The sequence below is a fragment of the Nerophis ophidion genome, linkage group LG21 (genome assembly GCF_033978795.1).
Source record: "Nerophis ophidion isolate RoL-2023_Sa linkage group LG21, RoL_Noph_v1.0, whole genome shotgun sequence".
In the NCBI taxonomy this organism is placed as follows: domain Eukaryota; kingdom Metazoa; phylum Chordata; class Actinopteri; order Syngnathiformes; family Syngnathidae; genus Nerophis; species Nerophis ophidion.
Window position 1 is genome coordinate 22079535 of NC_084631.1, and position 71872 is coordinate 22151406.

Consider the following 71872-nt stretch of genomic DNA (forward strand, 5'->3'; position numbering starts at 1 on the left):
AATGGATGGATGGATGGATGGATAATTTATCTAACATTATTTTGTATTGATTTTTTTATTTTATTTATAAATTTATTTTTTTATTTTAGTAAACCATCAATTTACTTAATTTTGATCGTCACTTGCTGTTCTTCATGCCCATCGCCTGGTGACAGTAGCATCCCTACTTCCGCCCAGATGCGAATACAGCATTGCCAGACGCACAGTAATTAATCCAGGGGTCACCAACCTTTTTGAAACCAAGAGCTACTTCTTGGGTACTGATTAATGCAAAGGGCTACCAGTTTGATACACACATAAATACATTGCCAGAAATAGCCAATTTGCTTAATTTACCTTTAATAAATAAATCTATATATATATAAAAAAAAAATGGGTCATTCCGTCATACATTTTTTTTCCCTTTCACGGAAGTTTTTTTATAGAGAATAAATGATGAAAAAAATACTTAATTGAACGATTTAAAAGAGGAGAAAACAGTAAAAAAATTCAAAGAAAATTTTGAAACATAGTTTATCTTCAATTTCGACTCTTTAAAATTCCACTGAAAAAAAGAAGAGAAAAACTAGCTAATTTGAATCTTTTTGAAAAAATTAAAAAAAAAGAATTAATGGAACATCATTAGTAATTATTCATGATTAAGATTAATTTTAGAATTTTGATGACATGTTTTAAATATGTTAAAATCCAATTTGCATTTTGTCAGAATATATAACAAATTGGACCAAGCTATATTTCTAACAAAGACAAATCATTATTTCTTTTAGATTTTCCAGAACAAAATTTTTGGAAGAAATTCAAAAGACTTTTAAATAAGATTTAAATTTGATTCTACAGATTTAATAGATTTGCCAGAATATGTTTTTTAAGTATAATCATAATAAATTTGAAGAAATATTTCACAAATATTCTTCGACAAAAAAACAGAAGCTAAAATTAAGAATTAAATTAAAATGTATTTATTATTCTTTACAATTAAAAAAAAATACTTGAACATTGATTTAAATTGTCAGGAAAGAAGAGGAAGGAATTTAAAAGGTAAAAAAGTATATGTGTTTAAAAATCCTTCAATAATTTTTAAGGCTGTATTTTTTTCTCTAAAATTGCCTTTCTGAAAGTTATAAAAAGCAAAGTAAAAAATAAATGAATTTATTTAAACTAGTGAAGACCAAGTCTTTAAAATATTTTCTTGGATTTTCTAATTCTATTTGAGTTTTGTCCCTCTTAGAATTAAAAATGTCGAGCAAAGCGAGACCAGCTTGCTAGTAAACAAATACAGTTTAAAAAATAAAGGCAGCTCACTGGAAAGTAAAAAAAAATAATCAATTTATTCAAACAAGTGAAGACCCAGTCTTTAAAATATTTTCTTGGATTTTCTAATTCTATTTGAGTTTTGTCTCTCTTAGTTAAAAAAAAGAGGCAGCTCACTGGTAAGTGCTGCTATTTGAGCTATTTTTAGAACCTGGGCCCACGGGCACCGTGTTGGTGACCCCTGAATTAATCCATCAGTCAAATTCTCCCACAATCAATAATCAATTATTTATTGATTGGGAGTCACAATTGTTGCCTTCAAAGCCCACAATAAATAGACCACGTCAATACATCCCGTTAATTGTTACTGTGCAAAGTTTCAGCCGCATGAGGGCACTGTGAGACCAAAGCAGTTTTTTTTTACCCTACAGTTTATTTAAATGTCACTACTTTATAACGCATACTAATCCTGGTTTGTGGCAATGTCGTACTGTAACTGAACTTTCTAAGCCCTGTCACATCGTGAGTGTACAGTCATTTTAAAGAAAACACTCTCCATCAAGATCACGATAATGTGTCATTCCCCATCTGGCAACGTCACGCCCATATTATACACATTTCCGCATTTTTGGCAGAGAGGAGGGTTAAAGGGGTACTTTTAACTCGCGCTGGCGTGGCAACAACAGCCGATACCTTTAGGATTATGTCCAGGCTTCTTTTGAGAACACATCTGAGAGCATGTGTCGCCTCTCAGATTCGAATGGCATCCGAACAGGTAAACGCTGACGTAATGACACCCTTCGTGTTGACGTTATCGTGCTAATGTTTACGCCAACCTTAGGATTTTGTGTCAAAGTTAAGCGAGTGACCTCGTTTTCGTTCCACAAAGTTTGACTTGGCGCCCTTTCAGCTATTTTAGTCTTGCAGATTCTGTCAGTCTTGTTCTGGCAACGTGCCGACAAATACTACACGATTCAGAATGATTTACACCAGGGGTGTCAAACTCATTTTAGATCGGGGGCTAAATGGAGAAAAATCTTCTCCCAAGTGGGCCGGACTGGTAAAATCACGGCAAGATAACTTAAAAATAAAGACAAAATAACAGATTGTTTTCTTTGTTTAAAAATAGAACAAGCACATTCTGAATATGTACAAATTATAATGTTGCCGGGTTTATTTACACTTACATGTTGCGGCTAATAGTATTCTATCTTTATTTGTCGTGCGTGGAAAACTTGCACTTCCGGGTTTTTCAGGACACCGATTAAAATACTACACGATTCAGAATGATTTACACCAGGGGTGTCAAACTCATTTTAGATCGGGGGCCAAATGGAGAAAAATCTTCTCCCAAGTGGGCCGGACTGGTAAATTATGACAAGATAACTTGAAAATAAAGACAAATACAGATTGTTTTCTTTAAATGATAAATAAATAAATGGGTTGTACTTGTATAGCGCTTTTCTACCTTCAAGGTACTCAAAGCGCTTTGACACTACTTCCACATTTACCCATTCACACACACATTCACACACTGATGGAGGAAGCTGCCATGCAAGGCGCTAACCAGCACCCATCAGGAGCAAGGGTGAAGTGTCTTGCTCAGGACACAACGGACATGACGAGGTTGGAATTGAACCAGGGACCCTCGGGTTGCGCACGGCCACTCTTCCACTGCGCCACGCCGTCCCTCTTTGTTTAAAAATAGAACAAGCACATTCTGAATATGTACAAATCATAATGTTGCCGGGTTTATTTACACTTACATATTGCGGCTAATAGTATTCTATCTTTATTTGTCGTGTGTGGAAAACTTTTCAGGACACCGATCACCGACATGCCAGGCTCTTCCAGTTTTACGAGAATGTTCTATTTTGCAATAAATTGTCTTTGTGCGTTTTAGCAATTGTCTTTTCGTCAGTCTTGCTCGTGCTTGTACTCGTGCTCCACCATCAACCACCCCTCTCGACAGAGCGACAGGTGTTAGATAAGTACGCCCAGGTGGGCGATCTACACACCTGTCGCTGATCTCGAATTCGTTCCTGGCACACTCTGCTTTGTTGCAGGACTGCAGGCCACGCCCACCCTCCACATCGTTATTTATACTTTCTGAATGAATTATGTGATAATGTTCATCAGTCAACTAATTTTCGCTCTGAACTGAACTCTCGCGGCTGTGTTGGAGCCACTATGGATTGAACTTTCACAGTACCATGTAAGACCCGCTCGACATCCATTGCTTTCGGTCCCCTAGAGGGGGCGGGGGGTTGCCCACATTTGAGGTCCTCTCCAAGGTTTCTCATAGTCAGCATTGTCACTGGCGTCCCACTGGGTGTGAATTCTCCCTGCCCACTGGGTGTGAGTTTTCTTTGCCCTTATATGGGTTCTCCCGAGGATTTTGTAGTCGTAATGGTTTGTACAGTCCTTTGAGACATTTATGATTTAGGGCTGTATAAATAAACATTGATTGATTGATTGAATCCATCAGGATAAAAAATTAAATCAAATTACAGGATGATATTTATGTAGTTTGCTCATTTACCTCGACTGGTGCACTAACGTGTTTTTTTTCTTTTTTTCTTACATATGTAGCATAATCTAGATTAGAAAGATGCAAATAATTGCTATTGCGACATCTAGTGGACACATCTAGAACAGCAGTTTTTTCTAATTAATTTAAAACCTCTTCTCACTCCTGCGCTTACCAAAGGCCTGCGATAAAGGTAAGCATGCGCTAAATATTTTAAAACCTCTTCTCACTCCGGGATTTACCAAAGGCATGCAGTAAAAATGTGAGTGTGATGTAAGGATACCATCATGAAAAGCACATTTAATTAAAAAAAAAAAAGCGTTATTATGGTCTTACTTTTACTTATAAATGAAGTCCATGCCAGCTCCTTCTGAACAAAAGCATCGATAACTTGTTTATAGAAGTCTTCCTTATCTTTCTTCAGTTTTAAAAGTCTCTCTGTCTCGATGAAGATCTTCCTTTATTACCTCCTGCTTCGATTGAAAGTCCAGTTTAGAAAGCTGCTATTAGACCGCTGCTATCAGTTAGCTCGGCTCCTCAAGTGCGGGCGACGACAGAATTATCCTCGGACAAGTCCCCCTCCCGTTCTGCTCCGTGGGTGATCTCTTTATTCCACCGCTGCCACCATGAAGTATTATTGTATAAATAATACACTGGGTATTTAGGACTGGAACATGCACTATTTCAGCCCGGTTGTTTGTACAGCCAGCATAGGAGTGTTACATCCTAAAAGGTCTGTCGTACCCCCTGCGTCCCAGCACATATCACGTCACTCATTGTCACTTCTTCTGCAGCCGAGTAGTAGCAAGAAGGATCAGTAGCGCCCTCTACCACCAGGAGGCGGGAGTCATTTAATGACTCATATTTGACACACGCAGCTACGGTATATTAATACAACATAGCTGGTTACTGTTCTTTTTAGCATCCTGGTAATCAATAGCTTGGACCCTAAATCCTACTGAATTGCTCTTAATCTTATTTCTTTTATGCGATTTCAAATTACCGGTATTCACCAATCTCGCGCACTTTGCAAATTGTACGTCATTTCCATTGTGCGCAAGCAATTTGCATATCGCAAGACGAGATTTTGTTTTAAAATGGCGATACCGTGCAAATGGACGATTTGAGGACGGCTGAAGAAGAATTTGCGGAATTCTGCCCAAAAAGCTACATCGAACAGAAGAAGAACAGCAAAACAGTCTCCCAACACTGCAAAGATGGCATCAAGGGTTAGGGGTTAGGGTTAGGGTTAGTAGCCAGAACTTCCAACACAATCAATATATAGCTGGAAGCAATTTCCAAAATTGCCAAAAAGATTGTGCATTATACAAATTGCGCCCATTGATTTGCAAAATGTGCACCACACATTATTCAAATATATAGGTGGATACAATTTGCAAAAAGATTGCGCGTTATAAAAATTTGCAAAATGCGGTTGCGCGTTATAAAAATTTGATAAATGCGGTTGCGCATTATACAAATTTGCAAAATGCGGTTGCGCATTTTGCAAATTGCTCACATTGGTATTGTGCCTACAACAACGTCACGAGTTTGACCCGGCGGTAATACTAAGCATGCTCTAATTATTTTGACAAGCGAGTCTGACCCGGCAGTAATTCAAGGCAGGCGCATACTATATGCCCGGCGGCAATTCAAGGAAATACGGTAATTTAAGATGAGGTTGTGTTTAATTTTGTGGGAAAGACAAAAAGAGAGCAGATAATAACCGGAAAACTATTGTTTTTAGAAAGTAAGTATGAGATGGCTAACAATGAAGCTAATGGGAGTCATCTATTGTGCCCATAAACCCCTCTAAAAAAAACATCCAAAAACCACAGACAATTTACATGTCCTGACCTGAATATCAACCAATTATTAGCAACATTGTTATTATAAGTGGACAGGGATATTTTATGTACCCTTCCCCAGATTTGTGCCTTGGAGGTCTGCAGACAATTCCTTCGACTTTATGTTTGGTTTGTTCTCTGCCATGCACTGTCAAGTGTGGGACCTCATATACATACAGGTGCGTTTCTTTCCAAATCGTGTCCCATAATAAATAATACACTTGCAAAAATGTAACCCCCCGCCCCGATACCTTTAGGATTATGTCCAGGCTTCTTTTGAGAACACATCTGAGAGGATGTGTCGCCTCTCAGATTCGAATGGCATCTGAACAGGTAAACACTGACGTAATGACACCCCTCGTGTTGACGTTATCGTGCTAATGTTTACGCCAACCTTAGGACTTTGTGTCAAAGTTGAGCGAGTGACCTTGTTTTCGTTCCACAAGGTTTGACTTCGCGCTTCTTCAGCTATTTTAGTCTTGCGGATTCTGTCAGTCTTGTTCTGGCAACGTGCCGACAAATACTACACGATTCAGAATGATTTACACGTTTTCTAAACATCTTTGAGTGACGTGGGCACGGGAACACCAGCAGCTCTCAATGGGGATTTTCTGCAGGGATAGTGCAAGGAATTGACAAGAATGCCTCACTAAAGGTATCTTCTAAAGGTGTGGCAGTTTGTTTACTTCAAGCAGGTGTGTCCAAATGGTTTTCCCCGAGGCTGCAGATTGTATAATTGAATAATGCGGAGGCTATTGTGAGATATTTGGTGCGATATACATCTGAATAGTGTTTACAATAGGACTGCAGTCTATCTGTGGCGTGGTGTGGGACGACGCTGTCACGCCAAATTTCTTCCCCCCTACAAAAACCTTCACCACGGCGTGGGGTGGGACGGCGTCTTCATCTAATTTGCATAATTTAACATGAGGTTGTGTTTAATTTTGTGGGAAAGACAAAAAGTGAGCAGAAAATAACAAGAAAAGTAAGTATGAGATGGCTAACAATGAAGCTAATGGGAGTCATCTATTGCGCCCATAAGGCCCTCTATAAAAACCCATCCAAAAACCACAGAGAATTTATTTCTTTCCTTATTTCTTTCTTATTTTATTTCGAAGATGAACATATTTACAACATAATACATCAGACAATTTCATATCATTTCACATCACATCATATCCGATATGGAGTAGGACGAAGCAAAGCTTATTTAATCCTACCTCTTTCCCACGCCAGAGCGTTTGCAAATATATACATTCATTTACTGACCTTTTTTATAATAAAATAATAAAATTACATCCGTGAATGAGTAATACAACAGTTTTGTAATATTTAATTAATTATTTAATTCAGTCATTAACATACTAAGATAAAGAATATCTTATTTTCAATTAGGTTGAAAGTTTTTCTCATAATTCTTCTTCTTTGTGCTTTGTAAGCACTATTAATTTGAACAGCCTTTTAAACTGGATTATATCAGTACAATGTCTAAGTTTTTTACTTAATCCATTCCATAATTTAATTCCACATACTAATATGCTAAAGGTTGTAAGTTTTGTACGTGCATACAAATGTTTTAAATTAGATTTTCCTCTAAGGTTGTATTTCTCCTCTTTAGTTGAGAAAAATTGTTGTACATTCTTTGGTAGCAGGTTATAATTTGCTTTGTAAATCATTTTACCTGTTTGCAATTTTACCAAATCATCGAGCTTTAATATTTTTGACTCAATAAATAAAGGGTTTGTATGTTCTCTATATCCAACATTATGTATTATTCTAATTGATGTTTTTTTTAACACAGTTAACGAATGTAGCGCACATTTGTAGTTATTTCCCCATATTTCTGCACAATAACTCAAATATGGTAACACTAGCGAACAATAGAGAATATAAAGTTATTTTTGGCCCAGGACGTATTTTGCTTTATTCATTATTGAAATGTTTTCTGCCACCTTATTTTGTATGTTTTGTATATGAGATTTCCAATTCATTTTATCATCTCTTAATACTCACAAAAATCTGGTTTCTTCTACCCTTTCAATATCTACTCCGTCTATTTGTATTCGTGTCTGATGCTCTTTTCTACTTTTACCAAATAGCATTATTTTAGTTTTACTGAGATTCAAAGATATTCTGTTTTTATCAAACCATTTTTTTAATTTGTTCATTTCTTCCGTTATTATTTGTATTATCTTCTGTGTGTTCTCTCCTGAACAGAAAGCACTCGTCGTCTGCAAGAAAAACTAACTTCAAGTCCTTTGTAACTTTAAAAATGTTGTTTTTATAAAGATTAAACAATCTTGGTCCCAGTATTGATCCCTGGGGTACACCACAAGATATATCCAACCGTGTTGACTCAATTTCACCCATCTTCACATATTGCTTCCTGTTGGTTAAATAGCTTCTTACCCAGTTCAATACCACACCATTATGTGGAAATGTGTTGTAAGTCAAGCGCTGTAAATACTTTCAAAGTGCACTGTATGTAATGGAGTAACATGCACATTCATAATAATGCAGTGTTTTTGTATTTTGGTCATTTTAGCATATGACGGCACATTAATGTGACAGACACATCACAATGTTCACTATTTCCTTCAACAACGACGACTAGTCACGGCAGACTTTATGAGAGCCAACAAAGACTACTTTAGGACAAATAATGACCCGGAACCTTATATTTGTGAGCCTGGATATACGGAAGATGGGATAAAAGGAGTGGTAAGCAGATCCAACAAGTAGCATAAGTGCTACACAAAAAATACAAACTACTTACATAACAAAACAATCACTTACTGTACAAGGTCTGCTGTCACTTAGATGTCAACGGGTAGGATGTTTAAATTTTCCCGTTTTGATGAAGAATTTATGATAATACCCACACAAGTAAAAAAAAAAAAAAAACATAAAAGAACCAAACTTCATGAATGTTTTTTTTGTGACCGACAAGTATGTGCTCCAATCACTCTATCACAAAAAAATACGAGTTGTAGAAAGTATTGGAAACTCAAGACAGCCATAACATTATGTTCTTTACAAGTGTATGTAAACTTTTGATCGCGACTATCTATCTGTGTTGGCTCTGCGATGAGGTGGCGACTTGTCCAGGGTGTACCCCGCCTTCCGCCCGATTGTAGCTGAGATAGGCGCCAGCGCCCCCCGCAACCCCGAAAGGGAATAAGCTGTAGAAAATGGATGGATGGATGTACATAGCATACTTAAGTGTAGTCACTAGTACAGCGTTACTATTAAGTTGCAATAAAAAGATGAGCTGCTGGCTAAACATTACCCCCAGGCAGTATTTTGGACTCCCCTGATTTATGCATTAAAAAATGTAAATTTTACATCTAGTGTTGTAAAATATATTATATTTTTAGGTCAATGTTGAAATTATTACATATTAAACTCAAACATGTGTGAAGAGTATGTGTTGAATACCGGTGAATTGTTCCAAAGACATGCACCACTGCAATATGACTGGTGTTTTTTAACATGATCTGTTATTCCAGCTCGGTGAACTAGGCAGGGGAGCAGGAAAAGGTGGCGGGGCAGGAGGCGCCGTGAGGGAAGCAGGGGGAGCCTTTGGAAAACGAGAAGTTGCAGAGGAGGAGCGGTACTTCAGGTGACACCCATCACATGGAATAACTTTATCATGTCTTTTTAGTTTTTTTTTTCATTATCACAAAATTACCCCCACCAAAACCTGCTTTCCACTTGCAGGCAAAAGGAGAAGGAGCAGATGGAAGCACTGAGGAAGCACCATACAGAGGAGATTGAGCACCACAAAAAGGAGATTGAGCGCCTACAAAAGGAGATTGACCGTCATAAGGGCAAAATTAGGAAGCTTAAACATGATGACTGAACCATCATATTATTGTACCATAAATGATAATCAAATGCTGACTGGTTAGATAGACCAAGTCTGTTATCGCAGACAATTTTGAATGCAACAACCAATAAAGTGCTTAATATTTCACTTGCAATATTGATTTATTGATTGAGACTTTTATTAGTAGATTGCACAGTACAGTACATATTACGTACAATTCGGGTAACATCCGAATAAGTTTTTCAACTTGTTTAAGTCGATGTCTACGTTAATCATCCATCCATTCATTTCCTACCGCTTATTCCTTTTGGAGTCGCGGGGGGCGCTGGCGCCTATCTCAGCTACAATTGGGCGGAAGGCGGGGTACACCCTGGACAAGTCACCACCTCATCACAGGGCCAACACAGATAGACAGACAACATTCACACTCACATTCACACACTAGGGCCAATTTAGTGTTGACAATCAACCAATCCCCAAGTGCATGTTTTTGGAAGTGGGAGGAAGCCGGAGTACCCGGAGGGAACCCACGCATTCACGGGGAGAACATGCAAACTCCACACAGAAAGATCCCGAGCCTGGATTTGAACCCAGGACTGCAGGAACTTCGTATTGTGAGGCAGACGCACTAACCCCTCTGCCACCGTGAAGCCCTCGCCCCGTAAAATATGGGAAAAAAGGTAAACGCTGGGGAAAGATGAGTAAAAAAATACAATCTAGACTGGGCTCCTAAAGGGGCCCAGTCTGGAGTGGGAAAACATCCTCCATAGCAAAGCACATATACATGTTACAACATACATCTCGAGATATCTAGCAACAGGGAAGGTAGTTCAAGGTCATGGTGGTAGGCCGCAGCTCTCAGGCACAGACCATCCATTCATCACCCCTAAGGGATTTGCGTCGAGGGCGTTGGGTTGGGTGGGGCGGTGTATGTGTGGCGTATATTTTTTTGTTGATGTGTGTGTGTGTGTGTGTGTGTGTGTGTCTCTGTTCCGCAGCCTTGATGTATTGTGCAGTTGTTAGTCCAAAGTCAACAACAACAGGTGTGTGTTCATGAGAGACAAGAAGGGAGTTTGTTGTGTCTTCGCTGCAGTGTCCTTCGGGAGAGTCTCAAAGCCAGGGAAACAATCCAAGTGAGAATGATTTGTATGCGAGTGAAAATAAAATTTGCTTTTCACTCTAAATTGTCTATGACTGGTCCTCAAACCTGCGTGGTAGACAGTCCGATGTAATCCACAGTTCTTCCCGCATCCTCCAATCATTTGTGGCAGCTTTGGGGTACTTTGAAGACTGCCGGCAACTTCCAATTTGTCGACAAACCAGAGCAACGCGTACTTCAATCAGCAGATGTCCTGTTGTCATAATTCCGAATAGGTGGATATCTTCCTCCTTCTTTGCCCAAGAGTCCGTCGTGTGTACAGCATTAACCGCTTCGTCACGACAGCAAGTTCCCCCAAACTCAAGATCTTGTCAATTTTGTTGAGGCCTGTTAAATAGTTCCAATGTTTAGATTTGGAGAGCAGTGCAAAAAGAGGCAGCAAGAAAGTTAAGACAAGACAAAACAAAGAAGCAAGCAGGAGAGGAAAGGGGAGCGTCCACCCTCGATGAGTGCCAGAGAGAAAGAAGTGACCTGTTTGAGTATTTTTTCCTAAAAATGCATTTTAATTCCAATATAGGCTCCAGCGACCCCGGAAAGGGCAAGCGGTACAAAATGGATGGATGGATATATAATCATGCATTTAAACTGTGCAACGTCAGATTTCTTGAATGAGAAGTCAATGGGGAAAAAAAGAGACGCCCGCCCCCTTTTTCGTCCAGTTCTCGCGATGTTTGCCCCTTGTTCGCGTTCACCGTCGACGAGACGAGCCGTCTGGAAATTTGTCTCGTGGTTTCGACACAAAACATTTTTGTAAACGTTTTTCTCCCTTTTCCGGGCACGGTTGTGGTCTTATAAATCCAAACACGCTGCCCTCGGTTGTCGGAACCAAACCAGTAAGTGTTGCTAACTACCCGTTTTGCAGTTTGTACGGCTCTTGTTTTTTTTTTTCTTTGGCTATCTTTCTGCACAGCGCGGCCTTCACACACCACTGCTGCAAGCTACCTAGCAAGCACACCGCCGGCTCTTTCTGCTCACAAGTGGATGTTTTTTCAGTGCCCAAAACACTAAAACAAAATGTTTCACATATTTCACGCATGTTGTGTTAAAGAAAAGTACCCAGATATAATTAAAATGAAATATTGTTCACCGCCGTAGTTTTGCGAGGGGGCGGGGCGGCGAGGCTGCTAAATGGTAAGCGAATGATGTTACTTTACGATACCAAAAATCTTGCATGTCAGAAAAAGAAACGCATTTTAGATTTTGGGACGAAAACTTTGCATATTATGAAAAACACATTTGTTAACAGTCGTTTATTAGCTTAGGGATCACTCTACGCAACATTACGCTCGACGAGGACGACCCCTTTTGTCCGCATAAAAGGGTTCTAATAAACCTCTTCACCATTTTGTAAAGGAACTTTTATTTTTTAGTAATTGTATTCCCTGAAAATAAAAGATCCACTATAGGTAAATCAAACTAGCGCTGCAGAAAAATAGTTTTGTTTGTAGCATTATTATGGTATTACCTTTACTTATAAATGAAGTCCATGCCAGCTCCTTCCGATCAAAAGCATCGATAACTTGTTTATAAAAGTCTTCCTTATCTTTCTTCAGTTTTAAAAGTCTCTGTCTCGAGGAAGATCTTCCTTTAATATAGGGCTCGGCGATCGGATATGGCCTTTTTTTAATAGACCGTATCACGATATACGATATATATTACAATATTTTGCCTTGTACTTGAATGAACACTTGATGCATAAAATCACAGCAATATGATGATTATATGTGTATACATTAAATATTCTTCTTCATACTGCATTCATATATGCTACTTTTAAACTTTCATGCAGAGAGGGCAATCACAACTAAGTCAATTGACCAAAATTGTATTTATTAAAGGCCTACTGAGATGAGATTTTCTTATTTAAACAGGGATAGCAGGTCCATTCTATGTGTCATCCTTGATCATTTCGCGATATTGCCATATTTTTGCTGAAAAGATTTAGTAGAGAACATCGACGGTAAAGTTCGCAACTTTTGGTCGCTAATAAAAAAGCCTGGCAGACGATGTGCGCGTGACGTCACGGGTTGTGGAGCTCCTCACATCGTCACATTGTTTACAATCGTAGCCACCAGCAGCGAGAGCGATTCGGACCGAGAAAGAGACGATTTCACCATTAATTTGAGCGAGGATGAAAGATTTGTGGATGAGGATAGTGAGAGTGAGGGACTAGAGAAAAAAAAAGGTGAGGGCAATGGGAACGATTCAGATGTTATTAGACACATTTACTAGGATAATTCTGGAAAATCCCTTATCTTCTTATTGTGTTACAAGTGTTTTAGTGAGATTATATGGTACCTGAAAGTCGGAGGGGTGTGGCCACGGGTGTGGTGACCGCCAGTGTCTCCGGTGGGAGGAGGTAAAGTCCGCAGCTGCAGGAGGAAGCAAGCTCCGCTCATGTCTACGGGAAGAGCCGACTTACTGCCACAACTTTCTCACCAAAACCTGCCGGTTGACATGTGGTAGAGAACCATGTTTGCTTGACCGCTCTGTTCCATAGTAAAGCTTCACCTTCGGGAATGTAAACAAGGTTTGTGTTGCTAAAGGCAGCTGCTTTACACCGCTTCCCACCGACATCTTTCTTCTTTGACTTCTCCATTATTAATTGAACAAATTGCAACAGATTCAGCATCACAGATGTCCAGAATACTTTGTAATTATGCGATTAAAGCAGTCGACTTTTAGCCGTGAGCGGTGCTGGAAGAACATGTCCGCTACAACCGGTGACGTCATGCGCACGCGCCATCATTCCGCAACGTTTTCAACAGGATAATTAGCGGGAAATTTAAAATTACAATTTAGTAAACTAAACCGGCCGTATTGGCATGTGTTGCAATGTTAATATTTCATCATTGATATATAAACTAGCAGACTGCGTGGTCGGTAATAGTGGATTTCAGTAGGCCTTTAAGAAACTTTTATTTTTTAGTAATTGTATTCCCTGAAAATAAAAGGTCCACTGTAGGTAAATCAAACTATCGCTGCAGAAAAAGTTTTGTTTGTACCTACTTTTATTTTATATTTTACAATGCTTGGAGATAGGGCTTGGGCGCTATGGACGAAAAAGTATATTGATATATTTTTTTTACTTAAACTCGATATTCGATATATTTTTCGGTGAAAGTATACATATAAAGATATTCATTTTTGAACAATATTCAGTAAATTTAAGTAAATGACAACTGTTCTGTAAACAGTCAGTTACATTTTAATTAACCCAGTTTGTCAAGATGTGTGTTAACATCACAGAAAATAAACTGTTTAAGTAGTACAGAATTACATAACATAAATAAAATAGAAATATATTTTTTCTACGTAAACTAAATAACGTAATTGTGCAAATATTACCAAACGTCTCAAACGCAGATTAAATAAAATACATTTGCAGGCAGGCACTTTGTGATTTCCCTTCCTGGTTTGATGACCCCCCCCTATTTTTCCTCTGATTGGCCTGTCCCTAACCAATCGTGACTCATCATAGTAAACAACCAACCAATTATGGATGCTCTTAAACTGCAAGCAAATCTTGGAAGGAAGAAGGGGAGGGGTTTATTAGCCCATGAGGGCGGGGACAAGGAACACAACAAATAAGTAGCTTTATTATATCGATATTACGATATTTTCTCAATTGATATCTTGTTTAAAAAAGATAACGATATATCTTACAAACTCGATATATTGCCCAGCCCTACTTGGAGCAGTGGTTCTCAAACTTGTTTTACAAAGGCCATCATAATAACCAACGTTAAGAAACAATAGTGTAGTAGGCATAGGAGTTCATTAAATGCAAGGGAGAGGTTTTATTTGTATTTTTAATATTTTTGGCCGCTGCAACATTACACAAAATCACAATCATCACCAATAATGATAGTCCATATGCAAAACAAACCAAACAGCCCAGTTGCAATCGGTTGAATGCCCTGAGAATACAATGACCTGGATGAATGAGAACATCTGTAGATCATTTATCAACTAAACACGTATTGATGTTTTTTTTTAATGGATCCATCCATATGTGGTGGGGAGGAGTTCCACAAATGGCACACTCGTATGTATGAAGATTGATGTAGATTTATCCAGTATGGATGTTTTGTAGTGAACAATGTCGTTGTCCGGGTACTTGAGAGTAATGTCGTTAGCACCAAGCTCCAAGGATGGCTTGAAAAACAAATACTTTTATAAGATGCAGAGTTGCTACATCCCATCTCAGCATGCAAGGTTTGATTGAGTCTTCAATCTACAAGAGACAAGGTTCTTTTTTTCTTAAGTCTGCTGAAAAGGCAGAGTTTAACAATACCTGTTCCACTACAGATTGGTGAGGAATACTTCACTGGAGGTTTTATGTTGGAATTTTGGATTTAAACTCTGTCCTTGGAAGGGAGAAGATCTCTAGACCAGCTTATTATATACAGTCGCCTGGCAGTCTTCTTGTCAAGACTTGTGATTTAGGGAGTCCAGGTAAGAGTGTTAGTGATGGTTACACCAATTAGAGTGACACCCTAGCCATACTTACCATACCTATTGCCTGCAATACACTAGGGGCGCCCAAAATTGTTGCCTCCAGGGTCTAAATTGAAAATGTGCCAATGAGCGGCTTGCCAAACATAGACATTTTAAGCATACAGCCGCTTCATTAAATGGATAGCAACCAGTTAGCCTTGCAGACATGGCACCATGATTGTGTGAGCTTGAACGAGGTCGATATGAATATGTATAAAATTAGGGGCACCCTTTGGCAGCCCAAAAGAAACGACTTGGCGGGCCAAATTTACATCTTTAACCCTAGTTTGGGTATTTCTTAATATACTATATATTAGAAATTAGAGTTGTATGTTGTAAAAAAAATACAACATTTAAAAATCCCTAGAAAGAGATTGGGGTTGCCAAGCTTACAAGTTGCCTCTTTCAGTTTCGCATGTCCTGAAACCACTACAGCGCTTGAACCTTTGATATTCTGTCCACATTGTTAGGAGTTTTTTTCCCGTGAGTCTTCCATGTCTTAGCACAACCAGCTGTAGGCTATTCAAACATCACCGATAGAATAAAATGCACAAAGTAGTCCGACGCATTTAGCACTGCCAAAGTTGGTATTTGAAATAGTTGACTCCTCCAATTACCACCCCCAGCTCATTTAGTCTAAAAATGCTTTGAGAAAGTTCCTGTGGAACAAAAGGTGTTTTTGTTTACAATTTTAAATACAGTGGTGCAGTACTTTGATTTTTTTTCCAAAAGGTCAGACTTAGGAGTTGGTGATATGGCCTAAAATCTATATTATGGTAATATACTGTAGCCCCTTATGATAAAAATAAATCTCAATATCATATTTGGCATATAAATAATCGAAATATTTCAAAACGAGACACACCTAGAATGTGTCATCACCAACTCTTATCGTCAACCAAATTTATATCGTATATCATCAATATCAGGCAACCCTAGTCAGACAAATCGTACAAAAACTGTATTTCTTCCCCCCTGCAGACTTAATGCTAATCAAAATATTTTGTGCAAGACACCCAGAAATATTAAAACAAAACCCTTTTTGGAGTGAATAAATATAAAATGTTACAAGTATAAAGAGTTACATGCCAAAAAGTACAAATGTTCCGATCGGGGTTTTAAATTGCCGTTCCTGATTATCCATGAGTGAGATCAGCCAATATTAATACTGATTACATTTATTAACTGTAATTTGTTCAATTTATTGATTGTGTGTGCTGTTGACGGTGTAACAATTTTAACAGAACATTTTTAACTGGTTCCTTATTCTCTTATATTACTTAATGTAGAAGCAAAGTCAATAGTACAAAGAAACTAAACAAAAGCAAAACTTAATCTATTTTTTATATCCTGTAGTTTTTGCCCTCAAAGGCCTTCTGTGTCTAAGGAATTATTCCTTGAGTTTGTAAACATTAAAGTACCAGTAGAAAGGGAAAAAAGTTGACTGCTAAATTGTGTTTTATTGTATCCATTAAACTATATCCAATTGTGTTTCCGATCCGCAAAGTATGTGGAAATACTATCCAAAACATGACAAAATGCTACAATTTCTGATGGCCATTTTGAATATTCTGCTCCTAATGTCTTCGGTAATTTCCGTAGTTTCGGGGTCGGATGACCTCACGATGGGAATGCTTCTGCGCTCTCACCATATGCACACATCATTTATACTGGAAATACGCAAAAAATTGAGATGTGAAGTATCATTCACTATCCTCATGTAACACACGTACACATGTTTTTTTTTTAAGGCAGTCTATTACATAATTAAAAAGTCTCTTAATAATTGAGTCAATGGAGACTCTATTCCGCCCTCAAAGCCCTCTAAATAACCATCCAAAACCCACCAACAATTCTTAATTTACATATAGTAATCTGATTATTAACCTAATATTTGCCATATAGCGCAAACGCAGACCAGCTATTTTTTTTAGAGGTGCATTGATAACAGAGAGCTTATCATACTGTACTGTGAGCCAGCCAGTGTCCTGCTGCTGCATCGCGTCTTGGCTCGTCAACGGTATTCTAGATTATAAATCATGCCTCTCATCTGGATAAGAGGAGGATTTGGCCATGTATCTAAACCTTTTTCATCTGTGACATTCAATTTATATCCGAAGATGGAGACAAAGACACCACAACCATAGACGGTGTCTGCAGGCAGAAACTTTTCCTTTAAACTCTGTGTGGACAATGCATAATTATTCATCTGAATGGGAAGATATGAACATCCAATCAGTCATCTCAGTGAGAGCAGACCTTGTACAGTAGGCAATCACGCTATCATGTTCTTAGTTTCTATATCTTGTTTAGCACTTAGCATTGCTATAGTGTTTCACAAAAAATTTCAGTTATAAGTATAAGATAAAAAGTATAAGGTTCTGGGTCGTAATCTGTGTTGGCCCTCACAAAGCATGCATGATTAGTAGGGGTGGCGAAAAAAAAAATTTGGAATGAATCACGATTCTTATTTGTAACAATTATCAATCTACTCAAAAAACCAAAATATACTTTTCTTACTTTTTTAAAATCTTTTCTGTACAGCCACTTAGGCAAATTATATTGTTTTTGTAGATGCCCATGTGTGATACTTATCTTGTTACCTAATTTGTGTTTGACTTTATTAAATGTTCGGGTATAATTTTATTGAACAAAACCAGTTTTCTTTTAAGTAAAATATAAATTTATCGGAGCTGTTTGTCTATTTTATGGAGAAATGTAGTTAATCATAGAATGGCACACAACGTTGTTAAAAAGTATTGATTTTGGATCAAAAATCGTATTGAATCATTAATCGATTCTGAATCGAATGGTTACCCCCAGGAATTGAATTGAATTGTGTGGTGCCCAATGATTCACGGCCCTAAAGATTAACATTGTTATAGGTGGGGAAGGGATCTGTGGTTCCCACCCCTACATCCCCGGATCACGCGATGAGCTTGCTCATGTTCGTTTAAAATGGCTCCTGAATCTCTTTGAGATTTATAGTATTTTGATCATATCTATTTACTCGCAAACTTTTGGTGTAATAAATTAGAATTGATAATAGCTTCAAAATAGAGGAAACTTGTTTTTAACAAAAGGTGTAGCAAAATTATTTGGAAAATAGAAGTATATATCTAATTACACCTGTATCAATTATATACTGATACTATCCCCTGTTTCAAAACCACCTATTTATGTATCAGTCCGCCCTCTTCTTACATATTGTGTACTGCAAATTGTGTCAGTCAGATGGGATCAGTGTTGTGAAATAAATCTGCCATGGCCAGTCCCAAGCGTTTTATAAAAATTGTCCGATGCCGATCGGCACATCTCTACCGAAAACACACAGTCAAACGGACACGGTTATTTTTTGGCTGCACAGTAACTGAAATGGTAAACAAAGAGGAAACGTCTTCCCTAGAAAGTGGGGCGTGGAGAAATTGAGCTACGGTTATGAAGAAATGTACTATATGAATTATGATTAGGTGCTTTGTTAGGGAAAAAAAGGTTAGTTGATTATAAAATCTGTTTCTTATTTAATCATTACCCTCTACCAAAGAGGCGCAAAATAGTAGCAACATATCAGTGTGAGATTCCATTTTTTTCATAAAATGACTAAAACATCTGAACGTGTCCATTTTGGTCCTTTGCATCATTTTTTTAACTGAAGCTTTTGTTTTGAATCTTATTTTTTGTTAAATTGTGTATGTGTTTATAATTTCCTTCATCACAGCAGAATTGTGAGTGGAGAAACAAATTTGGAGAAGAAAGCTCCATCGTATAAGTGTATTACAATTATTTTGAATCAGGAGAATGGCTGCCGCCGAGGTGAACGGTAGTTCTGCCCTAATAAGGGAGGAAGAAGAACCCATGGATGTTACAGGGACACTCTCGGAAAGCTACCAGATACTCATTGATGCTGGGCTCCCACAGAAAGTTGCGGAAAGTCTAGACAACATCTTTCAAACAGGTGAACAGCCCACGTGGAAAATACAACATTTTCCTGAAATGTTTGAAACTAACCTTATCTGTGGTCATGTAGGCCTGGTGGTATATGCTGAATTGGATGAGAGGGCTATTGATGCTTTGCGTGAGTTCAGTGAAGAGGGGGCACTTGCTGTGCTGCAGCAGTTCAGAGAGAGTGACCTGTCGCATGTACAGGTAACGACACAAATAGAGCCACTGTGGGTTTTCAGTTATTCGTTTCAATTTGAATCTCCCTTTTCATTCAGAACAAGAGTGCTTTCCTCTGTGGAGTAATGAAAACTTACCGACAAAGAGAGAAGCAAGGTAGCAAAGTACAAGAGTCCACCAAAGGGCCAGATGAAGCAAAGATAAAGGTATGGAAGAGTTCAGAATTGTGTTGTAAAATTTTGCTTCTAAGTCATGACATTCATTCTGTTTGTGTGTTCATTATTAGGCTCTTTTGGACCTGACGGGATACACTTTAGACGTCACTACAGGGCAGAGGAAATATGGAGGCCCCCCGCCTGAGGAGGTTTTCAAAGGAATTCAACCAGGGATTGGGACAGAGGTAAATATATACAAATTTACCGATATCTACACACTAAACTTAAGGAACCTGTAAGGGTCCCCTCAGAAAAAGTACTGTAAAAACTAATTTTGTAATCCATCCATCCATTTTCTTCCGCTTATTCCCTTTTGGGGTCGCGAGGGGGCGCTGGCACCTATCTCAGCTACAATCGGGCGGAAGGCGGGGTACACCCTGGACAAGTCGCCACCTCATCGCAGGGCCAACACAGATAGACAGACTACATTCACACTCACATTCAAACACTGGGGCCAATTTAGTGTTGCCAATCAACCTATCCCCAGGTGCATGTCTTTGGAAGTGGGAGGAAACCGGAGTACCCGGAGGGAACCCACGCATTCACGGGGAGAACATGCAAACTCCACACAGAAAGATCCCGAGCCTGGATTTGAACCCAGGACTGCAGGAACTTCGTATTGTGAGGCAGACGCACTAACCCCTCTTCCACCGTGTAATTCCACTCTAAAACCTTTTCCTCTTAGTAGGGCTGGGCCTTTTATTAATATCTCGACATTTTTAGGCCATGTCACGATATATATCTCAATATTTTGCCTTAGCCTTGAATGAACACTTGATGCACATAATCACACCAATATGATGATTCTGTGTGTCTACATTAAAACATTCTTGTTAATACGTAATTAATATATGCTTATTTTAAACTTTCATGCAGAGAGGGAAATCACAACTAAGTCAATTTACCAAAACTGTATTTATTAAACATTTATTAAGCAGTGGCACAAACATTCATGTCATTTTCAAAACAGAAAGTGCAAGATTGTCAGGGACATTTTAAAACAAGCTATGAGTGCTCTTTTGTGCATGATGTCACTAAGATGACATATCAAAACAACACTAAATTAAAGTGCATTTTTTGTACAGAAGGCCACTACAATAGTTTAAAAAAAAAGAAAGTGCACTTTAGTGTGTGATGCCACACAATATATTTCAATAACTGTCAAATAAAAATTATCTCTTCCTGTTGACTATTTTTTTCATATGGTGTTGATCTGGAAATAGTTTCTTCAGTATTTTGTTGGTGTGGCACCGAACGGAGATGTTGACATGCAGCAGAGTTTCAAGCAGTCTTCATTCTCTAGCGGGTGACTTTTCAAATGATGCCACATTAGCAGTGGTGCTACTTTTTGTAGCAATGCTTTTGCCGCATAGTAGTTCAACATCTTCCCGCTTGAAGCCAAACCACCGGCAGACGATGGACCCTGTGCTGTTTTTCTTGGGAATTAATTATTCCTTCATTTGTTACCTGATTCGCACATTCTCTCTCGTATTACCACCCGCATCACTCTGCTAGCATCACAGCAAACGTTACCATGTCTTTACCTGTCGGCTCCACGGGAGCATGTGACGTTGCACACATGACGTATGTAAGAAGGTGCGCTTGTTTTAAGTCTCTGTGAGAAGGAGAGACAAGAAAGAGTGGGAAACGCATGCAGTGTAATGCCCGCAGCTAAAAGCAACTGAATGAGAACGTATAATCGAATATCACGATACAGTCATTTTCTATATCGCACAGAGACAAACCCATGATATATTGAGTATATCGCCCAGCTCTACTTCTTAGCATTACAAGATTTGTTTGGGGACACAAATGCCTACATTCAAAGCCCCCATTGAATCATTTGGACGCTTTTAAAAGGCACAAAGCTAATTTCTTTTCTCCTCAGCAGTCAGAATGTGCCTGGGAGAGAAAATGCCAATCCAGAGGTTAGCAACAGTTGGCAGGCTTATTAAAAGTTCCAGAGGGATTTTGCAAGTTTTAACAGGCATTTTTTTTTTAAGTCAACATTTTTCAATGGTTTTCATTTGTTTTCTAAAACTGATTATCCTTATTGACTTAAACATTTATAATTACACCTTTGGACAATTTTCTACAATTAACCTGACATGAATGTTTTTTTGGATATGGGGTGAGGCTGGACTACAAAAAGATGTGAACTGGGAGAACATTCAATCATCACAGATATGCTTAGAAACCTCAATTTTCTAAATGTGAGGCAAATATTACTAACCACTCGGCCAGCATGCGAACGTTCTTGATTATCAGTCTATTGTAAATCAAAGTTTACTACTGTAAAACATTAAAATAACAAAACACTATTGCATTCATTGTATATATTTTTTAATCAAGCACAGTTAGTGTTATACTTATACTGACACCATTGTGTCATGCCTTTTTCAGGTGTTTGTTGGAAAAATCCCAAGAGACTTGTATGAAGATGAGTTGGTGCCACTCTTTGAGTCTGCCGGCCCTATCTGGGACCTCAGGTTAATGATGGATCCGCTTTCTGGTCAAAATAGAGGTTACGCCTTCATTACATTCTGCAATAAGGATGATGCGCAAAAGGCTGTGAAGCTTGTAAGTACTCATGTTGCATATTTGGCGAAATACACTTTACATCAACATTATTACTGCATTGTAAAAAAAAAAAAATCAACCTGCTGAAGTATTGGGACACTTCCATAATCTTTTAGCATAGCGCTAGTGCCATTGTGGCTGGCCTAGATAAATACGGAGATTTACACATTGTCCATATTGCAGGTATAGTTTTAAGAAGATAATATTTGATCACAATTCCTGCTTTTGAAGGTTGCTCATTTGTTGACTGTCTGTTTGTTTATCTTCTAGTGTGATAACTGTGAAATTCGCCCTGGGAAATACTTGGGAGTGTGTATATCTGTTGCAAACAATCGCCTGTTTGTTGGATCTATCCCAAAGAATAAAACTCGAGAAAGTATATTGGAAGACTTTGGCAAAGTTACAGGTCAGTTTCAATATCCAAGAGTAGGATTTGTGTGCAACAAATAATCTAACAAATAATTAGAAAATATTATATATTTTGTACTGGACTACTGGGACCGAACATTTTCTGATTTACCTTCCAGAGGGTCTTCAAGAAGTGATTCTGTACCACCAGCCAGATGATAAGAAAAAAAACAGGGGATTCTGCTTCCTGGAGTATGAGGACCATAAGTCTGCTGCACAAGCACGTCGTCGGCTCATGAGTGGAAAGGTCAAAGTGTGGGGCAATCCAGTAACTGTGGAGTGGGCCGACCCTGTTGCTGAGCCAGACCCGGAGGTTATGGCAAAGGTAAGTGTGACATAGTTTTATATACATATCAGGCATGTGAAATCTCCGCGAAAAAGACGAAATCAGCGTTTTTAAACAGTCATTTCCGCATCAAAATTTCACAGGGTTTTTAATTGAAATATTGCAACGTGCAACAACACAGGAAATGAGTCCCATGAAAACCCGTCTGACTGGAACTCTTTAACAAGAACAAAGGATCCATAGATGAATTATGTAAACCCACTACAATATATATAAAAAAAAGAAAGATCAAGCAACATTTTAATGCATGCCTCGTTGTTCCTCTTGCCTAAACGCCGGGGTGAATTGCAGAACAGGGAGACGATCACGGGTGCAGAAACAAGCTCGCTAGTTAGCATCAGCTCGCTGGCTTGCTTGTTGTCGCTTGTGTTAGCTCTCTCTCCGAGCCACAACGTCGCCGGTTTTCTACTTTGCTGTTAATTATATTTGGATGATTACAATATGAACTCTGTTAGTTCAGAATCAGTTTTAGTTCTAGAGCATTTATTAGTAGCAAGAAAAAAGGTATATTCTTGACGTGACTGGTATAAATAAACAGAGGTCATAACACCGCAATTATATTACCAGAGGGGGCTATTGGATGGAAGTTGTCAAATGGGAAACGTTTTCTGGGTTCTTTGCATGCATGTTATAGAATTTTACAATCCATTTTCAATGATAATAATTTTAGTTTGTTATCTACTAAAAACAATTACGTGGTACATTACATGGGACATGTAATTGTGAAAGACAGCCAGAAGAGGTTGGTAGATGATAATAAATCTAAATGTAAATTATAGTGTAGAAATGCACCCAATTGCACGAAATGTAGTCTTGATTTTTAAAATTTAATTTCAGGGCTTGCGTTAAAGCACATGGTACCGATAGAAATCTTCCATTCTTTTTTGTCAGTTTTCCTCTTTTTTTCCTCAAAGAGTGCTCACATTCCTTAAAATGTAGAAGAGCCATCTGCAAATAATAATTTTAAGTTTTCTGTGCCCTTGCGGACAGGGTCGGGTCCCTTTCACATTTGAACTGATACAGTGAATTTAATTATATTTATATATTGCTTTTTCTCTGTTGACTTTACATTGAGAAACCCATTATCTACATTTAAGCTACATTCAAACCAGTGTGGGTGGCACTGGGAGCAAGGCGGGTGATGTATTTTGCCCAATGAAACAAAGGTAGTGACTAGGATGGCGGAAGCTTGATTCAAACCAGGAACCCTCATGTTTTTGGCCGTCCGCCCTACCATTTGAGCCATGCCACCCTGTTACCAATTTACAGTATTTGGAAATCGATACCGGCACCCTAGTGTCCCAACTTTGGGTATTTTTGTGTTTGTTCATGTGGAAATAAATGTTCATTTGTTTGATTGTAAAATCTTTTTTTTTTACATTGAAAACTATGCTTATAATAACTCTGTTGTCCAGTTGTTATATTTTGTTTTCTTACACTTCTGAGTCTTATTTGCAAATACGCATTAATTTTAGTTGGTCCTATGTGTTGCCATAGTCAGGAGGTAGTCTATTAGCATTAAGTTGAATGTGCCAGTTTTGTCTTTTGTTGAGCCTTACAACATTTGCATGAAGCTTTTCCCCAAATTGGCAATATAGATATGGTGGTGGGGGAGTGGCTAGGAGCGTGGCCAATATGAAGTCATCATGTATATGATCTCATGATTAAGTCGATTGCCAATGATGCGTGTATTTTCTTTAACAAAGCTAAACAAATGTTACACATGTAGCACCTGTACCGCCCCTCTGTATTAGCTAGATGGGAGTAGTGGGTGCTTTGGTATCTATACATCTGTGGTTTCTTATCGCAACAACCCGTCCGACCAGTCCGACTGTAACTCTCTAACAATAACAAAAGTTCAGTGAGTAAATTATGTGAACCCACAAAAAAAAAAACAATAGCATGCAAACACAATTTGCCTCTGTCGCAGGTACTGGCTGTTCCTCTTGCCTAAAGGCCGCACCGAATTGCAGGACATGGCTTTATGTCCTTGTCAACAAACGTAGTATTATTTAAATGGCAAGTTTGTTACTTCTATCATTGATTTGTTGTGCAATATTTCCTCCGACACCTGTAGTTGCTAACACACAGTGCGGTTTGTGTCAAGTGGTCATGAAAAAAAATTTCCTTTACTGACCAGTTCCTTCAACTAAGATGAAGTATCATCCGTGTTAGAACACTGATTGTGTGAACTAGGAGGCACAGCCCCGCTCCCCTCTGTGCATGGCGCAGGAAGGGTGGGGGTGGGAAGGATACACACAGCTCTCGGCGTGGGTGATAAATCACTTGTTTATTTGGTTATGGGTTAAATTTATTTTAAACATGCTATACAGATGGCCGAAAATTTTACTTTAGTTTTATCATATTTGGATGGATTTGTTTTAGGAGCAAAGTGCGATGAAAGGGGACTCCCTTTTTGCACAGGTGCGACAGTTTGTTGTTTTTTAAGTCACACTATTTTAAGCGCATTCGCGAGTAAGTTTGTCACACCATACACCATCTTATTTGGATGATTACAATCCAAACATGGTCTGTTCCGAACCAGTTGTAGTTCTGGATTATGTATTACCGTATTTTTCGGACTATAAGTCGCAGTTTTTTTCATAGTTTGGCCAGGGGTGCGACTTATACTCAGGAGCAACTTATGTGTGAAGTTATTAACACATTACCGTAAAATATCAAATAATATTATTTAGCTCATTCACGTAAGAGACTAGACGTATAAGATTTCATGGGATTTAGCGATTAGGAGTGACAGATTGTTTGGTAAACGTATAGCATGTTCTATATTTTATAGTTATTTGAATGACTCTTACCATAATATGTTACGTTAACATACCAGGCACGTTCTCAGTTGGTTATTTATGCATCATATAACGTAGACTTATTCAGCCTGTTGTTCACTATTCTTTATTTATTTTAAATTGCCTTTCAAATGTCTATTCTTGGTGTTGGGTTTTATCAAATAAATTTCCCCCAAAAATGCGACTTATATATGTTTTTTCCTTCTTCATAATGCATTTTCGGCAGGTGCAACTTGTACTTTGAAGCGACTTATACTCCAAAAAATACGGTAGTAGCCAGCAAGAAGGTATATTTTTGACGTGACCGAGGTCACAACAATATTACCCAAGGGGATGTGGCTACAGGATAGAGTTGCCAAATGGGAAACATTGTCTAAATTATTTGCATGCATGTTATAGAATTTTAAATTACATTTAGAATTATAATAATTGTCGTAAATTGTCTACTTACAAAAACAATAAACAATACCTGGTACATATAAGTGTCAGAAAGACAGCCAAAAGAGGTTAGTAGATGAGAATAAGTGTAAAGGTAAAATATAGTGTTGAAATGCAACCAATTGCAGGAAAGTTAGTCTTGATTTTCAAAATTTTGGGGGGGAGGCAATCTTCACGCAGATTGTCAATTTTCCTCTTTTTTTTTTTTTTTTTTTTTCAAAGGGTGCTTACATGCCTGATAATGATCAGCTAGCTGTTCATGTATTACTTATCCTACTCATCACGTCTCTTGACTTTCAAGTAGATTGTGCTGTGGATGTATTTTAGCAGTGGTATCGATCACAAATTTTTAAAGTGTGATGACAGGATTGTGTATGATTCCCTGTGCAGGTAAAAGTGCTCTTTGTAAGGAAACTGGCCACAGCAGTAACAGAAGAGCTCCTTGAAAAGACATTCTCCCAGTTTGGAAAGCTGGAGCGAGTGAAAAAACTAAAAGATTACGCCTTTGTCCATTTCGAAGACAGGGATGCTGCTGTAAAGGTGAGTCAAGCATACTTTTGAATGTTATATCCTGCGTGTTTTGAAATGGGCTTACCAGATTCTTAATGGAGCCAGGCTATGGATGAGATGAATGGAAAGCAGCTTGGAGGTGAAGAAATTGAGATTGTTCTGGCAAAGCCTCCAGATAAGAAGAGGAAAGAGCGCCAAGCGGCTAGACAGACCAGGAATGCTGGGTGAGCATGAGAAGCAAACAGACTTTCGCCTTCTGCAATAACTAGCTAACATCGGTTTTCATTGCAGGTATGACGACTACTATTACTACCCACCTCCACGCATGCCACCACCAGGGCGTGGTAGAGGGCGGGGTGGTCGGGGTGGGTTTTCCTATCCAGCAGATTACTATGGCTATGAAGACTATTATGATGACTACTATGGCTATGACTATCATGACTACCGTGGTGGCTATGAAGACCCTTACTACAGCTACGATGACGTATACAGTAGCAGAGGGCGTGGCAGCCGTCCTAGCAGGGGTGGGCCGCCTCAATCTAGGGCCCGCGGGGCGCCACCGACCCGAGGCAGGGGAGGTTATTCCCAAAGAGGGCCGCCCCTGGGAGCACCAAGGGGTAGCCGCGGAGGTCGTGGAACCCCTTTCCAGCCACAAAGGGGCCGCGGGCCTCGTGGGGCCCGGGGAAATCGTGGGGGGAATGTCGGAGGCAAGAGGAAGGCAGATGTGTTCAACCAGCCAGACTCCAAGCGCCGCCAGACCAACAACCAGCAGAACTGGGGGTCCCAGCCCATCGCCCAGCAGCCGCTGCAGCAAGGGGCCGACTATTCCGGTAACTATGGTTACAGTAATGACACCATGGAGTTTTCACAGGATACTTATGGGCAACAGTGGAAGTAAAGGCATCACAAAATTTTGGCTATATGACGACACAACATCAAAAAATACATTGGCCATATTTGTTGAATTGCTTTTTATTCATCCCTCATTAAAATTCTGTATGTCCTTAGCTTTTAAAAAAAAAAAGACCCCTGAATTGGCTTAAGATGATTACTCGTGCAAATGTGAAAGTTAACTTGTGGTGAGTCATTTACAGTGACATTGGAACACCTCTTAACAAAAAAACGGAAACCCATTTATTGATACTCTCTCTCCCCCTGATTACCTTAAAAACCAACAGTGAACTTTACCCAAGTGGACATTCATGGTCAATAGTCTTGAGAGGACATTTTAAAAAATGACATTGCCTTGCAGGACATTTTGTGTCCGTGTCCTTTCCCTCCCTTTCTTGTAATCCCTTTATTTGTGGTTCTCGTGGCTAAAGTACATCAGGCATGTACGCGGCACGACACAGCAGACTTTTTACCCTCCACTACACGAAACAATTCTGTAGGAACATCAAGTTTGAGTTAGTTAGAATATCCCAGCCAATGCAATGTTGCGGGTTGTTTGCTGTGATTATCAGAGCTGCGTACATTACGGATGTATTTGAGGCACCATAGTTACTTGGGGACTTGCTTGTATATAAATGCTTACCGTTAGATCTTCAGATTCCTTTTCTTTGTTTTTATTTTTTTTGCAACGGTGGAGAAAAGAATCCACACAGGAGGAGGAAACAAACATTTTGTAAGTGTATGCTTAGCTTTTTTAGAGGTCATCAAATTGTGCATTTTTTTTTAATTGATACCATAATTTCCTGTTTGCTCTGAAATTGCCCAACTAGAATTTGGTTTGGCTTACCTTAAGAGCCATAGCAGTTTGTTCTCTGGTGTTACATGTATTTATAACTTCTGCGTTTGTCCCGTTTCAATAAAACTCAGCTGAGAATCAATCAATCAATTGTCAAAATCTTAAATTCAGTGGTTTTTCATCCAGCAGCACAATTGAAGCTCAACCTCAATTCTCACATTGGGATGAAGATCTTCTGTTCCAAGTCAAATTCTTTGCCTCAAGGATAATCAGTCATAAGGCTGCAATTGGTACATGCAACAGGATGCAATAACTTTTAAAAAATGTTTGAAAAGACTTCATAAAGAGGATTTTAACCCTTTATTATTACGGAATGAAATTGTGCTATGAATTTCAACAACTTTCGAAGCACCAAACTTATCAAAGTCTTTTGTGTGCATGGATGTACAGTGTTTGATTTCATTACCTTGGTGGACTCCAAAATACTGACTGTTAGTGCATAACCCTTTAGTTTGAAACATTTTACTTTTTTTTTTGTCTTATTTTAAGACAATTTCTATCCAAATGCGGCATATAATTACATTGCATCCGGAATGTATTCACAGCGCTTCACTTTTTCCACATTTGGTTATGTTACAGCCTTATACCAAAATAGAATTATATCATTTTTGTCCTCCAAATTTTACAGACAATACTCCAAAATGACGATGTGAAGGTTTTTCTAATTTGCAAATGCATTAAAACTAAAAAATGTATCACATGTACGTAGGTATTCACAGCGTTTGCGCAATTTCGCACATTCCTTTTTGCTGCACCTCTCTAGCTCCCATCAGGTTGGATGGGAAGTGTTGGTTTTCATTCAGGATGTCTCTTTACATTGCTGTATTCATCTTAGTCTGGTCAGAACTACAGCATTCCTCTGTGGGGAGAGGAGAACCTTCCAGGACAACCATCTCTGCACCAATCAGGCCTTTATGGTATAGTGGCCGGACGAAAGCATTTTCTTCAGATAAAGTTTACCAACATGCACCTGAAATACTTCGACCATGTGGAACAAAATTCTCTGGTGTGAATGTAGGCATCATGTTTGAAGGAAACCAAACACCAATACCTTCTTTTCAGTGAAGCATGGTCATGGCAGCAGCTTGCTGTGGGGATTTTTTTTTAGCGACGGGAACTAGGAGGCTAGTCAGGATAGAGGGAAAGATGAACACAGCAATCTACAGAGACATACTAAATGAAAACCAATGTTTCCCATCCAACCTGACTGAGCTTGAGAGGCACGCCAAAGAGTAAACCTGCCCAAAAATAGGTGTGCCAAGCTTGAGGCTGTAATTGCTGCCAAAAGTGCATCAACAAAGTATTGAGCAAAGGCTGTGAATGCTTATTTAAATGTGTTGTTATTTTGTATTTTTTTTATTCATAATACATTTGCACATAAATTACTAACTTTAACAAAATGGAATACATTCATTGTTCTCAAAATTCTACAAACAATATGAAACGTTTTTTTAAATTTAATTTTTGTGCAAATTTATTACAAAATAAAAAAAATACAAAATAATAAATCACATGTAATGAAGTATTCAGAGCCTTTGCTCAATACAATTTTGTAATAAGGCATATGACTAAATGTTGAAAAACTGAACTGGTGAATACTTTCCGGATGCTCTCTTCACTCACTTTCCTCAATTAGGTACAAGCGCAGAAAAGAGCTGCTTAAAGATCTACATTTACAACTTGTTTATTGATGCGCTTGTAGGTTGCAGTGGAATATGTTGAATCATAATGACAGTTGTTGCTAATATTCAGAGGGGGGAAATATCACGCTCTCACTATGATGCAGTGCAGCAAACTATTAGGACCTAAATAAACATTACTCAAAAAGGATGTTTGCATTTTCACAACCAGGGTGACATATTTAACTGTTATGTAAACATCATTCTTTCAACACTGTACATCTCTCCACATAATCGTACCAGACAACTTGTTGTATAATCTGGATGATTTAATATTTTTGTAAACAGTGTATAATGTCTATTTAGTTGTATTGAACCCATTTTGCAGAAATCTGCACATCAGCTCGATCCCTTGCCTCTCCTTTTTGAAGACACCAAAGGATGTGACCACCCAAAAGGGTTAAAATTCTTCACGTTTTGCAGGTTCTTCTGAAGCAACGTCTGAATAATTAACACTTTTTTTTTTAATGCTGTGGTACCATTGTCTTTTGTTTCACGTCTGTCCTCTTATTCCAACCTGCTTAGGTGGAGAAGCAATGAGAGAGCAGCGCTGCTAGAGTGAAGAACTCACCTGAGCGGTACTCCAGGGTGAGCTAGCCTTGCACAAAGTGCTGTCTCCCCTCCTGTGCCTTATTGTAATCACTAGTCTTGCTTATGCTTTATTTGTCTATCTCCTTACTCCTCTCCTTCGCTCAAGTTCTGCGAGGGCCTAAAAATTGGGGGAATTGGCCCGAGCCACCTGGGTGCTGAAAATCACTGCAAAATGTTAAGACCCGCACCTGGAAAAAGTAGCCTCCTTTAACAGTCATCACACACATTCATAGGGTGTGGGTGCATGTCTTTTGCTGCTCTGGTAACACAGGGGTTTTTTTGCCTTCCTTTACAACAGGGGTGTCCAAACATTTTCCGAGTGCCGCATCCAGAAAAATGTATGCAATCTTTTACATTGGCTAAAAACAATTTAGGTCATGCTACCTCAGTTTTCATAAGTAATCCCTTCTGAAAGCCATTTATTTTCCCCACAAGAAATCCAATTACCGTATTTTTCGGATTATAAATCGCTCCGGAGTATAAATCCCACCTGCCGAAAATGCATAATAAAGAAGGAAAAAAACATATAAGTCGCATTTTTGGGGAAATTTATTTGATAAAACCCAACACCAAGAATAGACATTTGAAAGGCAATTTAAAATAAATAAAGAATAGTGAACAACAGGCTGAATAAGTCTACGTTATATGACACATAAATAACCAACTGAGAAGGTGCCTGGTATGTTAACGTAACATATTATGGTAAGAGTCTATCAAATAACTATAACATATAGAACATGCGTTTACATATACGTTTACCAAACAACCTGTCACTCCTAATCGGTAAGTCCGATGAAATCAATGTTTATTTATATAGCCCCAAATCACAAATGTCTCAAAGGACTGCACAAATCATTACGACTACAACATCCTCGGAAGAACCCACAAAAGGGCAAGGAAAACTCACACCCTTATAATCTTATACGTCTAGTCTCTTACGTGAACGAGGTAAATAATATTATTTGATATTTTATGGTAATATGTTAATAATTTCACACATAAGTCGCTCCTGAGTATAAAAAAAACTTTGACTTATAGTCCGAAAAATACTGTATTTTTTTCCAGACACTCCATTAAATTACCAAAAAGCACATTTAATACCACAGAATACCATGAATTGATTTACATGGACCCCGACTTAAACAAGTTGAAAAACTTACTCGGGGTGTTACCATTTAGTGGTCCATTGTACGGATTATGTACTGTGCAATCCACTAATAAAAGTTTCAATCAATCAAAAAAGAAAAACAATTGTAGTTTTACACGTAGAAAACAATGCAGGGTACATATAATTCTAGGGTTTTCCAGGCTTTTACAAAATAAAAATGATTTCATTTTGCCACATTCATTTTACAGCTTGTTTCAACCCAAACTGAGAACACTGATTTTGTCTGAAAATTAAAGTATGTCCGTGCCATTCCACGGGCGGCCAAATCCGACCCGAGAATGACACCAGACCAACTCACGTGTTCAGTTAAAAATAACTTTTTGTGCTGCTGATTCTTAAAAACGCTAGAGCCTCATCCTACAAAGCAGGAGTGACAAACTCATTTTACTGAGGGCCACATCGCAATTATGTCCGCTTGTATTAATACATGCCAATAGATACATATATATAATAGCCTCGTTGCCATTGTTTTTGAACTTATATTGTTTTCTTAACAGATGATGGATTACTTGTTTTGAAATCGTAAGTCAGGGTTACAAGCAGCGATTTATGTATACATTTTTGATAAGCAAGATTCTTGTTGCAGATAATATTTAAGTGTACAACTTTCGAAGTTGCGTGCAGTCTACGTTTTGTCCGTCGAAATTGAAGAAACACATTTTTTTCTACCTTTTGCAGGCCATCTAAATTTTGTGGCAGGCCATATTGTAATGACATGGCTCCTATATATTTTTGTTCGGAATATCTCACAATATAAACAGACAAAAATCAAATGTCACCTGCAGATTACCATGATTTAATTAACATGGATCTCTACTTAAACAAGTTGAAAAACTTATTCGGGTGTTACCATTTAGTGGTCAATTCTACGGAATATGTACCGAACTGTGCAATCTACTAATAAAAGTTTCAATCAATCAATTAAATCAGATGCTGGTTCTTAGGAACATAAAAAATATGAGTACCGTAATAGTTAACAAAGATGTACGGCCCCCACGTTTTTCGCTTTTCTGGAACTGTCCCCCAAAAGTAGTTGAATAGCCTTGCAGTTATTTACTGGAAATGTAGCGCCCATATTCAATTTCACACCTCCACAATTGTAAATAACAATCTGTTGAAATATCAGAATCATTTTTATTTGAGGTTCGAGGTTCATAAGGAACCAATACATTTGGTTAAATATACTCCAGGACAGTGGTTCTTAACCTTGTTGGAGGTACCGAACCCCACCAATTTCATATGCACATTCACCAAACAATACTTAAGTGAAAAAAAAAATTAATTCTAATTTTCAAATTCAAGAAAAAAATAATGTTTTTTTTTTTACCTGTGCACAAAATGAACCATGCGTGAACATCACCTTATTCAAAGAACAAAACCAACACTGTGCATGAACTCACAACAAATTACACACATTACCATGTATTGATTCACTTGGACCCCGACTTAAACAAGTTGAAAAACTTATTCGGGTGTTACCATTTAGTGGTCAATTGTACGAATATGTACTGTACTGTGTAAACTGTACAGTTTCATATAAAGTATTCTCTTCTTTTGCAATCTGCTAGTAGAAGTTTCAAACAATCAATCAAAAAACCTGCAAATCAGATGTAAAATTAGAGGGAACATTGTTTGGGGGTAGGCATAATCCGCTGACAGGGAGAAGTTTTTATTTACACGATAAATCGGATGTGTCTTTACCTCCGTGGCGTAGACTCCGCCGATCCCCTGGGGTTCGATCGAACCCAGGTTAAGAACCACTGCTCCAGGAGTTGCCACTAAAAATAACACATTGGTTAGCAGATAGTAGTTTGTTTATTATGTGTTTTTTATTTGTTTGTGCAATGAGAAAGGTAGATGATTGATGGCCACCTATCTAGTTGAGTTGAGTTGGAAAAGCACAAATAGGAGAGGACAATAGGTAAACAAGCTACTGTGCCACAGCTTCCTGTGCGATTCTGCGTTGCCGAACCTGCATGTTTATTAGCAAGCAAACTCGGAAAGTGTTAGTGAGCTCTTGGTAGCTTGTGAACGACTTGTGATAGACCCTTGATGTAAATGAGGAAAGAAACAGCCCACACATGGGATTCTTAATGGACTTGAGACGGTATACTTTTAGTAAAAATCCAATTATATGAAAACTGGGGTACCACTATATATGCCAAGCTGTCTAAACAAAACATCCACATGTGTGTTATAGTTGACAATGCATCTAATTAATAATGATTCTATTTTAGTTTTATAATATGTGGCGATCCAGTGATAAATAAGATGCGTGTTGAAAAAGGCCCCCCTTGGACACCTCTGCCTTACAAGATGCTGCATTCACTGTCACGCCCCAAAATAAGAGATATACATGTTAACTAAATTGACTCATTTTGGAAACTGGCTGTAGCACACATGGTGATTGTACGCTTTGCTGCTACAAGATGAGAGTAAGTGGCTCTGCTCAAGGTAAACCACGCAGGTAAGCTTCTTATGTGTGGAGCCAGCGGTTTTTCACATGGATTTGTTCGGTCGTCTTGTTTAATTTACATATATGCATCAACCATATGGTGACCAATGCCTCTAACATCAGACATTGTGTCTTTATCTTGTCTATATGTTGCTTCTTGTCACCTGTAGAAGCAGTACTTCCCTAAGACACATGGACTGATGGGTAAGATGTCATTTTGAAAGTGCTTTTTTTTTTTTTTTTTTTAACCTTTTAATGTCAAGTGAAAATCGTAAACATGCCTATTTCCCCCATTGTAGATGAAGCCTCCACAAGCTGCAAGGAATCCTTCACAGTCCACAACATGCAACTAAAGGGTACAAGTAAGGAAGATTTGTGGTGTAATGCAAGGTTTTGTCTTGTCAAATTCACGTTTTAAAGGGGAACATTATCACCAGACCTATGTAGCGTCAATATATACCTTGATGTTGCAGAAAAAATACCATATATTTTTTTAACCGATTTCCAAACTCTAAATGGGTGAATTTTGGCGAATTAAACGCCTTTCTATTAATCGCTCTCGGACCGATGACGTCAGAACGTGACGTCACATAGGTAATAAAGCCGCCATTTTCTCAAACACATTACAAACACCGGGTCTCAGCTCTGTTATTTTCGTTTTTTTCGACTGTTTCCCGTACCTTGGAGACATCATGCCTCGTCGGTGTGTTGTCGGAGGGTGTAACAACATTAACAGGGAGAGATTCAAGTTGCACCACTGGCCCAAAGATGCGAAAGTGGCAAGAAATTGGACGAAATTTGTTCAAAATACGAGGGTGTGGGGAAAGCCGACGAAATGGTCAGTCGTTTGTTCCGCACACTTTACCGACGAAAGCTATGCTACTACAGAGATGGCAAGATTGTGTGGATATCCTGCCACACTCAAAGCAGGTGCATTTCCAACGATAAAGTCAAAAGAAATCTGCCGCCAGACCCCCATTGAATGTGCCGGAGTGTCTGCACATTTTACCGTCTATGCTATTGCAGACATGGCACAGAGATGTATGGATAACCTGCAGATGCATTTCCAACGATAAAGTCAACGAAATCACAAAGGTGAGTTTTGTTGATGTTATTGACTTACGTGCTAATCAGACATATTTGGTCAGGGCATGACTGCCAGCTAATCGATGTTAACATGCTATTTAGGCTAGCTGTATGTACATTTGTAACTATATTTGCATCCAGCGTTTCCCTCCACCCACATTTAATGCCAAACAAACACTTACCAATCGACGGATTTAAGTTGATCCTGTGTCACAAGATGCGAAAGTCCTGATCGTTTGGTGTGCACATTTTACCGGCGATGCTAAGGCAGACATGGCCGAATAGCGTCAATAGCTATTCGCTCAATAGCTTCAGTTTCTTCTTCAATTTCGTTTTCGCTATCTGCCTCCATACTCCAACCATCCGTTTCAATACATGCGTAATCTGTTGAATCGTTTTAGCCGCTGAAATCCGAGTCCGAATCGGAGCTAATGTCGCTATATCTTGCTGTGCTATCCGCCATTTGTTTGTATTGGCATCACTGGATGACGTAACAGGAAAATGGTCGGTGGCTTCACAGATAGCGAAAATCAGGCACTATAAAGCCTTTTTTCGGGATATTCCGAGATGGGTAAAATTTTGAAATAAACTTTGAAAAATAAAATAAGCCACTGGGAACTTTTTTTATTGGTTTTAACCCTTCTGAAATTGTGATAATGTTCCCCTTTAACCAAAGTAAGGTTGTTGTTGTTTTTGTTCCTTTGACATCATTGTAATATTTCCTGATGTATGTTTACCATATGCAGAGCCATAGGAGGCAGATGGCGGGAGATGACCACACGTCACATTCCTGCAGAGTGCAATCATCTGATAAGTTTTGTTTTTTTACATATTGGTCTGCTTTTTAATTATTGTCATCTATAATTCTACTGGTACAAGAGTAAAGGGATCGGTTTATGTAATCGTTATCACAGATGTCAATTTGTTCCATGGTCCTAATTAAAATGTAGATTATTCGATGGCTCCCTCATGAATAAATAAATGAGGGTTGTCATACATTCTGTGAATTGAAAAATATATAAATATGAAAAGCATTGTCATTTTTAAGCAGATTACATCATGAATTAGCACATTCACTAACATTGCTGTGGTTTAGTTTTTTGTATGTGTACATTTTATTTCGCTTTTATAATATGTTGTGTTTTTTAGTTTTGTATAAGGCAATTTTTGTTTTATTTTTACTAAAAATGAAAAATGTGCACTTAGTACGCCTGTGGATGATTCAAAACTCGCCATCTTGTCGAAGTAGTGAGGAAGGACTAACTTGAAATAATGGCGGCTGAATAGCAAACCTTTGTCGTGGAAAGAAATAAGCACGCGGGAAGTGGTTAAAATGGCGATCGTCATTTCCGGTGAGTGAGTAAGACTCATCCATTTGGGACAGAAAGACACTAACCTTTGAGTGTGTGTATATATATATATATGTATTTATTAAAATTGTTTTACCGAAGTGTACTTTTGTTCAAGTCGTTTTGTCAGAATCCAATATGAAAGACCACTTCCATTCCGACCATAATGACACAATTTGAATGAAAAGTTCGCATGTTACGCAATGAATGTCTATAAAAAGCAACTGATTGTTTTAGAATGTATTAACGTCAATAAAATATATGGTTGATTACACTAAGGTGATTGTTTTATTTCTCAAAATGACACATTTTTTAAACATTCATTTGCACTAAGATCCGTGTTGTATGGTGGCCTGGAAATGCCAAACATGATGAGACAGATGAACACAAACTAAAAGGCAATCACTTTCCAATTTCAGAAAAACAATTAACAAACCCCGAAACCTTTTATAATTTTATACCTGTCATTCATTTATAATCAATGAGTGACAGGCAACCAGTCATTAATTTCGTTCAAGTGCGTGGAGTTGCGCATGAGCAAGTTAAGACCGGGCGGATGTGTACGAAGTAATTACTTCATTTAGCCCTTTTCCGGGTTATGAAGTTGTTTTGGCTTTTGTTAGTTTTTCCCAAATTGTGAAGTACTTTGCCTTTTGTGGGATTTTTTTTAAATTGTAAACCTTTTTTTCCAGAAACTATAAAATGTTTCGTCATTTATTTTGTTTTCTATATTTGTGAAATGAGTGTTTTTGCACTTCCGGGTCACCGTACTGTTGCAAAGAAAGCTGACACTGGCAAAACAGCGCTCTCACCTGGCAACAAATGGGTAGCGTGAGACTGATTGATTGATTTAAACTTGTATTAGTAGATTGCACAGTACAGTACATATTCCGTACAATTGACCACTAAATGGTAACACCTGAATAGGTTCCTCAACTTGTTTAAGTTGGGGTCCACGTTAATCAATTCATGGTAAATTCAAGACAATTCAAAATAGTAGCATAGAATCTTGTTTCTGTTTGCTGAAAGCCAAATTTGCCTTCCATTATAGTAGTTTTGCAATTATATGTACCGTATTTCCTTGAATTGCCGCCGGGGCGCTAATTAATAAAAAAAAAAACCTCTTCTCACTCCTTCGCTTACCTAAGGCATGCGGCAAAAGTAAGCATGCGCTAATTATTTTAAAACCTCTTCTCACTCCGGCACTTACCAAAGGCATGCAGTAAAAATGTGAATGTGATGTAAGCTTGGACTTTAAATCCTACTGAATAGCTCTTAATCTTCTTCCCTTTATGCCATTTCAAATTACCGGTATTGAAATCAGCCTCCTCCATTTTGAAAATGATGACAGGGGAAGTGTCACTCGTGACGTCACGAGTTTGACCAGGCGGTAATACTAAGCATGCGCTAATTATTTTGCGAAGCGATTTTGACCCGGCAGTAATTCAAGGCAGGCGCATACTATATGCCCGGCAGCAATTCAAGGAAATACGGTATATATTTTATTGAAAAACAAACATATATCCACAATGTATATACAAGTCAAGGCGCTTTCAACAAATTCAACAATTTCACACATCGATCAGGTTGGGAAACTAATGACATTAACAAAACGTGTCAGTGAAATAAAATAAAAGCAAATACAAAAAGAGTGTTAAAATAAGTAATATGATAAAAATTAAAAAAGACAAAAAAGGGCTAATTTAAATCACTTTAAGTGTTTTCAATGAACAAGAAAGTTTGATCACATTACGCCTGTACTGGCTCACCTGCACTGGCTTCCTGTGCACTTAAGATGTGACTTTAAGGTTTTACTACTTACGTATAAAATACTACACGGTCTAGCTCCAGCCTATCTTGCCGATTGTATTGTACCATATGTCCCGGCAAGAAATCTGCGATCAAAGGACTCCGGCTTATTAGTGATTCCCAGAGCCCAAAAAAAGTCTGCGGGCTATAGAGCGTTTTCCGTTCGGGCTCCAGTACTCTGGAATGCCCTCCCGGTAACAGTTCGAGATGCTACCTCAGTAGAAGCATTTAAGTCTCACCTTAAAACTCATTTGTATACTCTAGCCTTTAAATACATTCCCTTTTTAGACCAGTTGATCTGCCGTTTCTTTTCTTTTTCTCCTATGTCCCTCTCTCCCTTGTGGAGGGGGTTTGGTCCAGTGGGCATGGATGAAGTACTGGCTTTCCAGAGTCGGGACCCAGGATGGACCGCTCGTCCAGAGTCGGGACCCAGGATGGACCGCTTGCCTGTGTATCAACTGGGGACATCTTTGCGCTGCTGATCCACCTCCGCTTGGGATGGTTTCCTGCTGGCTCCACTTTGGACGGGACTTTCACAGTTGTGTTGGATCCACTTTGGACTGGACTTTCACAGTATCATGTTAGACCCCCTCGACATCCATTGCTTTCGGTCCCCTAGAGGGGGGGTTGCCCACATATGCGGTCCTCCCCAAGGTTTCTCATAGTCATCATTGTCACTGTTACCGACGTCCCACTGGGGTGAGTTTTCCTTGCCCTTATGTGGGCTCTACCGAGGATGTCGTAGTGGTTTGTGCAGCCCTTTGAGACACTAGTGATTTAGGGCTATATAAATAAACATTGATTGATATCAATTTAAAGGCTATTTTTACCATTTTCCAAGATGTAATTGACCATTTGAAACCATTAAGCCAATTTGAAAATTAACGTTTTACTTTCAGACATCAACATTTATTTATAAAAAAAATTTGCTTGCAGCATAATATTGACAAATCGTTTCTATATTACCATCCATCCATCCATTTCCCTCCGCTTGTCCAAGGTCAAGTCGTGGGGGCAGCAGCCCAAGCAGAGAAGTTCATTATAGATATGCCAAAATCATTTATAAAACATGCCAAATTTGATCTCTTCAATTGTGAATGGCAACATCTCCACACGCTTGTTTCAGCCAATTTCCGGTCTCCCAAAACATATGTCCAATGTCACATTCCACAAACAGATGATTAACATCTTTTACATCTCCACAGATGTAACAGCCGTCAACCTCCATGTTAAATTTTTGTTTTGAAAAATCCTTCAAAAGGTATTAATTGATTGATTGATTGAAACTTTTATTAGTAGACTGCACAGTACAGTACATATTCTGTACATTCATTCATTCATTCATTTTCTACCGCTTATTCCCTTTTGGGGTCGCGGGGGGTGCTGGCGCCTATCTCAGCTACAATCGGGCGGAAGGCGGGGTACACCCTGGACAAGTCGCCACCTTTTTACATATTGATTGATTGATTGATTGAAACTTCTATTAGTAGACTGCACAGTAAAGTACATATTCTGTACAATTGACCACTAAATGGTGTATACCATCAATCATTTTAAATTGTATTTCTTTAACTTTGGGAATAATTGGGTATGTAATATATATTGTCCTTAATTTCCTTAGCTCAACTTTTGTGAACTCCTTTATGATATATCCATCCATTACTTTTCCTACCGCTTGTCTCTTTTGATTTTTGATTTCTATTTTACTGTTTTAATTGATTTTACCCTTTAAAATAGTTTTTAATCATATTTGTTTTTATATTGTTTTTAGTGGTTTTATATTTATTTATTTTTTGTTTTTATTCAGTCATTGGTGGAGCATAATATATATATATATATATATACGTTTTTAATTTAATTTTATTTATTTTTTATTTTTTTTTTACAATTGTTTTTAACATGGCTGTGCAGCACTTTGGAAATGTTATTGTTGTTTAAATGTGCTATATAAATAAAGTGGATTGGATTGGATTGGGGTGGCAGTGGGTGCTGGAGCCTATCTCAGCTGCATTCGGGCGGAAGGCGGGGTACACCCTAGACAAGTCGCCACCTTTTTACATATTGATTGATTGATTGATTGAAACTTCTATTAGTAGACTGCACAGTACAGTACATATTCCGTACAATTGACCACTAAATGGTAACACCCGAATAAGTTTTTCAACTTGTTTAAGTCGGGGTCCACGCAAATCAATTCAGGGTACAATTAATAGATAATAGACCATGAATGATGGCGCCGCTGTTGGCAGGAGCTCTGTGCTCTTGTGTCGTCCTTTTGTGTTTCCCTCTTGTTTTTATGTGTTTATATATATATATATATATATATATATATATGTATATATATATTTTGCCTTTTAGTCCGGGACAAGGTGTGGCACTTTAGTGACTTCTACGGTGCTTTTTTTGTGGACTTCTGGATCTGCCTCCCGGGAGCCTTTTGGCCATGGAGACCAGCTGCTGGGTCTCTGCCACATCCGAGTCCGTTTGGAGAGACTTGAGGAGATGCAGATGAAGAGACAGGGCTGCGGAACTAGCACGGAGCACCGGGACGGACAAGCTTCACAGTGTCTTGGCTGAATGAGCAGGTATCGGACACCTCAGTCTCCTTGGACGTATCCTCGCTCATCCATGCGGACTGAACACTGGCCGAGAGTTGGTTGGCGGCCGAGAGTGGACTTGGCTCTCTTGGTTGCTTTGTTGGGACTGCTCCAGTCTTTGGCCATGCTCCCTCCACCCCAGCAGACGACGGTGTGGAACACCACAGAGGCCCCCACAGTGTATATGTTTCTTTTACTTTTTATTCATAGCTGTATGTAGAATAGGCTGGTTGCATCAGCGCTGCTCTTCTAATGTCTTTCATGTCCTTTGTTTTCTTTGATGTTTGATGTTTCCATCCTTGCCAACCCTTACCGGATTTTCCGTGAGACTCCCGAAATTCAGCGCCTCTCCCGAAAACCACCCGGAAGAAATTTTCTCCCGGAAATCTACCGAAATTCACGCCCCCTCCAGCTCCATGCGGAGATGAGTGGGGACAGCCTGTTTTCACGTCCGCTTTCCCGTTATATAAACAGCTTGCCTGCCCAATCACGTTACAACATCTACAGATTTTTAATAAAAAACTGCACACACAAGGAGACAAAGCAGAAGAATGAGGAAGTTACAGCCATGGCAACGGCGTCTGTAATAGTGATTCTATATTGTCTGTTGCCATCTCCTGGTGAATGTTGGCTATAGCGTTATGGGGTTGCTTTTTAATTGGCCAACGATTTACGTGGTGTTGTGCTCCTGACGGCAAGTGACTCTCGCCAGTACGCATATGGCAGAAGAAAGGTTACTCAAATAGTGAAAGGTAAGTGTTGTTGGTTTTTTTTTTTAATAACCAGCAAGCACAGTACAGTTAGTAGAAAAACTGTGTTTTTTTTTACTGTGTATTTGATAGTTGCTGTCTGAAATTCAACTATTTATTTTCTTTATATATATAATCAAATAAAAATATATAGCAATTATTCATTGAAAGTCAAGTATTTCATACATTTCATATGTATATATATGAAATATATATGAAATACTCGAGTTGGTGAATTATACTCGTCCCCACCCTCCACCTCCCGAAATCGGAGGTCTCAAGGTTGGCAAGTATGGATGCTTCTCTCTTACACACATGTAAGAGGGATGTGTACTATGGCTATGAGTGTTTTTTCTTCCATTGGCCTCAGTTTGGACCCCCTCTCCAGGGGCCCAGGCTTAGACCGATTATTTTATTCTATTTTATTTTTTTCTCCCATTCCTCCCCACTTGTTTACCTGTATCTCACCTTTTTTGTAAAGGGCGCAGCAAGTTGGCAGACCCGTCAGCAATCCCGTTCTGTCTCCCTGTAATGTTTGACTGACCTCGAATGGAATTGTGCTGTAAATTTTAATTTCACCTCGGGGATAAATAAAATATGTCTGATTCTGGTTTTGATTCTGAATTCATCATCATCATCATCATCAATCTTTATTGCAGACCTTAAGATCCATTGAAAATATAAAAAGCACCATAGAAAACATTAAAAACAAAACAATAAAAAGAAACATAAAGCCCAAATGTCAGTTTCTAACATACAAACATGTGTGCCAAGGGTTCCACAGTCCAGATGAGTATCTAACAGAACTGCAGCCAGGGTTCGTTAACACAGTGATTATGTCATTTTCAGACTCAGATGCCCTACACATAAACTTATACATAAGGTTGCACTGGCGCTTCTTGGAATTCCCAGGAGAAGCCTCTTACAATCATTATAAGCAACCTGCAGCTTCTGAAAGCTTTTCTGCTTAACTTAACCCACAGGGGGGCAGAATACAAAGGAGTGCAATAGGCTCAGAATAAGTTGATCTTTTTATCATTTGAACAATAATAACATTTCTTTCTCAACATGTTCTCTTGGGCATACAGAATACGCCACTGTCTGTACAGGTCATCATCATTACCCAATAGATCAGTAATGATGTGCCCCAGATACTTAGTTTTATGACACACACTCAGCACCGGTCCTGACAGATAGAATGAAGGAATAGAGAGATCCTTGTCTTCTCTTGTTCTACATATCATGATGACACTCTTCTTTGCATTATATGAATTGATTAAGGTGGACCCCAACTTAAACAAGTTGAAAAACGTATTTGGGTGTTACCAATTAGTAGTCAATTGTACGGAATATGTACTGTAAAGTGCAATCTACTAATAAAAGTCTCAATCAATCAATCAATCAAAGGAAAATATTATTTCACTAAATCTAACCCTCATATATTTGTTGGAACATTTTTCATCACAGAAATGAACATCTTCAATATTAAGGTGTTGTGTTTGAATATAAAAAAAATATTAAGTCACCATTAGTAGGTTTGCATTAATTTGTCGTACATGTGGAGAAGATATACCGTATTTCCTTGAATTGCCGCAGGGCATATAGTATGCGCTTGCTTTGAATTACTGCCGGGTCAAACTCGCTTCCCAAAATAATTAGCACATGCTTAGTATCACCGCCTGGTCAAACTCGTGACGTCACAAGTGACATTTCCCCTGTTATCATTTTCAAAATGGAGGAGGCTGATTTCAATACCGGTAATTTGAAATGGCATAAAGGGAAGAAGATTAAAGCCCTACTGAAATTAGATTTTCTTATTTAAACGGGGATAGCAGGTCCATTCTATGTGTCATATTTGATCATTTTGCGATATTGCCATATTTTTGTTGAAAGGATTTAGTAGAGAACATCGACGATAAAGTTCGCAACTTTTGGTCGCTAATAAAAAAGCCTTGCCTGTACTGGAAGTAGCAGATGATGACATCACCGGTGTGAGGGCTCCTCACATCCTCACATTGTTTATAATGTGAGCCTTCAGCATCAAGAGCTATTCGGACCGAGAAAGCAACAATTTACCCATTAATTTGAGCGAGGATGAAAGATTTGTGGATGAGGATATTGATAGTGATGGACTAGAAAAAAACAAACAATAAATAAATAAAGTTTAAAAAAAAAAAGAAATTGCACTGGGAGCGATTCAGATGCTTTTAGACACATTTACTAGGATAATTCTGAAAAATCCCTTATCTTTCTATTGTGTTGTTAGTGTTTTAGTGAGTTAAATAGTACCTGATAGTCGGATGGGTGTGTCCACGGGTGTGTTGACGCCAGTCTCTGAGGGAAGTCGACGGCAGCTGCATGGACGGCGCAAGCTCCGCTGATCTCCGGTAAGAGGCGACTTTTTACCACAATTTTCTCACCGAAACCTGCCGGTTGACAATTGGTCGGGAACCATGTTTGCTTGACTGCTCTGATCCATAGTAAAGCTTCACATCCGGGAATTTTAAACAAGGAAACACATGTGTTTTTTGTGGCTAAAGGCTAAAGCTTCCCACCTCCATTTTTCTACTTTGACTTCTCCATTATTAATTGAACAAATTGCAAAAGATTCAGCAACACAGATGTCCAGAATACTGTTTAATTGTGCGATGAAAAGTGACGACTTTTAGCCGCAAATGGTGCTGCGCAAATATGTCCCCTGCAACCTGGGACGTCACGCGCACGCGTCATCATTCCGCGACGTTTTCAACAAGAAACTCCACGGGAAATTTAAAATTGTAATTTAGTAAACTAAACCGGCCGTATTGGCATGTGTTGCAATGTTAATATTTCATCATTGATATATAAACTATCAGACTTCGTGGTCGGTAGTAGTGGGTTTCAGTAGGCCTTTAAGAGCTATTCAGTAGAATTTAAGGTCCAAGCTTACATCACACTCAAATTTTTACTGCATACCTTTGGTAAGTGCCGGAGTTTTTTTTTTTTTTTTATTGATACTTTTATTAGTAGATTGCACAGTTCAGTACATATTCCTTACAATTGACCACTAAATGGTAACAGCCAAATACGTTTTTCCACTTGTTTAAGTCGGGGTCCACGTTAATCAATTCATGGTGTAGTGAGAATAGGTTTCAAAATAATTAGCGCAAGCTTACTTTTACCGCATGCCTTTGGTAAGTGCAACAGTGAGAAGAGGTTTCAAATTAATTAGCGCTCGGGCGCCAATTCAAGGAAATACAGTAAAACAAATACGACAATTATCGTACGTCTGGCAACGTTGTTTTGAGTACTCTCTTCCTCTACGCGCATGTCTAAACGAGCCGTAGTCGCCCTCTAGCGTTTCGGAGGCACACAGCAGTAGCAAGTGCACGTTAATAAACGTATACAAATTTAGATACCGGACATTTTTGGGGGGGTAAAACGGTGGCTTCAGTGCGCGTAAGTGCACGGAATGATAAAATCCAAAGAGGAAAAGTGGAAAGGTAAATATGGCGTCAACTGCCTGGTCACGTGCTCTCCTACGTCACACGTGTTGGTGTTACGATGGCGGCTCCCGCTGGAGAGACTTCTCAGACAGGATCTGATGAATTATTTCAAAACTTTTACACGGAGGTACGGGGAAGTCAAGCCGTGTTTTTTTTTCTAATTTTGTGTCTTATCTACTTGTTACGCACACACTGGCCACGTTGAGCTGTTTTGTTGGCGAGTGCAGAGCCGCCGGGCCTCGCTAACGACAAGCTAACATGGCAAACATCGAGTGACTACTCTAGAAATGTGATATAATTCCACACCACGACTAACTCACACTACGTCATTATTGGTAATAGTTGCTTAAACATTGTTCTTGTTGTTCTGTCAGTACGAGGACACGCTGAGTAACAAATGTTTGACCATGTCCGATCGATGCCATCACGTTCCACAATGTCGTGTTATCAACAACACCCAGCCACTTAGCGTCGATTCTTCGATAAATACTCTTTTTTTTCCTTTTTTTTATTAAATTCCTTAGCGCTTTATTGTCAATATATGTGTTCGACAGGTGAAGCAGATCGAGAAAAGAGACTCTGTGTTAACCTCCAAGCAGCAAATAGATCGACTGCTCAGGCCTGGATCGTCCTACTTCAATCTCAACCCTTTCGAGGTAAACCTGTGCTGTTGAAACATGTATCAAGGGCTGGGCGATATTGCCTTTTTTTTAAATATTGCGATATTTTTAGGCCATATCGCGATATACGATATCCATCCATCCATCCATTTTCTACCGCTTATTCCCTTTTGGGGTCGCGGGGGGCGCTGGCGCCTATCTCAGCTACAATCGGGCGGAAGGCGGGGTACACCCTGGACAAGTCGCCACCTCATCGCAGGGCCAACACAGATAGACAGACAACATTCACACTCACATTCACACACTAGGGCCAATTTAGTGTTGCCAATCAACCTATTCCCAGGTGCATGTCTTTGGAAGTGGGAGGAAGCCGGAGTACCCGGAGGGAACCCACGCATTCACGGGGAGAACATGCAAACTCCACACAGAAAGATCCCGAGCTTGGATTTGAACCCAGGACTGCAGGACCTTCGTATTGTGAGGCAGACGCACTAACCCCTCTGCCACCGTGAAGCCCGATATACGATATATATTTCGATATTTTGCCTTGGCCTTGAAAGGCCTACTGAAATGAGATTTTCTTATTTAAACGGGGATAGCAGGTCCATTCTATGTGTCATAGTTCATCATTTCGCGATATTGCCATATTTTTGCTGAAAGGATTTAGTAGAGAACATTGACGATGAAGTTCGCAACTTTTGGTGCTGATAAAAAAGTCTTGCCTTTACCGGAAGTCGCAGATGATGACGTCACAAGGGTGAGGGCTCCTCACATCCTCACATTGTTTATAATGGGAGCCTCTAGCAGCAAGAGCTATTCGGACCGAGAAAACGACAATTTCCCCATTAATTTGATCGAGGATTAAAGATTCGTGGATGATGATATTGATAGCGAAGGACTACAAAAAAAGGCGATTGCATTGGGATGGATTGAGATGTTTTTAGACACATTTACTAGGATAATTCTGGGGAATCCCTTATCTTTCTATTATGTTGCTAGTGAGATCAAACGGTACTTGATAGTCGGAGGGGTGTGTCCACGGGTGTCTTGAGGCCAGTCTCTGAGCGAAGTCGACGTCAGCTGCATGGACGGCGCAAGCTCAGCTGATCTCCGGTAAGAGGCGACTTTTTACCACAATTTTTTCACCGAAACCTGCTGGTTGACAAGTGGTCGGAAACCATGTTCGCTTGACCGCTCTGATCCATAGTAAAGTTTCACCTCCGGGAATTTTAAACAAGGAATCACCGTGTGTTTGTGTGGCTAAAAGCTAAAGCTTCCCAACTCCATCTTTCTACTTTGACATCTGCATTATTAATTGAACAAATTGTAAAAGATTCAGCAACACAGATGTCCAGAATACTGTTTAAATGCGCGATGAAAAGGGACGACTTTTAGCCGCAAATGGTGCTGCGCTAATATTTCCTGACAGTCCGTGACGTCACGCGCACACGTCATCATTCCGCGACGTTTTCAACAAGAAACTCCGCGGAAAATTAAAAAATGTAATTTAGCAAACTAAACCGGCCGTATTGGCATGTGTTGCAATGTTAATATTTCATTATTGATTTATAAACTATCAGACTGTGTGGTCGGTAGTATCGAGTTTCAGTAGGCCTTGAATGAACACTTGGTGCATATAATCACAGCAGTATGAGGATTCTATGTGTCTACATTAAAACATTCTTCTTCATACTGCATTAATATATGCTACTTTAAAACTTTCATGCAGAGAGGGAAATCACAACTAAGTCAATTGACCAAAAGTATATTTATTAAAGTTATAAGCAATGGCACAAACATTCAAGTAATTTCCAAAACATAAAGTGCAAGATTGTCAGAGACATTTTTAGTGTCAAATAAAAATGAGCTGCATAATAGGAAATCAAATAGTATTCGTCCTTCACTATGTGGTAGGTTACTATGGTTAGGAAATTCTCTTCATTCTCTAGCGAGTGACTTTTTAAATGATGCGACATATTAGCAGTAATGCTACTTTTTACAGCAACGCTTTCGCCCCCACTTGACAAATTTTGGTTGTTTTTTCGACATATACCCACTTGAAGCCGAACCACTGCCAGACGATGGAAACCCTGCTGTTTTTTTGGGAATTAAGTCTTCCTTCATTTGTTACCAGATCCGCACCTTCTTTCTCGTACGGCTACGTTAGCAGCTAACGTTAGCCACGCCGCTACCTCTCTGCTGGGCGAGGGCGTGTATGTGACGTGAGACGTGACAGTTGTAAGAATCAATCAATGTTTATTTGTATAGCCCCAAATCACAAATGTCTCAAAGGACTGCACAAATCATTACGACTACAACATCCTCGGAAGAACCCACAAAAGGGCAAGGAAAACTCACACCCAGTGGGACTCCAGTGACAATGCTGACTATGAGAAACCTTGGAGAGGACCTCAGATGTGGGCAACCCGCCACCCCCCTCTAGGGGACCGAAAGCAATGGATGTCGAGCGGGTCTAACATGATACTGTGAAATTTCAATCCATAGTGGCTCCAACACAGCCACGAGAGTTCAGTTCAAGCGGATCCAAGACAGCAGCGAGAGTCCTGTCCACAGGAGACAATCTCAAGCGGAGGTGGATCAGCAGCGTAGAGATGTCCCCAACCGATACAGGCGAGCGGTCCATCCTGGGTCCCGACGAGCGGTCCATCCTGGGTCTCGACTCTGGACAGCCAGTACTTCATCCATGGTCATCGGACCGGACCCCCTCCACATGGGAGGGGGGGACATAGGAGAAAGAAAAGAAGCGGCAGATCAACTGGTCTAAAAAGGAGGTCTATTTAAAGGCTAGAGTATACAGATGAGTTTTAAGGTGAGACTTAAATGCTTCTACTGAGGTAGCATCACGAACTGTTACCGGGTGGGCATTCCAGAGTACTGGAGCCCGAATGGAAAATGCTCTATAGCCGGCAGACTTTTTTTGGGCTCTAGGAATCACTAATAAGCCGGAGTCTTTTGAACGCAGATTTCTTGCCGGGACATATGGTACAATACAATCGGCAAGATAGGCTGGAGCTAGACCGTGTAGTATTTTATACGTAATTAGTAAAACCTTAAAGTCACATCTTAAGTGCACAGGAAGCCAGTGCAGGTGAGCCAGTACAGGCGTAATATGATCAAACTTTCTTGTTCTTGTCAAAAGTCTAGCAGCCGCATTTTGTACCAACTGTAATCTTTTAATGCTAGACATGGGGAGACCCGAAAATAATACGTTACAGTAATCGAGACGAGACGTAACAAACGCATGGATAATGATCTCGGCGTCTTTAGTGGACAAAATGGAGCGAATTTTAGCGATATTACGGAGATGAAAGAAGGCCGTTTTAGTAACGCTTTTAATGTGTGACTCAAAGGAGAGAGTTGGGTCGAAGATAATACCCAGATTTTTTTACCGAGTCACCTTGTGAATGTGCGCCTGCTTGTCTGTGAGGAGAAACAGGAAAGAGTGAGAAGAGCCTGAATGCCCGCAGCCAAAAGCTACTGCATGAGAACATATACTGGAATATTACGATAGTCATTTTCTATATCGCACATAGACAAACCCGCGATATAACGCGTATATCGATATACCGCCCAGCCCTAGTATCATCGTTCAAACCTGTGTTCCAAACTAACCTGTGTGTTGTTGTTGTTTACATGTTTAGGTGCTGCAAGTTGACCCAGATGCAACAGATGTTGACCTAAAGAAAAGGTTCCGGGCGGTAAGCAAAAGCGTGGGGGGGAACTGGGTCGATGCCAAAGCTAGTATCGATATCAGATGGATACTACAAAACCCAAAACCAGTGAAGTTGGCGTGTTATCCATCCATTGTCGCGGGGGGTGCGGGGTGCTAGAGCCTATTTCAGCTGCATTCGGGCGGAAGGCGGGGTACACCCTGGACAAGTCGCCACCTCATCGCAGGGCCAACACAGATAGACAGACAACATTCACACACTATGGCCAATTTAGTGTTGCCAATCAACCTATCCCCAGGTGCATGTCTTTGGAGCCAGAGTACCCGGAGGGAACCCACGCAGTCACGGGGGAGAACATGCAGACTCTAAACAGAAAGATTCCGAGCCCAGGATTGAACTCGGGGCCTTCGTATTGTGAGGCACATGCACTGGGGCGGTATAGCTCGGTTGGTAGAGCGGCCGTGCCAGCAACTTGAGGGTTGCAGGTTCGATCCCCGCTTCCGCCATCCGAGTCAATGCCGTTGTGTCCTTGGGCAAGACACTTTACCCACTTGCTTCCAGTGCCACCCCCACTGGTTTAATTGTAACTTAGATATTGGGTTTCACTATGTAAAGCGCTTTGAGTCACTTGAGGAAAAAGCACTATATAAATATAATTCACTTCCCTTTATTTCACAAAATCCCTGTTCCACCCTGCTTGCATGTCGTGTAAATCGTAAATAAAAACAGAATACAATGATTTGCAAGTCCTTTTCAACTTATATTCAATTAAATAGACTGAAAAGACAAGATACATAAAGTTTGAACTGGAAAACTTTATTATTTGCGAACATTAGCTCACGTGCCTGCAACATGTTTCAAAAAAGCTGGCACAAGTGGCAAAAAGACTGACAAAGTTGACGAATGCTCATCAAACACTTATTTGGAGCATCCCACAGGTGAACAGGCTATTTGGGAACAGGCGGGTACCAGGATTGGGTATAAATGCATCTTCCATGAAATGCTCAGTCATTTAACAACATGGATGGGGCAAGGGTCACCACTTTGTGAACAAATGCGTGAGCAAATTGTCTAACAGATTAAGAACAACATTTCTCATGAGCTATTGAATCAGAATCAGAGTAGTTTTTATTGCCATTGTTTGAGAACGGGTTCACAACACAGAATAGTTAATAAGATGAGCTGTAAGTGAGCTATCAGCTCTTGTTCTTGTTCATTTGTCTGATGGCCGAGGGGAAAAAAACTGTTCAGGTGGCGGTAGGTGTGGGTCTGGATGGACCGTAGTCTCCTGCCTGAGGGGAGAATAGTTAGCAAGGAACTTAAGGATTTTACCATCTGCGGTCCGTAATATCATCAGAAGTTTCAGAGAATCTGGAGAAATCACTGCACGTAACACTGAATGCCAATGGCCTTGGATCCCTCAGGCTGTACTGCATCAAAAACCAACATCAGTGTGTAAAATATATCACCACATGGACTCAGGAACATTTAAGAGAACCACTGTTAGTAACTACAGTTTGTCGCTACATCTGCAAGTGCAAGTTAAAACTCTACTATGCAAAGCCAAAGCCATTTATCAACAACACCCAGAAACGCCACCGGCTTCGCTGGCCCTCAGCTCATCTTAGATGGACTGATGCAAAGTGGAAAAGTGTTGTTTGGTTTGACGAGTCCACATTTCAATTTGTTTTTGGAAACTGTGGACGTCGTGTCCTCTGGAACAAAGAGGAAAAGTACCATCCAGATTCTTCTAGCCAGCATTTGTGATATTATTGGGTTGTATTTGTGCCCAAGGCATGGGTAACTTACACATCTGTGAAGGCACCATTAATGCTGAAAGGTACATACAGGTTTTGGAGCAACATATGTTGTCATCCAAGCAACGTTGTCATGGACGCCCCTGCTTATTTCAGCAAGACAATGCCAAGCCACGTGTTATAACAGCATGGCTTTATAGTAAAAGAGTGCGGGTACTAGACTGGCCTGCCTGTAGTCCAGACCTGTCTCCCGTTGAAAACGTGTGGCGCGTTATGAAGCGTAAAATACCACAACGGAGATCCCGGACTGTTGAACAACTTAAGGTGTACATCAAGCAAGAATGGGAAATAATTCCACCTGAAATGCTTAAACAATTTATTTCCTTAGTTCCCAAATGTTTACTGAGTGTTGTTACAAGGAAAGGCCATGTAACACAGTGGTAAAAATGCCACTGTGTCAACTTTTTTGCAATGTGTTGTTGCCATTAAATTCTAAGTTGATTATTTGCCAAAAAATAATTAAGTTTCTTAGTTCAAACATTAAATATCTTGTCTTTGCAGTTTATTCAGTTGAATATAAGTTGAAAAGGATTTGCAAATCATTGTACTCAGTTTTTATTTACGGTTCACACAACGTGCCAACTTCACTGGTTTTGTACTATAAGATCGATTTGATTTATTTATTCATTCATTTTGTGTGCGCTGAAAACCCCGTGGTTACTGCCATTTTGATGACATCGGGATGCTTATATGGTTGCTGGCTTTGCCGAAAGGGTTAAATGTTTTTGCGAGGACAGAGAGTAAGTGCAAGATTAGGTCGAACAGCTGTTGCTCGTGTGGATAAATGAGAAGCAGCTAGCAGGTGATAGCATTTACGAGGCGATCATTTTCGAAAAGGCTCCCCATTTAAATGGCGACTTGATGTCCAAAAGAGACCATGCTGCAACCCGGCACGATAGAACAATTTTAGGCAAGCCGTTGGTGGTTTGGTATGTTTAAAATGAATGAAAGGCATTTACCACGTGGTGAGGCTGCTGACTCTGACAAAGGTGCCGCGGAGGAGCTTTTTAGTAAGAATTTCAAGGATTTTATCAGCGGGAGGGCCTTCCTATCTCAGCAAGTTTTTAACTGTGATTAGACCGGGCTATTTTACATACAGTATATTACAACTGAAGAGAAGGCACAACCGAGACAAAAGCCAATGAAGGATTGCCGTTTGCACCTCTGAAATTCCCAGACTATTCAAAAAAGTTTCACAATTACTCAAAAATGATTTTTCTTTTTGTATTTTATTTTAGCAACATAGTTGGTAACGTTTTGGAGATCACTGAAGGCAAATGGCCTTTAGTGTATGTGTGTGTGTGTGTGTGTGTGTGTGTGTGTGTGTGTGTGTGTGTGTGTGTGTGTGTGTGTGTGTGTGTGTATACTTACACACACACTACAGGCCAAAAGTTTGGACTCACCTCATTCAATGCATTTTCTTTATTTTCATGACAATTTATATTGTAGATTGTCACTGAAGGCATCAAAACTATGAATGAACACATGTGGAGTTATGTACTTAACAAAAAAAGGTGAAATAACTGAAAACATGTTTTATATTCTAGTTTTTTCCGAATAGCCACCCTTTGCTCTGATTACTGCTTTGCACACTCTTTGCATTTGCTTCAAGAGGTAGTCACCTGGAATGGTTTTCACTTCAAAGGGGTCATAGTTTTGATGCCTTCAGTGACTATCTACAAGGTAAATAAATAGTCATGAAAATAAAAACAACTCGTTGATATGAGAAGGTAAGTCCAAAATGTCGGCCTGTACTGTACTGTGTGTACACACACACACATAGGGTCTTCAAAGTTTGCATTTTTTTTTTTATAAAATAGGGATTTTTGTCAAAGCCAAAACCAGTTATTTATGTTTACATTGTATTTTATGGGGAACTGTGCTTCACTATTTGCAAACCATGTTCAAAAACCAATTATGTTCGTAAATCAAGGTTCCACTGTATTTACTGTATTTTATAATGAATAATGGGTTCCAGCCTCGACAAAAGTCCATATTTTAGTTACGGATTGTACACTTTGAAGATAATATAAAGTGATATACAATGCTGCATATAAAACAAACATAACAAGGTGATTGGTCAGCCATATTGTAACAATATTAAACATTGATGAAGTAGGAATCTACTTTACAATAACTGCAGAAAACCGAAAGGGAAGAAGCAAACCGGGGGAGGGTGGAGCCGAGTCTGCATGTTTGTGCTTTGGTGGAGCCAGGTGCCGTCCTGAAAAGAGAGAAGAAATATTGAAATATCAATACTGTGATATAAGTCTGCGATGGCAAAAAAAAAACAGACCGGTCTCTTCACAATGAAAACTTGATGTGGTTACTTCCTGTGCTGTGGTCATGCTTGTGATCACCATGAATGTACAGTACTCCTCATACGTAACTTTTTTCTTCTTTTAAAAAAAAAAAAAACTCCACAGCGATTCACGTCGTCTTTTCCCGCTGATTTGTTGCGTTTTTGGGATTCCTGTTGAGTTGGCAAAATTCACATAACTTTTCAAAAGGCAAAACATCATGACTGAAGCGTTTGTCCACAAAGACATGAGGCATATTCGGCTTAATCTAAAAGTTCCTAAATCAAAAAGTTCGCAATACAGAGAGGTTTATAAATCGGGGTTCCACTGTACTTGGTATCAGATGCATATGAAAATGTGCAATATCGCCCACACCATCAAAGCATTAAATTGTATGTAGTATTTGATGACAATGTGACATTTTGTCTTTTACATGTCCAAAATCTTCTCTGCAGTTATCCATTTTGGTCCATCCAGACAAAAATCAGGATGATCCAGACCGAGCACAGCTAGCTTTTGAAGGTATACATGTTGCCGTTATCGGTGAGAATCACCTGCTGTCATTTTGAATGCCTTTTTTTTTTTTTCTCTCTCTCTCCATTCTAGCGGTCGACAAGGCATACAAACTCCTTCAGGAGCCAGAACAGAAGAAGAGGGCTTTAGATGTGATCCAGGCGGGGAGGGAATATGTGGAGCACATGGTGAGTGACCACCTGGGGGGGTTCTTTGGCGCTTGTGAGGATTTGGCAGTGTTCTGATTACATTTTTTTTCTACTCGCCACAGATAAAAGAGAAAAAGAAGCAGTTAAAGAAGGATGGAAAACCTCAAATTGTGGAGGAGGAAGACCCAGAATGTGTAAGTACAAGTCAGAAAAATTGCAGTACCAAAGTCCTACTTGCGGCCCTAGGAATGAACGTCAAGGTTAAGTCTGCATAGTTTGAATTTCCATCCATCATCTTCCGCTTATCCGAGGTCTGGTCGCGGGGGCAACAGCCTAAGCAGGGAAAACCAGACTTCCCTCTCCCCAGCCACTTCGTCTAGCTCTTCCCGGGGGATCCCGAGGCGTTCCCAGGCCATCCGGGAGACATAGTCTTCCCAACGTGTCCTGGGTCTTCCCCGTGGCCTCCTACCGGTTGGACGTGCCCTAAACACCTCCCTACGGAGGCGTTCGGGTGGCATCCTGACCAGATGCCCGAACCACCTCATCTGGCTCCTCTCGATGTGAAGGAGCAGCGGCTTTACTTTGAGTTCCTCCCGGATGACAGAGCTTCTCACCCTATCTCTGAGGGAGAGCTCCGCCACACGGCGGAGGAAACTCATTTCGGCCGCTTGTACCCGTGATCTTATCCTTTCAGTCATGACCCAAAGCTCATGACCATAGGTGAGGATGGGAACGTAGATCGACCGGTAAATTGAGAGCTTTGCCTTCCGCCTCAGCTCCTTCTTTACCACAACGGATCGGTACAACGTCCGCATTACTGAAGACGCCGCACCGATCCCCCTGTCGATCTCACCATCCACTCTTCCCTCACTCGTGAACAAGACTCCTAGGTACTTGAACTCCTCCACTTGGGCAGGGTCTCCTCCCCAACCCGGAGATGGCATTCCACCCTTTTCCGGGCGAGAACCATGGACTCGGACTTGGAGGTGCTGATTCTCATTCCGGTCGCTTCACACTCGGCTGCGAACCGATCCAGCGAGAGCTGAAGATCCCGGTCAGATGAAACCATCAGGACCACATCATCTGCAAAAAGCAGAGACCTAATCCTGCGGTTACCAAACCGGAACCCCTCAACGCCTTGACTGCGCCTAGAAATTCTGTCCATAAAAGTTATGAACAGAATCGGTGACAAAGGACAGTTTGAATTTGAATTCAATAATTATTTGTGGTTTGGCCTACTTATTATAATATAACTAAAATCGTGTTTTTTGTGGACAGTAGAATTTTGGTGTAGCCCTTTCAGAGATCATATTTTGTTTACCTTAAAATATTGCATGGGATACAACAGTGTTTCTTAACCATCCAAACCTCCGAAAACATGTTTCTCAGCTGCGGTCCATGTATGACGCATCTGTACTCGGTTGTGATACACTTTTTCAACACTAGTGGCAGTAATGACAATGTTAAATTAATGTCAAAGTACCAACGATTGTCACACACACACTAGGTGTGGGGAAATGTGTCCTCTGCATTTGACCCATCACCTTGTTCACCCCGTGGGAGGTGAGGGGAGCAGTGGGTAGCAGCGGAGCCACGCCCGGGAATCCTTTTTGGTGATTAAACCCCCAATTCCAACCCTTGATGCTGAGTGCCAAGCAGGGAGGTAATGGGTCCCATTTTTATAGTCTTTGTTATGAGTCGGCCGGGGTTTGAACTCACAACCTACTGATCTCAGGGCGGACACTGAGTAAGCAAACAAACCGCTTGTCCCTTTTGGGCTCACTGGGGGTGCCAAAGCCTATTCCAGCTCCATACGGGTGGAAGGTGGGGTACACCCTGTACAAGTCGTCACTTCATCGCAGGGCCAACACAGATAGACAACATTAAACCGAAGAGATCTGGAGCTTCATTGATAGTTTCTTTAAGCGCAGAAATGATGACAAAGTGGTGAAGCTGTATTTTCATTTGCACATCAATTTTAATGACAGTTTATTTAAGAAAGATATGTATTTATTATATAGTTAGAATTGCACGTGTGTGCATGTGTACACGGTGATGCGGTATAGCTCACTTGGTAGAGTGGCTGTGCCAGTAACTTGAGGGTTCCAGATTCGATCCCCGCTTCCACCATCCTAGTCTGTGTCCTTGGGCAAGACGCTTTACCTAACTGCTCCCAGTGTCACCCACACTGGTTTAAATGTGAAGTGAATTTAGATAATGTAATTTAGATAATGGGTTTCACTATGTAAAAGCGCTATATAAATATACTTCACTTCACTTTGTGACCACTGTCAGGCCTACACATAAGAGGAAGACGGATCGACCCATAGATGGACATTGTTGATACCATGTGATGATTAATGGGATATACTTGTATCGCGCTTTGACACTATTTCCACATTCACACACTAAAGGTGGGAGCTGCCCTAGATTACATTTTTATTTTACCCCCTGAAAAAACACTTGTTTACAAACTTCGGATAATTGCCTGTACACAAGGGGGACTTTAAGGGTAAAAATAAATAATTTCAGTAAGTACTTGTTTATTTTGTAAATTGTATGTAATTAAAAAAACTAAGGGACTAGTTTATAAATTGTGTTGACACTCACCATGAGTATTTATCAGCCAATTTCTGTCATGGGTGATCATACTCTGCAGCATAAAACCCTGATTGAAACACCGCCCTCTCTCGTGTGTGTAAATGATTTTAGAGGGTTTTCACAAATATGTGTACTCCTGGGAAAAATATAGGAAAAAAACACTCTCCAAAAAACTTAAAACAATGAATAAATAGGAAAACAGCAAAAAGTGTACTTCAAGAAAAAGTGAGGCCAGCAACACCTGTGTCCTTCTAAAAAAAATTTAATATAAACTGCGTAGGCGCTACAAAACACAGACCGGTTTTGACAATATCTTGGTCAGTGTGTCATCGGTGTGGGAAAGGAACTTTATCATTTATTCCCAGGTTCAAAGGGTGGCTTTTTATATATTGCTTGGAACTAGCCCCATGAGAATAGTACTTTTTTGACTCTACTTCTTAAAGGAATCCAACCTTAGTCCTGAGTAGGAAGTGAAGTGGGCTTTTTTTCTACCAGTTTAGGCAAGCAGTGTATAAACAGACCATGAAGCTGTTTGCTGAACTTGCCATCAAGAGGAAGGAAAGGGAAGCAAAAGATATGCATGAAAGGTAAGTGACAAATTGTTTTATTCTATAAACAAACAAAAAAACATCAGGTTTCACAACTGATTCCGTACTGCAGGAAAAGAGCGAGAGAGGAAGAAATTGAAACGGCAGAGAAAGCAAAGCGAGACAGGGAATGGCAGAAAAACTTTGAGGTATTTTCACCTTTAGTCGTTATAGTTGTGCATTCTGTTTAAAAAAAATACTTTACAGGAAACGCGGGATGGCCGTGTGGACAGTTGGAGGAACTTCCAGGCTAAAGGAAAGACCAAGGAGAAAAAGAATAGGTCTTTCTTAAAGCCCCCCAAAGTAAAGATGGAGCAAAGAGAATGATAGAACAATGGGACTCGATTAATTTAAAACCTTGTTTTCCAAACTGTATTCCTTCCACTTATGATTAACATCCTAAATACCTGCCTCATGGCATTAAGTAGTGCATCTTCCACGTTAGCACGCATGGTTGGTGATCCATTTTTTATACATAAAATAAAAGTTGGTCTTAAAGCCATCTCCTCGTGTGACTTCGTCAAATTGTTTTAATCAGGAGGCTCGTTTTATTTCAAATACAAACACTACGCCATGTGCAAAAAGGAGGTCCTTCTCGTGCTCACATAACTTTGCACTGATCTCCTCCGCCTCCAGAAGCAGGCGTTCCATTCACGGCTCCCAGCACTCCATCCAGACTGAGACCCTGGAAGGCTCCAAAGAGAGAATCATCCTTTTTTGTTGCTTCTGTTCTTCTAGTTGTGGTGTTCTTCTGCATGTGGGACAAAAGATGTGGAATGCTGGATACATTTTTTATTTTAGTTGAAATTTCAAAATGTGACGTACCCTTGCAAGGCAATGATGGCTCCGGAAGTGCGTTTTTCTGACGCACCTTTCAGCGTTCTTCTTAGCCAGTAAAGCTTGCTGTCTTTTCCTAAAGACAAATGGCACGTGGCAAAGCAGATTAACAGAGGCTTAAATGTCTGTACTTGATCCAAGTGAACAAACGAGGGCAGTTAGAATACATAATGTTGGATAAAGACCACATTCAAATTCTTTTTATGGAATCAAAATTACTAAAACTTAAATTTGGTGCAGCTGCATACAGCGAATATTTTGTACAAAGCAAACTAACCTGCTACCTAATCTACAATTATTTCCAATAAAAGGGAAACATCTCATTTTAACAATTGTTTGTACGTACAATACTTGAGACGTTTAGTATATCATCAGTGTGTGGAATTAAATTATGGAATGGATTAAGCAAAAGAATCAATGTGCTCATCTGAATGAATTGATTTGAAGACCTAAAGAAAACTGCTGTATTTAGAATTCACTATAGAATGTAAATGTTACAAGACAGGATATGAAAATTTGTTAGAAATGTTTATGCAGTGGAAATAAGCCGCGCTTCTTCCAACTCCTTTTTGGAGTTTGTAAAGACAAATTAGAATTTGCACGTTATGATTTATTACATTGTAAATTTATGCATTTTCAAAATAGAGACCATAATTAAACCTCTCTGGTACAACAACACACCGCAACTTTAAATTGTAATTTGCATAAGTATTCAAAATGCTGTCACATGTCAAAATTATTTGTGACATGCAGATTATATGCAAATGAACAACTCGTCGTTGGAAAACACCAAATTGTGCAAAAAGTTCTTAACATTTACCCGTTGGAACTGTACGTTATAAAGTTTAAAAAAGACCAAAATAAGGAGATTGGAAGAACCAAAAAAAAAGCACAAACACCAAATTTCCTATCTTGTATATTAGATTAGGACGTTAATGGTAATAACCCTTATGAAAAAAACTCAGCTTGACATTGTTGTGCCTAAAACCACAATATGAATTTGAATTGAAGAAAAGAACAATAATTCAAAATCTTTGAAACGGGGAAATCTATTGAGTGGCTAAAATGTTGACTATTAGGACAAATAAATATGTTGTGTATGGCTAAAAGCCCTTTAAATAACATTTTAATGGCCGTCTTTTTGTGAGCAGACGTTTCACCTCCCATTGCATTATCTTTACGGTTAGGATTAAGAATTCCTCACATTGACGAATGATTAAATCGATGTTTTAGTCCCTTGACTGACCTCTCTCGCTTCAGTTCGGCCTGATACGCTCGCAGCCAAGAGTCCGGGACTTTTTGGCTGCTGCAGGGCAGACTTCTCCTCCTGCTGATGCTAGTCCTGCGCGTGAAGCTGCTCCTGCGGCCTTTTGGTCCTCTTTTTGGGGGGCTACTCTTGTCCAACACGCATGTGCTCCTCAGATGTTTGAAGGGGGCGCCCAGTGACAGGATAGAATCCATTCCGGGATGCGGGCGTTGCTTTTTTAAACCCCGGTCTGACTCTGCGTAGAAAGAAGAAAAACGTTAAAATTATATAAAATGAAAGCATACAAGGGGCTATGTCACAAAACACACCTGCAACTGTTGATTTGCTTCTAGTGTGTGTGTGGCCCTTAAACGATGTCACCTGTGTGCTCCTTAAAGTGGATTAGCTCGAGACTCAAGGCTTGCTTATCCCTTTAAATAAAAATACACCGAGAGCAGACAAACAGCTGCTTGTTTACCCAGGAAGTGAGTCAAACGCTCCTTATATCAGGATTGTTTTAATGAAGGCCATGTCGCAATTATGGATGCCCTCAGAAAACCACTTGCAGCAGTAAATATTTATGAATTTAAATGTACATTAGCCTTGAAGTTTTGAAAATATGCAGTAGAAGTGGTCAAAAATGGATTCACATCCAATGAGATTTTCACATGATTAAATACTGTTTAAAAAAATAAATTACCGTATTTCCTTGAATTGTCGCCGGGCCGCTAATTAAAAACCTCTTGTCACTCCTGCGCTTACCAAAGGCATGCGGTAAAAGTAAGCATGCGCTAATTATTTTAAAACCTCTTCTCACTTCGGCACTTACCAAAGGCATGCAGTAAACATTTGAGTGTGATGTAAGCTGAATAGCTCTTAATCTTCTTCCCTTTATGCGATTTCAAATTACCGGTATTGAAATCAGCCTCCATTTTGAAAATGATGACAGGGGAAGTGTCACTTGTGACGTCACGAGTTTGACCAGGCGGTAATACTAAGCATCCGCTAATTATTTTGCGAAGCGAGTTTGACCCGGCAGCAGAGGTGGGTAGTAACGCGCTACATTTACTCCGTTACATCTACTTGAGTAACTTTTGGGATAAATTGTACTTCTAAGAGTAGTTTTAATGCAACATACTTTTACTTGAGTATATTTATAGAGAAGAAACGCTACTTTTACTCCGCTCCATTTATCTACAATCAGCTCGTTACTCGCTACTTTTTTTTAATCGATCTGTTAATGCACGTTTTTTTTGTTTTGATTTTGTCAGACACGCATTCAAAGTAGGAACTACGCATGCCTGCGTTTCACCAATCAAATGCAGTCACTGGTGACGTTGGACCAATCAAACAAAACTTATTGGGGTGTTACCATTTAGTGGTCAACTGTATGGAATATGTACTGTACTGTGCAATCTACTAATAAAAGTATCAATCAATTAATCAAAAGTGTAAAGGAAAAAAGACACTTTATTTCAACCGTACTTCCCGTCAAAAGCCTAAAGACTGATCGCACAGTTCCTGTCTTCACAATAAAAGCGCCGCTCTATCGCGCCTGCGCTAACAAAATAAGAGTCTCCGAAAGCCAGCGCAAACAAGCGAGCAAGCTACGGAGTTTGCCGCCAATGTATTTCTTGTAAAGTGTATAAAAACGAATATGGAAGCCGGACAAATAAGATGCCAAAAACCAACGATTTTCATGTGGTATTAGACAGGAAAGAGGAACTTTTTTTCTCCTCCATTTGAAAATGTGGACATTATCAGCACTATACTGTCATCAGAATCAGGAAATACACCAACTTATATTCTTGTCTTCATGAAAGATAGGAATCTATATGTTAAACATGCATGTATATTCATTAAAACACCTTTAACATGTCAACAAAAACGGCTAAATAAATAACTACAAATAATATACTGTATATATATATATATATATATATATATGTATATATATATGATATTTGTGTGTATGTATATATGAGGTAGATCACCTCGACTTGGTCATTTATTAAGTAATTGATTAATGTTGAAAAACTTATTGGGGTGTTACCATTTAGTGGTCAATTGTACGGAATATGTACTGTGCAATATACTAATACAAGTTTCAATCAATCAATCGATGAATGCCTACTGAGCCTATGGTGCTGTTAAGTTATTGTGGCTCAATTTTCCTTAATTTTTTTTATTTTAATGTATTTAATATATATTGTTGTTTTAGTTGCTTAAGAGATATTCCTGGCTATGAATTTGCTCATTGCTATATTTAGGTTTTTTTTGCATTATTTGTTGCTGTAATCATTAAACAAACAGGTTACTCATCAGTTACTCAGTACTTGAGTAGTTTTTTCACAACATACTTTTTATTTTTACTCAAGTAAATATTTGGGTGACTACTCCTTACTTTTACTTGAGTAATAAATCTCTAAAGTAACAGTACTCTTACTTTAGTACACTTTCTGGCTACTCTACCCACCTCTGCCCGGCAGTAATTCAAAGTAGGCGCATACTATATGCCCTGCGGCAATTCAAGGAAATACGGTATATGTACATACATATACATATATATATATATACACTCTGTGTGTGAGTGTGTCAGTGGTTCTTAACCTTGTTGGAGGTACCAAACCCCCACCAGTTCAATATGGGCATTCACCGAACCCTTGTTTAGTGAAAAATAAAGTGTTTTTTTTTTGTTTGTTTGTTTTTTTGGGGGGGGGTTTTCAAATTCAAGACAAAGTTCTATGTTTTTGGTAACACTTTAGTATGGGGAACATATTATATTCTAAGTAACAAAGACTTAATTTTGACGTATGTGGACACTAGGGGAACATACAGTGGGGCAAAAAAGTGTTTAGTCAGCCACCGATTGTGCAAGTTCTCCCACTTAAAATGATGACAGAGGTCTGTAATTTTCATCTGTCTTTCAACTGTGAAAGACAGAATGTGAAAAAATCCAGGAATTCACATTGTAGGAATTTTAAATAATTTATTTGTAAAATATGGTGGAAAATAAGTATTTGGTCAACCATTCAAATCTCTCACTGATGGAAGGAGGTTTTGGCTCAAAATCTCATGATACATGGCCCCATTCATTCTTTCCTTAACACGGATCAATCGTCCTGTCCCCTCATAAGGGCTGCGAATCTTTGGGTGTCCCACAATTCCATTCAATATAGATTCTTGGGGTCACGATTCAATTCAAAATCGATTTTTTTTTCAACACGATTCTCGATTCAAAAACGATGTTTTCCTGATATAAAAGGTTTCTCTATTGTAGCTGAGATAGGCGCCAGCGCCCCCGCGACCCCGAAAGGGAATAAGCGGTAGAAAATGGATGGATAAAAGGTTTCTCTATTCATTCAATACATAGGATTTCAGCAGGATCTACCCCAGTCTGATGACATGCAAGCAGAGTAGTAGATTTTTGTAAAAAGCTTTTATAATTGTAAAGGACAATGTCTTATCAACTGATTGCAATAATGTGAATTTCTTTTAACTATTAAACGAACCAAAAATATGACTTATTTTATCTTGTGAAAACATTGGACGCAGTGTGTTGTCAAGCTTATGAGATGCAATGCAAGTGAAAGCCACTGTGACTATTCTTTTTTTTTTATAATTGTGTAATGATTATGTCAATGAGGGATTTTTAATCACTGCTATCCTGAAATTATAACTAATATTGATACTGTTGTTGATAATATTCATTTTTGTTTCACTACTTTTGGTTTGTTCTGTGTCGTGTTTGTGTCTTCTCAATTGCTCTGTTTATTGCACTTCTGAGTGTTGCTGGGTCAGGTTAGGTTTTGGAATGCATTGTTATGGTATTGCTGTGTATTGTTTTGTTCGATTGATAAAAAAATAAAATAAAAATCGATTTTTTTAAAAATGACGATCGATTCTGATTTGCACAGCGTGCGAATCAAATCGATTTTTTCCCACACTCCTAATACATACTTATACACATATATATACACACACACATACATATTATATATATATACACATACATACACACACACATCAGGGATTAATAAAGTAAGTGATTCTGATATACACACACACACACACATATATATACATATATATATATATATATATATATATATATATATATATATATATACATTCATATATACACATATATATACATACACACAGGGATTAATAAAGTAAGTGATTCTGATACACACACATATATACATACATATATATATACACATACATACATATATACATACATAAATTCAAACGTAAAGGCAAATTCATATATTATTCACAGTCACATGCAGCCCTCAATGAAAATGAGTTTGACGTCCCTGTATAGCTGCTATGTGTTTTTCCAAAACATCCAAATTAAAACCAAATATATCACTCCTGTTACTTTCAGTGCTGTTACTCAAATCGCAGTGGTGCTCAAACTTTTTTCACCAAGTACCACCTCAGACAACACTTAGCTCTCTAACTACCATCATAATGATCATTAAAATGCAGTCACGTAGTATGCTTAAATATTCATTATAACTAGGCAGAGTTTTTATTTAACAAATAGTTTGTATATTTTTGGGAACTATAACATTACACAAACTTTGAACAGTAACACTGTGTTTAAATATTTAATTCAGTTATTCTTTGGCAAACCTCTAGATCAGGGGTGTCAAAAGTACTGCCTGCAAACAGGTTTTTACCAGCCAGCGTGATGAGTTTGCCAAGTATAAAAAATTGTTGTTTTTTTTACAAAATAAATTGCTGTTGTAAATGTGTCCACTGAATGTCATGGTAGCAATTCTGCCAGGCAAGCAAACGGTTTATACCAGGGCCAAGCAAGAGGGATACAGTACAGGGTGATTTACCATGAATTGATTAACATGGCTTGAACGAGTTGAAAAACTTATTCGGGTGTTACCATTTAGTGGTCAAATGTACGGAATATGTACTGTACTGTGCAATCTACTAATAAAAGTTTCAATCAAAATCAATCAAAAAAAGACTGTGGCTCCTCCACCTCGACCCACATGAAACTAAAAACCTGCCTTTTTAGGTCTTCTGCTTCCAAAACATCGTCGTTTGGCACCTTCGTTGCCCCAAAATGTCTCTGTCAAACACAAAAGTGAACATTGGGGCGGCATAGCTCGGTTGGTAGAGCGGCCGTGCCAGCAACTTGAGGGTTGCAGGTTCAATTCCCGCTTCTGCCATCCTAGTCACTACCGTTGTGTCCTTGGGCAAGACACTTTACCCACCTGCACCCAGTGCCACCCACACTGGTTTAAATGTAACTTAGATATTGGGTTTCACTATGTAAAGCGCTTTAAGTCACTAGAGAAAAGCGCTATGTAAATGTAATTCACTTCACAACTTAACCCTTTTGAGTAGTTTTTACCTCCGTGTCTTACGGTTTGTTGAGTTAGCACTGAATTGATACGTGGACATGACAAAGGAGGCATTTGATACCTAGAAGAGTTTACATCAGGCGTTTCCAAAGTGCGGCCCGGGGGCCATTTGCGGCCCGCAGCTTGTCGTTTACCGGCCCGCCACACATTCTGCAAAAATTGCAAAATTGATAGTATTGCAAAAATAAATATAAAACGTTTAAAAAAAAGTGGAATGAGGTGAAATCTAATGAGAAAAAGTGGCAATGTTGACACAAAGCTGCCATGCAGGCAGCTTTTTTCTTTTTTTCTTTTGTCTTTTTTTTCCATTGCTCCAAAAAAAAAAAAAAAGACAAAAAATCTATGTTATAATGAATTATTACTTAAAAATTATCACTTTAAAATGTTTTATGTGGAAAAAATATTGCACATGTGTGGTTGCCATATAAAAACATCAAAGTTTTGACCAAAGAGCATAAAACAAACAAAATAATAGTTCAAACCTTAAATCGACAGATATATCGGAAGTTGATCTTGAAATTTAAGTGTTAAAAGTTAAAAAAAAAACTAATAAAAATGCATCACTTTAAGAGTGGGGAACTTTTCGGATCTCAAAATTATTTAGTAGGATTTTATTTAACATTTGACTGATTACTCAAAAATATTAAATAAATAAAATCAATGGTGTCCTGCATTATTGATCTTTGAGGGCTTTAATTGCCAAATAAAACGAACTCTCCTGAAGGAATCAATAAAGTACTATCCATCTACCTACCTATCTAAATACTGCATATTTCAGTTTTACTATACAAAACAAAAAGTTGTCTTTGACAGAAAAGGCATAAAACCTTATTTTTTTTACTTTATATCAACCTCAGGTTGATATAGAGATTTACCGTAAGCATTGAATAAAAAATAATAATAATAATTTGACTTATTTTTAACATTTTAGTGACTGAGACCCTCTATGCTCCCCAGGAGCCCTAAGGATTAAAAAAAAAAAAAAAATCCATATATTTTGTTATGGTTTGAAAATGAAAAATATCAAAATGGTCCCCGCATGCTTAAATTTTTCTGTGTGCGGCCCTCTGAGGAAAAAGTTTGGACACCCCTGGTTTACATGTGTATTTTTGTTCAATCCCAGAAAGACAGGTTTAAAGTTTTAATCCTGGTTTTGTAGATACACAGACAAAGTCTAAGATCACTGTTTTGAAGCTGCACCAATTTCCTCAGAATTTTCAACAAACTTGAAGTGTTTTGTCCAGAGGATTATTTATGATTTGTACGTTTTTACAAAGTGCTTGTTCTATTTTTGACAAAAGAAAATAACCTGGAGTTGTCTTTATTTTTAGGTTATCATGCCATGATTTCACCATTACGGCCCACTTGGGAATTGATTTTTCTCCATGCGGCCCCTGAGCTAAAATTAGTTTGACACCCTTGCTCTAGATGGAGCCTGTGTACTGTACTACGGTTTGAGAATCCCTGATCGATGTCTTAGGAACCTTGTACAAAAATAAAATAAAAGTTACTGGAGATATAGGCTGATACACACTATGAGTATAGGCCTGCTTCATAGATCGATATGAGAAGGCTGATTATCAGATCTCACGTTGAAAACAGACCGACGTTGACGTTTCTTTACGAGTTTCAACGAGCAAGTGGCATTAATGAACAAGAAAAGGAGTCAGCAGCAAAGAAGCTTACCTGAAGGGACACACCTGTTGAAGCAAATCCTTCATAGTTGCTTTCCGGTCGTGATTGGATGACAGCAGGGCTTACTTTACATGTTGCATGGCAGGAAAAGACATTAGTCACAACAAGAAATACCAATAAAGTAACAAAAAACAACAACTTTTGTTCGTAGTTTTTGTATGTAACATTCAGAGTTTTCCTGCAAATTGTGGTATCAAGTATTGTAAACACAAGGCCTATATTGCTGATACTGATATTTTTATGTAAGAAAGTTTGAATATATGAGAAAGATTTTAGCCTTTAACTTGTGTCACGCCTGTGAATCAGGTTTTGTTTTTTGGACTCTTGTTTCCTGTTTTGTTTTGTTTCCATAGTAACTCATTAGTTTCCACCTGGTCTCAAGTCATGCCCCTGTCCTCAGCCTTCACACCTGTCACTAATTATGTCACTGCTATTTAAGCCATTTGGTTTCTGTTCCTCGGCCTGGCAACTTTGTATCGTATCCTACTCTACCTGACCCTCATCTACCTTCATGCCTAGCCACGCTGTTGTCGTTCTGTCTATACCACGTAAGTTTTTGGTTTGTTTTGTGCCAGTTAGTATCTTTTGTTCCTTTGTATATAGTCATGCCATTGTGCCGTTTTTGTTTGAAGTATAGTGTAGTTTGTTCTCCGCCACTGTGCGCGCCCTTTGTTTTTCTGTTTTGAATTATAGTGTTAAATTAATCGTACTCACATTCACGTTTGGCTCGTGCCAATCATCTTTTGCGTGGAAGAAGCAAAACAAATCCAAGTCCATGTCTTGATTATTGTGAATAAAATAAAACAGGACAAGGCATGTATTTTGAAAACGAGTGCGCCGCATTATAATGTAAATACAGTAATGTAACAATAAAAAAATATAAAAAATACCCAGGCCCCTACTTCATTTTCATTCATAATTATTTTAGCAAAATTAACTAAAGAGTAACCTCAGTTTAATTCCAACAAATTGAAGTCAAAAATATTATATGAATCCGACAACTGTTAAATGGTTTTCTCTCGCGGTTAATTCCTGACAATGAATTTACGCAAATTCAAATATTTTTTACTAGAGTATAAAAAAAATAGGTTTACTACCTTCTACATATGTTTTTCAACATTAGAGCACTTTAGACATAATACCCTTTAGTCACTTATACGATCTTTTATACAAGTGGTTCTCAACCTTTTTCAGTGATGTACCCCCTGTGAACATTTTTTAAATTAAAGTACCCCCTAATCAGAGCAAAGCATTTTTGGTTGAAAAAGAGATGAAGTAAAATACAGCACTTTGTCATCAGTTTCTGATTTATTCAATTGTATAACAGTGCAAAATATTGCTCATTTGTAGTAGTCTTTCTTGAACTATTTGGAAAAAAAGATATAAAAATAACTAAAAACTTGTTGAAAAAAAAACAAGTGATTCAATTATAAATAAAGATTTCTACACTTACAAGCAATTATCAACTTAAAGTGCCCTCTTTGGGGATTATAATAGAGATCCATCTGGATTCATTAACTTAATTCTAAACATTTCTTCCCCCCAAAAAGAAATCTTTAACATCAATATTTATGGAGCATGTCCACAAAAAATCTAGCTGTCAACACTGAATATTGCATTTCTTTTCACAGTTTATGAACTTACATTCATATTTTGAAGTATTATTCAAAAAAAAAAAAAAAAAAAAAATATATATATATATATATATATATATATATATATATATATATACATATATATATATATATATATATATATATATATATATATATATATATATATATATATATATAGGATTTTTGAATTATTTTTAGAATATTTAAAAAAATAAAAAAAATCGCACATACCCCTTGGCATACTTTCAGGTACCCCCAGGGGTACCGTACCCCCATTTGAGAACCACTGTTTTATACCAATGTAGTACTGCTTCCCGAGGCTTAGCCAATCACGATACTGAACAGCGCGCTCTGATTGGTTTGTTCTCTAAGTGACAAATACGACTATAGCGTTTATTTGTAGTCAAAAATGCTTAAATTAGGGCAGAAATATCATAGAATAGGCTGTATTACTTTTTTCACATTTTAACTCCTAAAATGTTTTTTTTTTATATATAGATTATTTTATTAGTAGATTGCACAGTTCAGTACATATTCCGTACAATTGACCACTAATGGTAACACCTGAATACGTTTTAACGTTAATCAATTCATGGTACAAATATATACTATCAGCATAATACAGTCATCACACAGGTTAATCATCATAGTATATACATTGAATTATTTACATTTACAATCCGGGGGTGGGATGAGGAGCTTTGGTTGATATCAGTACTTCAGTCAACAATTGCATCAACAGAGAAATGTGGACATTGAAACGGTGTAGGTCTTACTTAGTAGGATATGTACAGCCAGCAGAGAACATAGTTAGTTCAGATAGCATAAGAACAAGTAAAAACAGAAGTACATTGGATTTACATTACGTTATTTACAATCCGGGGAGATGGGATGTGAATGGAGGAGGATTACTAAAGGGTTGACGTTGCCTGGAGGTTTTGAAGGAGGTTAGAGATGCACTTACTTTTACACCTGTTGGGAGTGCATTCCACATTGATGTGGCATAGAAAGAAAATGAGTTAAGATCTTTGTTAGATCGGAAACAGGGTTTAACATGGTTTGTGGAGCTCCCCCTGGTGTTGTGGTTATTGCGGTCATTTACGTTAAGTAATTTGACATGTACTTCAGTATCAGGGAGGTGTAGCGGATTTTATAGACTAGGCTCAGTGCAAGTGGTTTTACTCTGTCCTCCACCCTGAGCCAGCCCACTTTGGAGAAGTGGGTTGGAGTGAGGTGTGATCTGGGGTGGAGGTCTAAAAGTAACCGGACTAGCTTGTTCTATGATGTTTGGAGTCTAGATTTGGGGGTTTTGGAGGTGCTGGGGTACCAGGAGGTGCAAGCGTAATCGAAAAAGGGTTGAATGAGAGTTACCGCTAGAATCTTCAAGGTGCTTTTGTTCACCAGCGAGGAGATTCTGTAGAGCAGTGGTTCTCAAATGGGGATATGCGTACCCCTAGGGGTACTTGAAGGTATGCCAAGGGGTACGTGAGATTTTTTTTTTAAATATTCTAAAAATAGCAACAATTCAAAAATCCTTTATAAATATTTATTGAAAAATATTTTAACAAAATATGAATGTAAGTTCATAAACTGAAGAGAAATGCAACAATGCAATATTCAGTGTTGAGAGCTAGATTTTCTTGTGGACATGTTCCATAAATATTGATGTTAAAGATTTATTTTTTTGTGAAGAAATGTTTAGAATGAAGTTGATGAATCCAGATGGATCTCTATTACAATCCCCAAAGAGGACACTTTAAGTTGATTACTTCTATGTCTAGAAATCTTTATTTATAATTGAACCACTTGTTTATTTTTCAACAAGTTTTTAGTTATTTTTCATATCTTTTTTCTCCAAAACTTCAAGAAAGACCACGACAAATCAATATTTTGCACTGTTATACAATTTAATAAATTACAAACTGATGACATAGTGCTGTATTTTACTTCTTTATCTTTTTTTCAACCAAAAATGCTTTGCTGTGATTAGGGGGTACTTGAATTAAAAAAATGTTCACAGGGGGTACATCACTGAAAAAAAGGTTGAGAACCACTGCTGTAGAGAAATCTCGTTCTTTGGTTGACCTTTTTGATTACCTTGGTTGTCATTTTATCACAGGAAAGATTAGCCTCATCGCGTCATTAAATATCAAACGTTTTACTTTTAGAATTACATTTTAAACCCTGGACTGTTCAAATAAACTCAGTTGTATTGTTCTCTCGTTAGCTAGGCTACTTACCATATGACTCTGTTGTTTAGTCTTAATTGTAGTCCACTTTTGTTCATCATCCCGTCGGAGAGGTGAGTGTAGTGTCAATAGTGCGACATATTTTCTGTCGGGGCATTGTTTCCATTCTATATTTCATGCACTTCTTGTTTTTCCAAAGGTGGTACTCTAAATGACTGGCATTAATGGCGTCTTGTGGATTTAATCAATCCCAATTATTATCAGCTGTGTAGTGGCAACACGAGCTTGAATGTGATTGGTTGAATAGTTGCTACGGTAGCACACGAGCTTGACTGTGATTGGCTCGATGGCTTGGAAATTGATTTTTCCTCCATTTTGTTCAAATATGATTAATGGATGGAAAATTGTTACGTTAATACCCCAGCATAATAATACATGTTGGAAGGGGGAATTTTAAAAGGGGACACACTGTACAGGAAGTAAGCGGACTAGTGTGAGTGAGTTAACTTGGATTGTAACTGAAATTGGAAGTTGATAAAAGTTGAAGTGGGCTACTATCTACCTTGCTCTAACCGTCCATTCTTCATGATTGTGCAAGTTCTCCCACTTAAAATGATGACAGATGTCTGTAATTTTCATCATAGCTACTCTTCAACTGTGAGAGACAGAATGTGAAAAATTCAATAATTCACATTATTGGAATTTTAAAGAATGTATTTGTACATTATGGTGGAAAATAAGTATTTGGTCAACCGTTCAAAGCTCTCACTGATGGAAGGAGGTCCATCCATCCATTTTCTACCGCTTATTCCCTTTCGGGGTTGCGGGGGGCACTGGCCCCTATCTCAGCTACAATCGGGCGGAAGGCAGGGTACACCCTGGACAAGTCGCCACCTCATCGCAGGGCCAACACAGATAGACAGACAACATTCACACTCACATTCACACACTAGGGCCAATTTAGTTTTGCCAATCAAGGAGGTTTTGGCTCAAAATCTCACGATACATGGCCCCATTCATTCGTTCCTTAACACGGATCAATAGTCCTGTCCCCTTGGCAGAAAAACAGCCCCAAAGCATGATGTTTCCTCCCCCATGCTTCACAGTAGGTATGGTGTTCTTGGGATGCAACTCAGTATTCTTCTACCAAAATGGATACATGGATGATACAGCAGAGGATTGGGAGAATGTCATGTGATCAGATGAAACCAAAACAGAACTTTTTGGTATAAACTCAACTCGTCGTGTTTGGAGGAAGAAGAATACCGAGTTGTATCCCAAGAACACCATACCTACTGTGAAGCATGGGGGTGGAAACATCATGCTTTGGGGCTGTTTTTCTGCTAAGGGGACAGGACGATTGATC

General features: G+C 38.9%; 4 protein-coding genes across 12 annotated transcripts; 3 read left to right on the forward strand and 1 right to left on the reverse strand.

Moving 5' to 3' along the window:
- Nucleotides 1–1862: 1862 nt before the first annotated feature.
- Nucleotides 1863–9604, forward strand: atp5if1a (ATP synthase inhibitory factor subunit 1a). Of its 2 annotated transcripts, none has more exons than XM_061882152.1 (3): nt 1863–2026; nt 9138–9250; nt 9349–9604. In XM_061882152.1, exons 1-3 carry the CDS (start codon nt 1955–1957, stop codon nt 9488–9490), a joined length of 327 nt encoding a protein of 108 aa, XP_061738136.1. In that variant the 5' UTR covers nt 1863–1954; the 3' UTR covers nt 9491–9604. The 2 variants fall into 2 exon arrangements, with proteins under 2 accessions (XP_061738136.1, XP_061738137.1); XM_061882153.1 differs by lacking the exon at nt 1863–2026 and adding an exon at nt 5855–5961.
- A 1680-nt stretch (nt 9605–11284) lies between these two features.
- On the forward strand, nt 11285–36889 carry LOC133539872 (heterogeneous nuclear ribonucleoprotein R-like). Of its 7 annotated transcripts, none has more exons than XM_061882147.1 (16): nt 11285–11449; nt 18911–19071; nt 19144–19262; nt 19334–19441; nt 19522–19635; nt 21854–22030; nt 22301–22436; nt 22558–22763; nt 26417–26566; nt 26642–26760; nt 26828–27366; nt 30291–30401; nt 30488–30550; nt 34347–34380; nt 34476–34538; nt 36009–36889. In XM_061882147.1, exons 2-12 carry the CDS (start codon nt 18915–18917, stop codon nt 30329–30331), a joined length of 1866 nt encoding a protein of 621 aa, XP_061738131.1. In that variant the 5' UTR covers nt 11285–11449; nt 18911–18914; the 3' UTR covers nt 30332–30401; nt 30488–30550; nt 34347–34380; nt 34476–34538; nt 36009–36889. The 7 variants fall into 7 exon arrangements, with proteins under 7 accessions (XP_061738131.1, XP_061738130.1, XP_061738132.1 ...); XM_061882146.1 differs by having other exon boundaries at nt 30291–30385; XM_061882148.1 differs by having other exon boundaries at nt 30291–30385; nt 34476–34532.
- An 8326-nt stretch (nt 36890–45215) lies between these two features.
- dnajc8 (DnaJ (Hsp40) homolog, subfamily C, member 8) lies at nt 45216–58032 on the forward strand. The gene is made up of 9 exons (XM_061882154.1): nt 45216–45378; nt 45806–45907; nt 49534–49590; nt 54136–54202; nt 54287–54381; nt 54465–54536; nt 57439–57530; nt 57604–57679; nt 57738–58032. Exons 1-9 carry the CDS (start codon nt 45310–45312, stop codon nt 57855–57857), a joined length of 750 nt encoding a protein of 249 aa, XP_061738138.1. The 5' UTR covers nt 45216–45309; the 3' UTR covers nt 57858–58032.
- Nucleotides 57532–70725, reverse strand: si:ch211-81a5.8 (uncharacterized protein LOC560648 homolog). Of its 2 annotated transcripts, XM_061882156.1 has the most exons (5): nt 70558–70725; nt 66693–66766; nt 59614–59869; nt 58356–58443; nt 57532–58281 (listed from the first exon to the last, which is right to left on the reverse strand). In XM_061882156.1, the coding sequence occupies exons 3-5, from the start codon at nt 59826–59828 to the stop codon at nt 58132–58134; spliced, it is 453 nt and encodes a 150-aa protein (XP_061738140.1). In that variant the 5' UTR covers nt 59829–59869; nt 66693–66766; nt 70558–70725; the 3' UTR covers nt 57532–58131. The 2 variants fall into 2 exon arrangements, with proteins under 2 accessions (XP_061738140.1, XP_061738139.1); XM_061882155.1 differs by lacking the exons at nt 66693–66766; nt 70558–70725 and adding an exon at nt 59943–60081.
- Nucleotides 70726–71872: the final 1147 nt, after the last annotated feature.

Bases quoted from the DNA above. Each gene is read 5' to 3' on its own strand.
- dnajc8 (XM_061882154.1), top strand. From the start codon at position 45,310: ATGGCGGCTCCCGCTGGAGAGACTTCTCAGACAGGATCTGATGAATTA. The intron at 49,591-54,135 runs GTAAGCAAAAGC...TCTTCTCTGCAG, and splicing joins TAAAGAAAAGGTTCCGGGCG to TTATCCATTTTGGTCCATCC. The intron at 57,680-57,737 runs GTATTTTCACCT...AATACTTTACAG, and splicing joins AATGGCAGAAAAACTTTGAG to GAAACGCGGGATGGCCGTGT.
- LOC133539872 (XM_061882145.1), top strand. From the start codon at position 18,915: ATGGCTGCCGCCGAGGTGAACGGTAGTTCTGCCCTAATAAGGGAGGAA. The intron at 19,636-21,853 runs GTAAATATATAC...TGCCTTTTTCAG, and splicing joins AACCAGGGATTGGGACAGAG to GTGTTTGTTGGAAAAATCCC. The intron at 22,764-26,416 runs GTAAGTGTGACA...TTCCCTGTGCAG, and splicing joins ACCCGGAGGTTATGGCAAAG to GTAAAAGTGCTCTTTGTAAG.
- si:ch211-81a5.8 (XM_061882156.1), bottom strand. From the start codon at position 59,828: ATGGATTCTATCCTGTCACTGGGCGCCCCCTTCAAACATCTGAGGAGC. The intron at 58,444-59,613 runs GTCAGTCAAGGG...ATTTGTCTTTAG, and splicing joins GCCGAACTGAAGCGAGAGAG to GAAAAGACAGCAAGCTTTAC. The intron at 58,282-58,355 runs GTACGTCACATT...TCCCACATGCAG, and splicing joins GCCATCATTGCCTTGCAAGG to AAGAACACCACAACTAGAAG.
- atp5if1a (XM_061882152.1), top strand. From the start codon at position 1,955: ATGTCCAGGCTTCTTTTGAGAACACATCTGAGAGCATGTGTCGCCTCT. The intron at 2,027-9,137 runs GTAAACGCTGAC...CTGTTATTCCAG, and splicing joins TTCGAATGGCATCCGAACAG to CTCGGTGAACTAGGCAGGGG. The intron at 9,251-9,348 runs GTGACACCCATC...TTCCACTTGCAG, and splicing joins GAGGAGGAGCGGTACTTCAG to GCAAAAGGAGAAGGAGCAGA.